This window comes from Sipha flava, unplaced genomic scaffold, assembly GCF_003268045.1.
Source record: "Sipha flava isolate LNK unplaced genomic scaffold, YSA_version1 49023_pilon_pilon, whole genome shotgun sequence".
Classification (NCBI taxonomy): Eukaryota; Metazoa; Arthropoda; class Insecta; order Hemiptera; family Aphididae; genus Sipha; species Sipha flava.
The window spans coordinates 1-54,173 of record NW_020273307.1 but is presented as its reverse complement, the minus strand read 5'-3'; the positions used below and the strand labels follow the sequence as shown (position 1 = coordinate 54,173).

Here is a 54,173-nt window from a genome sequence, read left to right as displayed (position 1 = left end):
TGGTTTAATATTGGTTTAACAATACTAGATATATATATATATATATATAGATCGTACGTTATATTATGTATTTATGTTGTACACAATTGAACACGCACTTTGTACGTGATAAACGTCAACCGCGGAGCGATTACGTCGGTACAGAAAAAAATATGTAACAACAACTACGAAAACTCGCACGATTTCGAATCGAAATCAACAAAATTACAATAATCTACACATAGAGTGATACCTAAGCAAATCGCAAATAATAATAATAAAAACAAACACACGTCGCAGCCGTCATTGAGATAACGGTGCAACAAAACCGATGAATAAATAAAACAGATTTTTATAGGACAACTTTTAGTATAATCATTAAATATGTCATTAAATGCAAGCAAATAAATCGTATTAGATTTTATACCATACGATCGCGAATTGCCGGTGGTGATGATATTGTAAAAGCGTGTAAATATTAGATTTTACTTGTAATATTTAAGAGGCACGCGCAGACATAAATGAGTACAATTGACCGATAAAAAACCGTTCCATCGATGTTAAGTAAAACAGTGCATTATGCACATCATTACGTACACAAAGAGTTAACGGTAAAGCTGCACTGCCAATTGAATTATTAGATTAAACAAATAATCGATTGAAAACCGTGGAAACATCAATCGCAGTTGATGTAAATTGGTGTTTAAATTTACGGCATTCGTCATCGAGAACGTACATAATTCTTTTATAGGTAATTTATTAGGTACACGTCGACCGCGTGTGTGATGAATTTGAGTTTTTTCAAATGCGCGCGTATATTACGTACGTATTAGACGTATTAGAATACCGGACGATGGACAGTCACGGACGAAGTCCCCCTTTTAAGATGACGAAGGATTAATAAACAGGCCTTCCTCGCGCGCGCGTAAAAGGTGTACCATAACTATGGACATGGGAGGCTCCGCCACCATGTTAGGTGGTGAAAACATCCAAGTGGATTACGCAACATCGAGCTAAAGCTATGATATACGTGCGCGGACGCGTGAGGACAAAGCTGTGGCGTGTTACAACACACCGTTTCTGGACAAAAGCGACTCAATCGACGCGTCTAAACGACACGCGCGAAAACCGTACGTTACACGTGCATGACTACTTGCGAATTATAATTATTTACGCGAGTATTCTCGCTGAGGAGTCGCACAACAACAACGAAAATAATAATATAAACGTGTGGTGACACGGAATAGGTCCCAGCCCAATTTGTTTACTACGCCCCCCCCCCTCACAATCTGTGATCCACGCAAGGAAGTTATTACGCACGGTGAAACGAACAACATACGAGGAGTATATATGTCTTCTACGCAAGGAACGACGACGGTGCTGCGCCAAAAACATGTGCACGAGCCGCAGGATTCGACGGAAATGTATGTCACCCAACGCGTTCGCACACGATCGTCGACGCGGTCGCAAACGCCGCTGCGGGTGCCGACACAGTTTCCGAGCCGATGCGTGGCGAGCCGCGGCGTCCTTGTCACATCAATGTCGAGCGTTTCGCACGAATCGCCCCCATATCGCGCGGCCGAGTGAAAGAGAGAGAGAGAGAGAAACAGGTAACGCGCCGTCCTTAACACTGTCCTGGTTACGAAACAACCGCGCGATAATGTTAAACGCGCTCGCGTCCGCAGCTGTACACGACCGGCGTGACGAGCGGTGGCGGCGTTCGACGCGCAGTTTCGTAGAAAGCTGCATTTTCACTTTTACTATTATCTAGGCCATGGTTGAGCAACTCTCTACGATATTATTATTATTATTATTATCATCATCATTATTATTGTTGTTGTACACGTTGGCACGGCGAGCGGAGCTGCTGCACAACCACCGCGCGCGATGGTGTTAAGTAACGGAGACGGAAAGAGCGGATTTGTGGTGCGACCATGCTCGAATCTGACGACGTCCCCGACCGAGCGCGATAACGCGTACACGAACAAAATTCCACGTTGATGTCTCCGGTGCACGGGGGGGTATGTTGACCGAAATATGTGTAACACCACCCCGAACCCGTTCGTATTTGTACACGCACATGTGAATACGATTACACGCTACAGGACGGTTTAATTGGACGCTAGTACAGTTATGTAGTACACGTGTACGTACAGTTTTCGCGTTCGACGTGTACGTTAACATGGTTTTTCTGCGCGTACACACCGGCCATAGCCGCGGTGCTGGTCAAATCGGAGGTCAACGAACGGCTGTCGACGCCACTGCCGGATAACGTAAATGTAGTGTTACGTATATTGCATCTATATACGCCACCGTGATTTAGTGTCAATGCACCGTGAAACAAAAAAATAAAAAATAAAACACGCACAAAACAACAACAGCGTCCCTGTTCGCGCTGTGGGCGGCTACACGAAACCACGTTGATTGCATGTTCTAGCTTCCTGTGCGTAGGTATATCATTTTGTGTGCGGTCCGTACTACCCTGTAACACCTGAAGCGCAGAGCAATTCACTCGCTGTGCGCACCGTGTAATAAGTCCGATTTTGCCAATATTATCTCCTCACGCAGCTGTCGTTGTTTAAATCATTTGATGAATATTCAGTTTTTATTGAATTTTTTTTTTTTTTTTGAACACGGCGATACGAAATATTGTGAAACCGTGGAGAAAGGACGTTGTGGAGCATGACTGAAAGTGAAATCCCGCGTAACAGCTTCCCCTCCACGTTTAATAAAAATATACACATTGCATTACACGAAGGTATGTATTCATTATAATACCTATATGTCCCCTACTCCTAAGTCACAAATGTACAAGTAGCATTTTATCACCGTACACAATCCGCCACTTTCCGACCCACTCTTGATCGAATTACTGTACAAACTCCGACCGTTTTACAGGAGATTTCCATTGGGGTTTCTCACGTTCGAGAATGCGCAAAATACAACACACGGATTCAAGTGAAAGTATCAACTAAAACGAAAACAATGGAAATTTTTTTTTTCTGTACTATTGCGAAAAACAACATAGGGCTTATACGCATACGCGACCGATGAAAAAAAAAAAAATTACACAAAATCTGAATACCAACCTTGTATAGATGGTGAGTGGGGACTGCATGACAAACTCATCAAAACCAAGGCCGCGGTGCATTCTGTCATTTCTTCCTCTTTTGGCTCATTATCGTCCTCTTCATCTTTCATTTCCTCTTCGCGGGATTCGTCCTGATCTTGGCTACTGCTAGGTCGACGTTTGCGTGATCTATGATGAACAAATCGTACTTCTTATTAATTCCGAATATCACAAATCTATTCTATGTGCTGTTCATTAATTATTATCATATAAAATAACAACACTATACCATAATATTATCAAAAAATCAACAAATCGTTTTCAATAAAAACAACATTTCTATTTTTTAAAACTTGGCCTCAGCCAAACTATCATGGAAGGTCAGGGTAAACAACTGGATTCACACCTGGTGAGAATTCTATATTTAAACATTCCAAGGATGACTAAACTATATAGGTATAAGCGAAATAAACAACGCGGTACTATTATAATATTACAAGTTTTTTTTAATTTAGAAACTATGCGTTATAAATATCCATGAATACTGATCATGGTTTTCTAGTTGATATCGTAATACCAATTATTCTTATAGATTTAAAGTATTATTACCGGATTATGTATGCAATTGACACGTTTAAATACCGATCAGAGACAGCAAATTCAAAGTCAAGTTATAACTTTCATCTTTATACGAAATAAAAGACATATAACCATCGATCAATAAGCACGACGCGTATGTAAATAATATGTGTACACAAATATCGTTTACGGTAGAGATTTATTAGTAAACCACCGTTATTGCATAACTTAACGTGATGGTCGAGTGATTTTATTTGCGCAATTACTGTTTGAAAAAGTAAATACAATTTTGGTGGTATACATATTATACGAAAACTAATTATACTCCTGCCGAATGTCGGTCCCTAAGTGTTCCGGAATATAAAGTTAAAAAAATAAAAAAAAAAATAGCAATAACAATACAACAATGTTCGGCGAAGACAATTTTCTCGGATACCACCACGCCCGACGTGGCTGAAAACGGCAATAAGTAGGCCAAAACTACAACAACAACCGTCGGCAGTTCGACTCTCATTCATGGTCGCCTCGTGTACCCACCGCACTGTATACACCTTATTTAAAAATCTTGTCATGTTCACACTTCATGCACTTGCGTGGCTAACGTTGCGAAATAATATTGAACTTGATTGTATTTGATTCGTATACGCGTAAGTATGTAGCGAACCAGATTTCATAACATTGGTCATATAAAGGCCACGACCTAGGGTACGTTTTATTTTTTTCACTCGCTATATGGCTGCCGAAAAAACGTCGGGTGAACAACACAGCACTAAATTTCTTTTCACATCACCATATATAATGTATGTAAAAAAAGTCTTTTACGTAATAAAATGTATAGAAAATATCGCCAAACTTAGTAGTAGCAGCAAAACACCAGGTCACAGTTGAACGGGTTTTCGGTAAATATCGATTAATATGCATAACATGAAATTCGTAATTTTTCTTTTTGTGAAATATTTTTTGATAAAAGAACATTTACAAATATTTTATTCGTACCGTGATGACCGATTGACTAGACTGTTATTAAAACAACTATAACAAGCCTACGCACGAGGCCACGTACCTTTTACGGTACAGCCAAACGTATGTGCGTGTGCATACACACACTCTCGACTCTACGAATACATATTTGGGACATAAGTACAGTGCACTGGTTTTAAAATGATTTACCGGCTATGTAACACATCGGCAACATAGCAAGGCCGTTCATATGTCAACCGACCTTGAATAAAAACCAGCTGATTCGAGGGCCGCTATTTCTTTTTCTTTTTTTTTCGTTACTATACCTCTCCGTCCCCGCCACAGAAATCCATGCATGTTTTAATAATCTAAAATACGGTTTTACGATGGAACAAGGTCTCCGGACATAATTCGCATCACGTGAAGAGGGGAACCACCATTATAGTAGTGTTACACTGCAATAACAATATATTACGTCGTACAAACATTTGGGCGTACGAATTCTGTTTTTGTACAACATGGAAATGTGTGCAACGTTATATAAGCCATATAGTTAAAGTTAAAATTAAAAATTTCACAAAGTCGCGGAACCGGAACTCTATCGATGCATTTTTCTTAAGGACGCCCGCTCAAAGTGAACGGCGTACGACTGCGCTGACTACACGAGCTACAACAGCTTGAGTACCTGTGCATCGTAAATGGAAAATCTATTCCGTATTCACCACCTAATTAGGGTTTGAAGACGTTAGGTTCGTTGTAATATATCTAGGCAACAACTCGAGATTAGAATCATACAACGAAAGAAATAAGAACGGACATACGATAAGAGAGAAAACACCGTGCCAAATACTGTAACCGTATACAGATCGTTTTTCTGTTGATGCCGTTGGCCTATTTGTATTAATATCCTTTTCTACTTATATTATTACTATGGTATCATAGTTATTTTAAAAAAAAACTATAGATCAAATTGTTGGTACAATTTGATGTATTACGATGTATACTTTTTACGACGAAGAACTTAATTATTTATGACATAACATTAATTAGGTTTTTTTTTTTTTTATTAATTAAAATAAAAATTTATTTAAGTTACACTAAAGCATAATAATATTATTGTATATTCGTAGTTATTACATCAATAGCATTCTATTATTAATGATAACTGATGCCCGATTAACAAATATGACACGGTGCCAAAATAGAAAATAGGTGTAAATTTCTCATGCTTCAAAAAGAGTGACAGGTTACTGAGACACCTCCTACAGATATGATAAACAGAACTCGGAAATTAAATATTATAATATTTGTTGTTTAAAAACATGGGCTATTCAACTATTGCATTGTCTCCATCAAGAAGTAAACATTTTATTTGAACGTTATCTACGAATTTATTATGTTGCTCTCGTTGTAATGCGCTATCAGACACATCGTAAGCGTAAAAAATTGTTTGCTCAAGTTATTATCCTTAGTCATACTATGAACAAGTCAAAGGTCAGTCAAAAAAAGAATAATAATTATTAAACAATAATGCCCACGTATACTGTAATAATGTTTAAGAATATAATTACGATTTCTATTATTTATGAAAACTTACCCGCTAATTTCAACAGCATTCTGAGAGGATGAACTACGTTTCCTATCAGACATGTCAGCCAACCTGGCAAAATCTGTAGTTTGATCCATAAGACGTGCCGATTTTCTGGACTCCAATACACGCACGTCGTCCAATTTCTTTATTACTTCAATGGAACACTGCAAAAGAAAATACCAGGGAATTAATAAGCTATCAATAAGTTCCATGCACGGTGGGTGGATATAATTTTAACTTCATAATTCACTGGTCACTGGCCGGTGATGATGAATCAACATTTAATAACCAACAAAATTTAAACGAATTGCTTTCACTCCGCCCGCAATAGACCGGTTCGTTTCCTCGTGAAATCGGTAAAATTCAAACATTCAAAGTTTACAATTTTCAATATATTTATTTATTTTTTTTAATTTAATGCGAGTAAAAATAAAAACGATTAGGAAGTAGAATGATCCAAGCGAAGAACTCAAGGTTTGAAAAATATTCTTATCTGCGACCAGTTCATTATGCATATCACAAGAGAACACATGAGATGGGCATTACAATAGATAGGTACACAAGTATTAGGCGAATTTCTATGGTCCGACTCGATGACCCGGATTTGGAAATCGAATCTACGATATCAGACGCGCACATTCCGGCAAAGTCAAGGTCGAGCATGCAATTTCATGTGCATAATTATTTTTTCAATAATAAAATTAATAACCATGCACGCGGAATTAATTGCTCGGGTTCCGATAACGAGTGCAATGTTTGAACTTTTCCCCTGCCCTGTACGTATGTGTGAACTGTTACGAGACTTTCCAGCCACCGAGTGGCACAGAAACCGTCGAGCGGGCGGTGGGGGGGGTACGCGTATTTGACGCAATTACAATGTCCTTTCGCCAAGTCGTTGCAGCGGAATGTCGCGTACGCACCGGGAGAAAGGTGCATTATATTGTAGATGTTATTATTGTTATACGCATACACCGAAGCGTCGGGTGATGTAAACTCAAATACGATAGAAAGTACGCGAGGAGACCCTACATGCATCCATTCCGAACTGGTTCCAACTGCGCAGTAAGCGAAACTCGTCGCGGTCGTCCCACAGACGCGTATGAGTATCCGTTCGGACGGTCTTCTGATTTCCGTAGGTAACGTTCTCAGCGATCGACGGTTTACTACCCACGTTAGGAAGATATCGTGTCTCACATAATAATGTTAGATAACCCTAACCGGCTGTTTGAAAGGCGATTTTTGTGCCGTCCTACTATTACCAAACCCCCCCCCCCCCTCCCCCGCATTAAAATCGTGTCCGGGAAAAGTCGAACAACCGTTTCAGTCCAAGTATTCATTTTTTTAATATACTTAGACAACAGGTTCGATTAGGGTCGAAAGGAGGAAATTTGGAATTCCGTAAAAGTCAACGTTCGTCTACGTCTGTAAACAGGGGATTACGACGTACTGGGCACAAACCCGCCGAACAGCTGTGACAGGACAATAGCCGACGGGAGGGGAAAAAAATATGAATAAATAAAATACAGATTATCTCTGTGTCTCGTCATTTGGTTTGGGAGATACGAAGCAGCGGGTGATTTCAGAAATAACACAGCGGGTACGTCAGTGGCGACACAGCAGCGGCCGTACCGGCCGGTTCGTTCCGTCACGTTGGCAGCCGTGTCGCCCGCGCATATTGTAACCGCCGACCCGGTAAAATTGGCGTGCCCACACGGAAAATTACGCCGGACAAGTCCAACATGTAATCATTGTATTTTAACAGGACGGCCCCGAGACACGAACGAAAAACAATATCAACGAATAGAGTAAAAGTTGATGGAATCGTCCGAAAATCATCGTTGACGGCCGCGAGTGCCGCGAGGCCGGCCGGCAACAAGTAGCGGGCGTAAACAGACGGAAAACGCTCAACGTTTTGGCGCCAAACTCGGCGGCGATATTTTTCAACCGCGACACGAACACCATTAGATTGATAATAAAATTACCATACTTATTACGGATTTTATAGCGGTAATTTTTTTTCCACGCTATCGTTGCGATTATTATTGTTATAACGACTATTATCGTTAATGTTGTTTTTTGTCCTTACTTCGTGTCCCGGTGGCGTGATGGAAACACGTACTTCCTCCGTGTCCGGTCTGTGGACGACCACGTCGCCGGATATCTCGCGACCGTTGAACGTGATATACACCCGTTGCCCGGCCATCAGCCGCAAATCGGACAGCGTCTGAAAACCCGGGCCGACCAGCTCGGTGGCCCGGTACTCGCGTCGGCACGCAGTCCCGTCGTCGAACCTGATCGAATAGCCGGTCTCGGAGCCGTCCGCGGCCGTCTTGACCGCGGCTATGATGCCGGCGCACAGCTTACCGTCATCGCCGGCCGGCGCGCAGACACGCGTGCCGATGATGGACCGCTTGGCCAACCGTTTACCGGCGCCGGCGGCCAGACCGTTCCGCTGCCGCATTCGGATCGCTAACGAGGTGTCCAGCTTGACGGTGTGAGACAGCGCGGTCGGGCAGTTAAGATTTTCACGCATACGAGCGAACGAAAAAAAAATAATAATAATAAATAATGACCGACGGAGTGATTAAATATTCCGATTTCACGCGGTCGATTAATATTTTTCAAGCGACACCCACGTCGGGGTTATCCGCCGACGAACCGATTCGCGAAATTTAAACACATTTCGTTCGAGCGTATACGAAAAGACGAGAGAAAAAACGAACAAAAATAAATCAAATGTACTTATCTCAGGGCGGTAGAGTTTCGTAAGAAAAACCGCACGAATTGTTTTTCCGCGAACGTACAATTATGAGAGTTCGATTTTACGTGGACCGCGTTAACACAAAAATTCAAACCGCTCTCGTGGGCCGCGAGACGGAACACTACCGGCACCGGCAAGACGTTAAACGTAACTATGGACGTGGTGTTTAGCACTAATGTTCGACGCCACAGCTGACAATGCCGGTTGCCGGTATCCGCGCAGTGATACCAATTTACCGTACTATATCGACCCGGTTTTGCGTTCTACTATTTTACAGTATTCCGACGCGCATCCTGAATCCGCTTTTCGTACACAAAGGAAATCCGCGATGAATTTTCGATCCCGGCGCTACCGATGCCGTTGTTTCGGTCGTTTTGCTCATCGCTTTCGCCAGTTCCTTCCTTCCCGGCGATTCTCAAAGGCCGTACACGTCGAAGGCGATCCCTCAAATTTAAAAACGCGTCCGTGATCATTTCACCGGTAGCTGTAATAATTTTATGACGTCATCGCTCTTAGAGAATGTTTTTTTTTTGTTCTTGTTGTCATCGGTATTTCCAACAATAATAGTTATCCCATTATTTTGTGCAATAGCGCTTACATGCGTGTGAAGTATACGATCGATTTCGTGTTACTAATAATTTCGGAATAAATTCATGAACCGAGACGATCTGACGTTGTGAAATAATAACGATTTCGTAGGATAATCGGTTTTACTAGGATGTTTTTTCTTCCGTTTGATTACACATAAAATTAATACAATTTAATTGAAACTTTTTATCGTGTAGAATAACGATTAAAGAAAAAAAAAATGTTGCATTTCGAACATTTTTCCTACGTATGCACTATCGACGAATATAATTATAATAAGTGGAGATATAATTTCTTTCTTTTGTGTGTACAATACAAATTTGATGATTATCAAAATATACAATTCAAATAATAAATAAAAAACACTAATTAGGATATTATCTTTTTGTACACATTTGGAAATTATAGATTACAATTTCAGTAACAGTCGGTATAGTAATAATGTATAAATATGTATGTACAGGTTTAAACTATTGTTTTAAAAAATGTATCAAATTACATTTTATATTTCAGTCTTTAAGAATTATTATTATTAGGTACCTATTTTACAAATAGTATATAACAAATTACTAAAATTATATTAGCCTATAATTTTATATTTTGCGTCAACACAGACCTAACAATGTAATCCAACTGCAGGACCACCTATGAGAAGTTATTGTATTAAACAAAACATATTTCAACAAGTTAATAAAAATGTTTACTACATTATAATTTATATTAATACGGTGTATCATTATTTAATTAAAATATATAATACTTTGTATGCATAAATTTACATTTACGTATAGGCATGTGAATAAAATAAAAATTAATTGAATGAAAATCTTATTAAAATTCAACCTGTAATGCATATATTTTATATAATATCCAATAATATTAAAAAATATCCATTTTCCAGATCTCCGTACATCAATATGATTATTATAATTAATCTTCGCAACTACTATAGAATAAGAAAAATTTAATATAGGCAGAAATAATAAATAGGTACAATGCTCTTTTTTTATCAGTGGTTGATAAAATGATGATTGATGATTTTAATGTTTCGGCTTTGCCATTTAAAATACAAATCATCCTTACTTATACTATAGAAAATATTAAATAAATCTTCATCGTACGTTTCACATCTTTCATAATAGGTACATTTAGCAAAAGAAAATGATAAATATCTTAAAACGGTTTATAATTTTTAATTTACTAATTCGTTTGGGAGTTCGGGTACACCTTGAAAACAAACAAAATACGCTTTAAGGTGTATTTATAATGTGTTTTTGAACTCAGAATATAAGGTGCAATTAAGTCCCCACCCAAAAGAAGGTGAAACCCAAATGCATAATGGGATTTTGAAATAATTTTGTTTTTTTTGTTATAATCTTAAAGCTTTCCACAAACACGCAAACGGAAAACCATATAAATCGTTACATTGTATGGACAATACTTATTGTTTATTTTTACCATTAGCAAAAGCACATATGGTGGTTCCATACATTAATACTGCACACGTAATACACTAACAAGTTCTAAGGTTATTATTATATTATACCCGGTTGCGTTTGATTTTTAGTAAATTCCGTTTTGGAATCTAGTTTACCCCGTGTTCAACAAAAACGGCGATGTATTTCTGTTATTAATAAAAAAGAACGTAAGCGTCTTATAACTGGTCCGCGCGATTCATTCATACGTCACAATAAAATAATGCAAGCTCACAAATCGTAATAATAATAGATATTAAAGAAATATATAATATCTATTTCGTTTTGCGTAACATAATAAAACTATAAAATAACTAATAGAATAACGAGACATTATTATTATTTACAATAATATAACCTCAGGTACGTGTCGGAACTGCTGTTCAAGCTGGCGCTATGCTACCGCGGTCGTCATTGTGACCAACACGTACGCGTTAGAATATTTGTACCGAAACATAATATCTGCACGAAATTCGTAATACGTTCTGCGCAGTATGATTATTATATTTCGGGCACGTCCTATTAATTGCTCGTGTCTGCTGTGCGTCGATCATCGATGTTTATGACAAATTGTGCCTGTCCATAACCTCATACACACAACAGTTAAACTGTGTTTTATGTAATAAATAACTTTCGGATGCGAAAAAAAAGTCCAATTGTTATAATCCAATGACGCCATGACATTAAAACCGCGTGCAATTCACCTCTATATGTGTATGTGTGTGTGTTGTAAACTATACATAATATCCATTAGCACTCCGTCGTCACACAACGTAACAGACGCAATACTCGACCACCGGAGTGACCTACTTTTCTCGGTCAAACGGAGAGCAAAATTTTAACGTGACCGGGTTCTATTTGTAAATGGGTCGCAAGACACACGATCGGCGTATAAAAAACAAAAGGAATGCTGTGCGTTCAGAATAATCGACTGACCAACAATCGTTTATATCGCGATGGATTTAAGTGGCGTGCGAAGTTCGTACAACTTCTGGCAACGTCCAGCCGTAATGTTTTCGATGTATTTTTATGACGCGCTAATCGTCATGGGTCCTGTAATCGAAACGGATCGTACGGACTTGTATATGCACTTTGTTTACAGCGAAAATGAAAATCATTCGGCACGGTTCTAGTAGAGAGCCCAATATGACCTCGGCGGGTGTCCCCCGGTCCGAAACTTTCCGTTAACCGCAAGACACCGAACGCGCAGTTGGCCACGCCACTGCGGGTACCGAGAGCGGCCGGAGTGCTGCACTGCAGGTACACCGGTACACCGTACGTGGCGCGGTACGGAGAAATCGACGTGAACATAACGATCATTTTTCGCGCACATTGGCAGGACGTGTACCTACATCGAACCGTAGCGGAGGAGGAGGGGGGACCGACAGGACAGCGGTTATAATGTTGTATCCGCGTAGCTCGACAGATCTGGTCGTCGGTACGGCGAAAAGATCGTGCGGCGAACGGGGCAACGACGACAAAATGTTTGTTGCGCGCCGACGGGACGTTGCGATGGCGCGCGGCGAGCTTCGCGCCGGCCGGCCGGCATTGTAGCGGCCGCGCTCAGCTGACACGGCGTAAACACAACTTTCGGGACGACGACGAAACAACAACCTGGCCGGGTGGGTGGGGTGGCGGTCGCCGGTGACCTCGGTGCCGTGTTTACATTGGTTGACCCACTTCGACATCGACTCGGCGCGCGCACACGGGAACGCTCGCGGCGCGCCGAACAACCGTGTACCGCCGGCATACACCCGTAGCGCGAACGTCGCCGCCGCCGCCGCCACCGCCGCCGCGCGCTCGGGGACCAGCCGAGTTAACCGAGTGCTGAGCCGGCGAGAGGGCTTCGCGCGGTATAAAAACATTGCCGGGCGCGTGCGCCGCGGTGTTCGGTTACCGGCGCGGGCACGATAATTACCGTACACGCCGACACGCTGCTCGGCTCTGCTGTTGCCGTGACGTAACGACGACTCGGCACGACGTTCGGCCCCGCGTACCGGCGAAAGTTTTCTCTCTCTCCCTCCCCCTCGCCCGCTCTCCGCCAACATCGTTTCGCTTACTGCGTAATATTTTTCGCGTCCCTACACCGCCGCCGCACCGCCCGGACCCTTTCGCCGCCGTGGCCGCCATCACGAAAACCGCCGCTTGCCACCGCCCGCCCGACCGACCGGCGGTTCGCGAGCGCTCAACGTTGCGCGTACGTATCGCCCGAATACGTATTTTTATTGCGCGTCGTTCCGTTGTTTTTGTTGTTATCGTAACCGGGTCGTGTTGCACTGTTGTTTACGGGAGGGCCGCTGCGTGTTTTATTCCGTTTGGCTCATCGCGTACAATACGGTACAATTATTATTGTTATTGTAACCGACGTGCGTATCGTCATTGCGCACATCGTATTATTTTGACCGCCCAACACAAAGGGACAATAAAATAACGCACACGTTCGTACGCACCGCGACGCTGTGATGTGTATGCGAATCTGTGAATACTTGTGGTCCGTCGCAGGCGCGTATCCGGCAACTTTTTATGGGGGTTCATTTAAACTTACTGTTTGTAAAAATATAACGCGTGTTGAAACGATGAAATTAATCGATTCATTGTGTTTAAACAAACGCAAAATATTAAACTTTATTTATTATATACTTAATATATTATATATTCGAATTTCCAGGGTTGAAACAGTTATCATCTGATTACAATACTATATCATTTCCCCCCCCCCTTTTTTTTTTTGACAATTCGTCCAACATTTCTTCTAGACTGATTTTTTAATTTTCCTGTGAATATTTAGCCGAGCCGATCCGTTTAAGCGATTGTCTGCCATGATATTTCTGAGATAAGATTTCAAACGTCGTAATGTCGAAAATGACCTTTCTGCAGTAGCTGTTGTAACGGTTAAAGTTGCCACGATTTTTAAAAATGTTGTTGATATTTGGATAGTAATTTTCATTACAATGGTTTAGCAATTCTGATAGATAAGATGGAATTTTAGATAAATTTTGTACAAAAGTCCACCATAATCTATATTCTGCAATAACTACTAAAAGAGAAAAAGATGGTAAGAATTATGAATATTTTTGTACTAAATCTATGTTGTTTTTTAAATTATCTGGAATATATTTTTCTTTAATCGCAAACGAGCAATTCAAATTCTTCAATAAAGATGTTTATTCATCACTTATTTATTCACGATCACTTATCATTTTTTAAAAAATTTTCTAAGTATGGAATAAATATTGTCACGCAATAATAATCCTCAAGCGTGGTTACAGGTATATTATCTCAATGTACTTGTTTACAAACACGATGAGGCAAAGACATATCCATGCTGTAATTCTTACAAAACATTTCCACCTTTTCAAATATTAATTTTAATTCTTTTTCAAAAATTGTTCTCATTTATTTTAAAACATTAATAGAATTATCAGCCATAATCATAATAAAGATAAAATTATCTTCAGATACCCAAGTCTCTGAAAATGTTTTACATGATGACTTTTTGTTGATAACCTCTCCGATATCGGTCGATCGACAAATTATTTCTTTTGGAATTATTTGTATTGATTTTGGTATTTGTAAGTCTAGTTGATATTAGTTTTTTTAACTGGGGTAAAAAAAAAATAATTAACTTTTCTAGTCTGCTTATTTGTCTGAGAATTTGGTTATAATAATAATAATAATAATAACTAAGAAAAATGTAGGAAATCAATAAAATAATATTATCTATCTTTTATAATTATAATATAATTATATTTTATATTGTTATGTAATCGAAATCATCTATACTATTTAGTATATGAACATTGGAATCGAAAGATGATAATCCAAAACTTGTTATTGTCAATAATTCGAAAACTGAGATAAACATCTACTAAAAATTAATTTTTCAATGATAGAATATTAAGACGTTTAGGTAAAGTCTTGACCATACGGTAAAAACTAAATTAATACACGACTGATCGAATCCTATTGTAAAAATGAAATCGTATAATGTTAAAAATATGCATTTTGTCACATACACGATAGGTACTTAAAATAATCAAGGAACTGGTACAGACAATGATATCGCCGTTTTCGGGACCAGACGACCGATTCAACGAACCTATTATTATAAGACCGTCGCGCGTCGTAAGGCTGTGAACGCGAACAAATACAAATTCGGTAAAGATTCGGTCCCCCCGTGAAGAATATTCGTTCGTGTTCGTTCCTCAGCATTCATCAGCATTCACTTGCCTTCGCTGAGAATCAGAGATTCAAAATACTGTTTAGTATGAATTCAACTGTTGTGTGAATAAGTATAGCACACATTGGTTTTGAATATTGTTTGTGTTTTATAATTATTTATAATAATGTCGTCAAGTGAAGACGATCTTCTAACGGCATGTGCTAGTTTCGTGGTCATGAAATCATTAGATAAAATTAAAGAAATCGTTTTTATCATTTAAGAATTGTATTTCTTTAAACGCAAACCATTTAGAACTATATATTTCATTAGCTCCAGCTACAGAATGACCACTAGTTCCCTCTCGTTGTCTCTCTTCGAAATGAAGCTAGTAAGCTTTCCTTTTTTTTTTTTCTTAATAGATTCACGTCTTTTCCTTTTTCGCTTGCTATTTCGAACCAAAAATCGATTTTGAGTTTTTTTTTTTATTTAGGATTTGATGGATCCCATATTAAGACGCGTTTTGTATAAATTAATTAGCGTACATACACTGATCGTCAGAGGAATCCATAGTTTATAAATTAATATTTAACTAACAATTCATTTACTAATAAATACTAAAAAAGCATTTTTAAAACCTCAAATTATTTGGAGATCGGAAGGTATTGCGAAAAATCTTTTCACTGGAAGACTAAGCGGTAAAAGACCTAGGGGTCGACCAAGACAAAAATGGGAGGACAGAGTGAAAACGGATCTCACGGAAATCTCAGAAGAATTAATAAGGATTGAAGATAGCGAAGACAGAGATAGGTGGAAATATGTGGTTGAGGCAGCGATGGTCCTAAATGGACTGTAAAAGCTTGAAGAAGAAGAAGAAGAAAACCTCAAATCCTGGTAAACACAAGCGAAACTGATGTGACGTTTACACTGAATGTTTTGATCTTACCGTTAACCGATCGAACCGCACCGAAGGCGAACGAATGGTATAAATGGCTGTTCGTTCGCGTTCATGGCCGTCATGTTAACGCACCTGTAGAAAACCCGAATACGTTCCCAAGCAAAAATTATCAAAGTAGTAGATATGATTATAATATTATAAGTTGTGACTTACATTATATTTGTATGCATGCATGTATGTAGCGTGTGTATAATACCATTGATAATAAAATATATAGTAATATTTATACTACTTTTTACTAGTATTTATAATCAACGATAATACGTGTATGCAAACTTTTAATATACTTTCCTAGTCTATAATATAAAAATGTTAAGAAAAAAACTGTATTTCATATTATTATTATTACTATTTATTAACACCCATTCGGGTAAAAAGTGTACACAAATGATACTATGTAAGTTAATTTAATATCTCAGGTTCACTGGGGAAGGGGGGGGGGGGGGTTCTGACAGTCTTACTCGTTTTACACAAAATTATTCCACTTCCATTTTATTTTTATACTTTGCTTCCGTACACCTCAGATGCGTTTCGAATCTCAAAGTCGTTAAAATCAATTTGGTTTGCATCTATTTTCCAATACACAGTACATATTATTTCATAACACTTGTAGTTGTGTCAATGTTTTTGGCGCATTGACAAACACTGAAAATACATATTGTAACACTTTTGTATTTTATATTTTTTTCAACTGTACTATAAACTAGTTATTTGAATTATTAATCTGGTATTTTTAAATGTTTTCAGTTAACGTTATAAGATATCTTATACGTTTGTGCATGATTGTATATTTATTAAAAATTGACGATGATGCATAATACATGTTTAAATACATAGCTCATATTGAATGAATAGTGTAATTTTTATACGTTTGCTGTTAAGTAATTCTACACAATTAAAAGCAATTTTAATGCAGAACCAATTATTATTACCTAGTGTTTACTTTTGATCACATAATTAATCTTTAGCACAGTTTTTTCTTATATTACGTCATTGTAATACTTGATAATTACTTTCAAAATAATTCTATCGACCCAAGATCGATCCCACTAGGGTTGTTGTTATTAGATATTGCCAGTATTGAGCATTGTTCTTTTAGCTGATTACACTGCAAATGCAAAAAACGATTTAATAATCGTTAGTTTACATTGTACATATACCGTACACCTATTACCGATAATATTTTCATATATAATCCAACTGCTCGTAAAAGTTACACTATATTCCTACATCTATGTTAATGAAATTTACCAACACATTATATAGTAGATACATATAATATATACATGTCGTTAAAAATAATTATTCGGTGGAAACTACGTTAAAATTTCATAAATTCTCCGTAATGCCATTATAATGTGATGTGTATTAACAAAACGATGAACTATAATAGGTGAAGCTTCTCGTAGACGCACAAGACTATTGCTCCCCTTGGGTAATTATGTAAAATGAACAATTAGCTAAATATATATATATATATATATATATATATATATATATAGTTACAGAACAAAAATATTTTATTTAGAATTGTGTTTAATTCTTACTTTTCAATAATATTTTTAACTGGGTAACCATAATGAATTGTTTAGAAATAATAATTAAAACGTAAGCACAACGAAATAGTTATAATACATTGTACTTATTTATTATTATAACGCCTTAGTGCATTAAATTATTACTAAAAGATTAAGGCTGTAGATTTGTTCCATTTTAACTTTTACATACTCGTATAGGTATATGGTTTATATATTGTAATTCTAAAAGAATTTATTCAAACAGATGAATAATGAATATTGAATAATAGTACTCATGGACTATAATGTCAAGATTTTTTAAATTGTCAAAATTATATTTTCTGTTATTTAAGGGAAAGGACAAAGTAAATTCTAAACGTTGTTAACCCATGTCCTATATATAATCACATGCATTATAAACAAGTACAAATTATTTTACCTGTATAAATATTTCCTTAAGGCAATATATGAGCATTAAAATACAATTAAATGCAATTGAAGGAAGGACAAATATTAATAAGTTAAAAAAAAATCCAATCGTATTTTCATAAAAACAAAAGCTCATAAATTTCTATAATTAAAGATATAATACTTATGTATATGTATATACATTTATAATTGTAATTCTTTAAAATAATTGATGATTGTATTACGGTCAAATTAGAATTAATCCAAATATCAACTAGCAGGTAAATCAATTATTAATATACCAATTTTAATATTTTAATTTATGTTATATTACTATCATTTAGTATGAAAAATAATAGTAATAGTAAAAATGGACGTTGAAGGGGAAAGACGAAGAGGAAGATCAAAAAAGAGATGGTTGGATACGATTGAGAATGATATGAGGGCTATTGGTACGTGCGTAAAGATGTAAAACTCGGGACAAGTGGTGGTTTAGGACAAGGGTGGCTAACCCCAAATAATTGGGAGAAAGGTGAAGGAGAAGAAAAAGAAGTATAAAAAATAATCTGTAGTACATTGTAGGTATATTATATAATCAGTATCAGAAAAAAAAGAATGCGTGCGTTGCCTTGCATTAATCGCAGTTGTGCTGCAGGGCCTCTTGCTTTTTGTGGCCCGACCCACGAAATGTAGTAACTATAATATAAGTACACTAACATTGTATTTACGACAAACAACATGTAACCATAGGACATAATGTACTTTCGTATATTAACACTATAATTTTCTCTTAATTGTTGATAAATCGAAATTTCTTTAACAGATAAAAATGATCGAAAAGTATGTTTAGTACCTACATTAATTTATATAAATAAAACGATTTTATTAAATGAATATCATTGATATTTTATACATGTCGTGATCTATATAATTTAAATGATTTATTGGAAATATAAATGAAGTTTTAATACCACTAACTTTTAATTTATGGATACTTTTCAACTGTGTTGGCATTACAATACAATATGTTTGTGAAAAATATTTTCATTCTCAATTAATATATTAAATCTATTAAAATAAAGTATTAGATGAAAACATGCCGTACCGGATCTACGAGGGGTGTGCCAGCGGGTATGCTTGCTCCAGGCACAATTGGTTTAAGGGCGTTCTTAAGTTTATGAAAAATAAAAAAAAGTCATGAACATAACCCCTTACTTTCATCTATGTAAGGGTACTGTATTTTTATTAAACTCTGGTGTCAAATTTCCTAGATCCGGTACTAAATACAAGTACCACGTTGAATTATTTCATCAGTTATCACAAATACACAACAACTTAACATGAAAAAATTCAATCATCATTTAATTCATCATTTTATCTTTATATATATATATATAGAATAGAATACACCAAATATTAAATGTATAATTATATTTTTTCAGTATTACGTTTTTCATATTTAATCGATATTAGACCATGGTACTATGGCTTATGTTTTGTGTTAATATATATTTTTGTTATAGATTTAATTTATAATGCTATATTCTCTACCTATGTAGCCATATTTTTTAGAAAATAATATTAAATACGATGGTGTTCAACTAACTTAATCAAGTCTCAGTGTTCTTTATTATTTTCTTTATGGCACAACGAAAATATTTAACTGTAAAACTGTTTAAAGTCTTAATTACATTTATATTTCTTTTGGTAGATAAACATATTACATAATGAACTATATGCTGAATTTTAAGTATTAATAATAATTAAAATCTAATAAATACAAAAACAAATTTAGTGGAAAAAAAATGTCATATTAAGCTAATAATTGAAAATTTAAAACTAATAGTCATTAGTTAATATAGCTCGTATAAAATTAAATTACTAAATAATCCGTCATAATTGAAACGAGACATAATGCTTTCATTATAACATTACATAGATACACGTATAACTTTTACTGCGATATTCTCTTATTAAAATAAATAGTTAATTATTATATTTAAAAAACTATTCTAATCTACAATATAACCCAACAACCGTAATTGTTAACTATAAAAGAGTAAATATATAGGACTTTTTGAGATCTGTATTCTTATAAATACTCCTACTATAGGTTAGGTTAAACTAACCTAACCTAACCTAAGCTATGATATAGATTAAACAACAATATTCGTTGACACAAAAATAAAAAGCGGATTATCCACTATACCAAATAAATCTGGTTATAAATAAGGCATAGACTGTAAATAGAAACATTAATTTTTTCATTTGAATATTTTTCAATCAACACCGTTCGTGATGTGCAATAAACAATGCATGTTTTGTGACGTTAAAAGTCAAATAACTGATTAGTGACTACATTTAATAGAAACATATATGAGTACTGTAATAAAAGCAATAAAATACGGACAGGAAACAAGAATAGTAATTGGGTACGCATCACTCACTTCGTCACAATTCATAATTTATTTTGAATTTAAAAGCAAAATTAAAACAAGTTTAGTTGTAACGTGGTAGGTTATTTAGTAGGTATCTACAGAAATTATTTAAACATAATCATTTCACAACAATCTTACAAGTTTATTATACTCATAATATCGATCTATTTAATAAGAATATCGTTTGATTTTGTTAATACTAAGAGTAATAGACATTCTCCATCCAAAATAAATTTCTTCAGTATTAAAACACAGTAATAATGGTAAGTATGTATTGTAAAATTTCATTTTTGAAAAATTATAACAATTATTTCTGAAGTACAAAAATTATGAATCAATGATAAGAAAATTACCATATTGTACGTACGATGTACGTACTAATATCACAGTATTTATAGCTTATGTAGAGAAATTCAAATATAGGTTAGGTACATAGTATTGGTTTTAGATTAGAATTTAGGTATTATAATATAACAAGGGCGCCCATATGGGAGGCAAGGGAGGGACATGTCCCCTCTGGAAAATTTCAAAAATCTTGGAAAATTATTTACTATGATCAGAAAATATTTATTTAAATAGAATTTAAAAATTTAATTTAATATATGAAAATCTATAATGCGAGAATCTCTATAGAATTCTATAGAATCTATAAATCTATAATATCTATAAAAAATCTATTTATTTAGTTTGGAAAATCAGGTTATCAGCTATAAATAATAATACGTTTTTTCGTTTTTATTCTTTGGATAATTATTAATTCTTAAAAAATTGTGTATTTCCAGAAATACGGTATGTATATGTGTGTGTGTACATAACCATAATATTTATATAATATCTGTAAATTAATATTGTAATAAGTATAACTAATTTTTTAAGTGTCCAATCTATATTATTAATTAAATAAAAATTTCAATAAAATACTTTCATGGTAAATTGGTTAAATAATTATTATTTTATAGTCTTCCAGTTTGATATATTTAATGTAATAGTATAATGTAAAATTGTAAACCCCTTCCTATATCGTAGGTCATTCCTATTTATGAATATATTGATAAATTAAAATGTTGTCCCCCTTTGAGAATTTTCCTATGGATACCCTTGTAATATAGTATACTATAGACTATTAGATACATAGAAACTGATACATAGTACAAATAAACAGTAAGTATATCTAGTATCACTGGTAACTGGTATATAATTCTAGATATAATCTAAAGACAAGTATGTTGAAATTCTCAAAACTGTATACTTAAAAAGAGATTGTATCTACAATTCACTTATGTAATAAATAAAAATTGAAGAACAATCTAAAACCTTTAAAACTTTAATCTTATTTTATAAACTATACAAATTACAAAATATATACATTTTTTATACTTGTATTTTATATTATTTGTGATATTCGAGAAATAAGATTTTTTTTACTTAGTTAGTCATAAGTTAAGCTATAGTTATAACTTAAAAATATAACTGTATAACTTATAGAATAAATAAAATGTCGCACTTGATAACATTTGAAACAGAAAAACATAAATAGCTACGATAAAATCAATTTTAATAAATTCAAGGATTTTTAAAATTACACTCCAATGCGAGTTGTGAATTACTCACTGACTAAATGCATTTTTGGTATCTATATATGACTTGGCCAAATAATTTTAAATAGGTCATTACCGCATTATCGGCTATGCTAAACTCACGCAGGTGCACGCGTAAGTTGACAGTGTAGGCCTTAACAATTCTTTATATAATAGTTTTATAGACTATACACAAGTGTTTTACATTACTACCCACAGTTCAAATAATAGTAAAAAATTACTATATTTGATGAACATAAGACTATTAATTATTTTGTTTATATTATAGGGATGACAAACTTTTTGAACACGAAAAGAATATTAAAAATATTATATTTTGTTATATTATAATTTGATTGTATAATTAATGTATTAGTATAAAAAGGTTAGTTAAGGTACATAATAATAATAATATATAATAAATAATAATAATAATTATAATAATATTACTTAGTTAATTATTTATATTATATTATATTATAGGTCCTATAATATTATATATTATATAATATATAATAGTAAAAATTTTGGCGTGCCCAAAAAAATCTTTTTGCGTGCCATCTTGGGCACGCATGCCATGGATTTGCCATCCCTACTATAGAGTAATATCAATGGAAGTAAATCTAACGTAAGTATAAATTATAATTTAAAACCGTGAATCGTAAATGAGAGCAAATTTAGTATATTATTATAGAAAAATTATAACCTACTAATAAGTGTTTATTATGAAAAGTAACACGTTGTAGTTTACTATATAAAAATATATTTTAATAATTAATTTATACCTATAATTACTAATATAAAGCATTCATGCGTATTTGATGTCTGTAATATTATTTCTTTAATATTTCTTTAATACAAAGCTCCAAATGAAACATTCAAATATCAATATAAAATACACTAATTTTAATCACAAACAATAGATACTTAAAACTTACCTATAGTATATTATTAATATTCAAAGGCGACTAAGGAAAGTTATGACTATAAATCAAAATAACGTATTTATTCGTTAATATGAATTTCTATTATATCTTATAAAATCGTACTTGGTAATTGTTAAAATATTTTTGGTCATTAAGAATAGGCACCTTTTAGTTTAAAACCCAATCATTTATAATTTAAATACTGTGACAGATGTATCTACATAGGTATAATTAACAATTGTTTATAGTGTTTTTTAATGTATGAAGAACTGAAAAAAATAACACGAACATTTTGTAATTTATGATTTATAAGTTTATGATTCAGCTATGATCCAATTATTATTCCGCCAATCTATATGCCGATAACAGTTTATTCACTAAAATTATATTTATACAACGGAATCCGTCATCTGAATATTTATTGTCTTTTTTTTTATTAACCTGTCACCTTTAAGGTCTATTAATTTAGCCAATATATAGATATTAGATAATAAGTTTTATTATATAAATAAAAAAAAGTTCTTTATCCTCTCTATAAAACAACATTTTATTTAAATTTTATCATATAGGTGCCATATAAAAAAATTTGAAAACATGTTAATATTGATTGGTGATAGACATGTAATTTATGGGTGATAGCAGGAACGATCTCCCTAAAATATCATAATTTAATAACCATGAATTAAGATATACGTTATACCACTTTATCATACATTATTTAAGCTCCAATCATTTCAAAGAAGGTTAATCCCCAAAAAAAAAAAAAAAAAAATTAGCATTTACATGATGACAAACAATGAATAAATAAATACACTGTACTGAAATAACAGTATTATTCATTTACAAAACAAATTTAAGGAAATAATTTCATATTTATTTTTAACAAATGCCCTACATAATTAATTGGTGTTTTTAATTCGTAATTATACTCCATTATTACTGCAATGACATAGATATATCCGAACTATAATAATTACCTTCATAATTTGACTAAAAATTATGAATTTGTTCAAAAATTTAAATAAATTATTGTGAGCTGTAAATGTATTAATATTTTACAAGCAAAAGTAACACGATTTCATAAATATCGTTTCAAAATAATAATCTATTGATTTCAGTTACTTATCAATTCTTGCATAAATACGCGATGCATATTTTATAGTTTAGAAATTGAAGCACATCAGCAATAATAAATTGAAAATGTTTCATAAAAAAATTTAAAAAAATAGGTCAATGTCTGATCGTATTTCATTTTTACGGTCAAATACGTTTCATGCCTACACACTGTATGTGTCTGTGTATCCATTATAATGTGGTATGTTATCATTTCGTCCGTAGGCGTGAACGCGCCCAGTGCTAATTGTTTTTTTTGTCTTCACCGTCGTCTTTGGAATTTTGCCTGGAATTGTATTTGATTGAATAGGCTTATTAATGTTCGTGTGTAACGCAACATTAGGTCATATCGCCCAAGTAAATGTAGATGCCATCTACAGAAAGTTTCTTAGAATAAGTTTGTAAGTACTTTTAAACACATGTGAAAACAACAACGTTTCTAAAGTATATAATATAATCTGTGACGTAATAGACGTAATATACATGTAAATGTAATGGTTTCCAAACTTCTGGACTGCTGCAGTACACAACAGTGCTAATAAGTAAAGGAGACAATTGTGATATAATTTAATTGTATATCAACCTTATTCACCGACCACCGCCCTAAAAATTAAAATAAAGCGTAAACCATACGTCGCAATCGTTAAAACCAGTACTGGTGTGCATATCATTCGTACCCATATAGCAAAATATAATTATAATTATATATGAATTAACTACATTTTTCACTGTCTCATTTTTTAATTTGCCATCCGCCCGCAGGTTCCTTTTTAATATCCTTGAAAATAACGTGACAACGAGTTTTCAAATATACAATACAATATACAATATACAATATTCAAATATCAATACGCATGCACTGCGTGAAGCCCAACGAAAAACTTATATCCGTAAAAATGTAAAATAGTCCGGTATATTATATTATAGTTCTTGACATTGTCACGATCCTGGTGATGCACTTGCGATTACGTATGGAAAATTGCATGGTGCATCTCCCCTCGAAAAATCCGTATCATTTCATGTGTACAACAACTGCGTAGCTTATCGATTTTTAAAAATTATAAAACAAAACACACAACGAGATAAGTATATTTTCTAATACAACTGCAATTGTTTACGCGATTAAAATGTATAAAGCGTTACGATATGAACATTATTTAACGAATAATTTACCGAAAATTTAAAGTTATAAAAAAATGCACCGACTGTAAATAATTATTGTCCAATATTTGTAAACATACGCGTGTCTAGGAATTTTTTCGTGGGGAAGGTTGAATATTTTTGCTACCACGTATTTAAAATGTATTTATTTAACAAGGTAATGATTTTGATAATAATTAATTGTATATTACTGGATATATCAGCAATGGATTATATAAATAGCCCTGATAAATTATATTAAACATAAATTGTACAAAAATATTTAACAGTATTTTTTTTCTAAATTTGTTAAAATTTTAGGGGGGTAAACAACCAAACCCCCCTGGGCATCCTCTGTAGTATGTAGATATTATATGACTTCACTATAAAATTATGATTCTATATACAGTTATATTCGATCGTTTGTAAATAAGCTTTTATTATTTTTTTAAATAAAGTTTTTTCGGTTCTATAAATGTATCAACAGTGGATATCGCGTTAATTTTTCGACCTTCGTGTACGACTCGAGACATTCGTATTAATCGTAATTTTGTATATTAACATTTATTTCTCTCTCTCGGAACGCACTCGTAGCGCGCATGCACTATATATGAGGCGTATAGAACCATATCGGCCCAATATAACTTTATAAATTTTATAATATAATACTCAAAAGTGAAATTTTACAACACGGACAATCTATGTAAATTTTTTTTTTATTTTTTTTTTTTCAACGGTCAACTCAACTGAAACCAAAATAGTCATGTAAATATAAATTAATTAATGCCTTTTCAGCCATGTATAGAACCATCATAATCTTTAATTTGTTTATGTTGTAATGTGGGTTGGGCCATTTTTTTTATTTTATAAAATATTGAGTAAATTATATATTTTGTAGATTGGTCCATCTCATAGAACATATTATTTTATGATTTTCTAAAAGCTAAATTATGTAGAAAAATATAAACTTAATTACACTGTTTACACAAAAAAAAAATGTTTTATTCAATGGATACTTGTTTAGATAATCTAACAAATATAACACATAACAAATAATCAACCTTGTTTTAACTGTGTTAAAATAAAAATAAAATAGATACGATTTTTATTTGAAAAGGAGTTACGTTAAGTATCAATTGGTTACTTACTGATAATTTAATAAAACATTAATAATCAAACATAAGATGTACGTGTAGATATTATCTACGACCTACTCTTCTTTACCGCAATATTAATACTGTGAGTCGACGAAATGCAGACGATATTAATTTAAATAATTTGTACGAGAAACGTACTCCAAACAACAATACATGCAACAACAGTAGACCAGCGGATACATAATCATAGATAGGGTTAGAATGTGTTTGAAATGGATAAACACGCACGCGCACGTTGTAATGTACGTTGAAATGTACCGAAAAATAAGCCAAACACGGCCCGTGTAATGTATGCACATGGGTTACGCGAACCGCGACGGATCCGCGGAAACCTTCCGCAGCAGCTGCTACCGTTCGTGTCATATTGAATATCAAAATACCTGCACGCGCGTTAACTACAAGGAACCGAAACGTCGATGGCGTACACCCGTGTGCATTAGAGCCCAATCGCCCGAATCTGTGATTCTGTCGCGTGTAAGCCATTGTCGATATAATTTAAATGAGCGTATTCAGACGATACGATACTGTAAAATTACCGATCAGGTCGATTTTGTTATTAGGTTTTGTTACCGTCGTAATCGTTTTCGGTCGTACGGCAGTGGTAACTAACCGATTAGGTTTATCGCAGCAATGTATTGCTTATAGTACATACCGTATTCAGACAATTCGGTATTTTGACCGATGGCTCGTCATTTGTCGACGTTCCTTTATTTTAAATATTTTAATTACTATTTAAAAATGCGCGATGGACGACCAACACTGAAATTCTTACATCATTGGTCGAAACAAGACCTATGTTGTGGCATGATAAATCATTGGATGTATACGAGGATAAAACATTAAAAGAATCAGCATGGAGGGGCGGAGGGAATATATAGTGTTTTAAATGAAGATTTCCCAGTACGTTACTGATAAATGTATTCAAGTCCGTCTTACTGATGCGCAACGCGATACGAATGAAACTGAAAATCAAATGTTATAATAATCGTACCGGAGTCCAACCGAAAGTCACCGGAATCGAGAATATATCCGATACGGTTAAGAATACCGAATAGTGTGAACGTGCTCTTACGGCAACACGAGCGGGGAAATTTCGTTTGCACGAGCTTTCGTTCGAGTTCAAACCGGTCCGGTCTCCAAATAGGTCATTCTCGCACGGTCGTTGGTTTTTTTTTATTCTTTCTTTTACGCTCAAAAATTCGTATTGATTAATAATACCGTCCGACGATTTGTACACACCTATTTTTTTTTCATTCTCCGTACTGCATTCGCGCATACCGTTATCACACATCGTACGTATGCGAGCATGAATTGTTTTATTATTTTTTTTTTTTTCAGTTCGATTACAATAATACACGATCGACCGGAAAAGTTTTGCGCGTATATATCTTCTACAGCAGCAGCCGCGGGTAGTGGGTGTAAGTACGCGCGCGAAAACGAGAGGCCCCTCAGAGCTTTTCGCTAAACCCCTCCCCGTAGGACGGCCGCGTCTGTCGAGTAATTTATTGACACGTTTCGTTTATAAATCGTTAACGATGGGGAAAAACGGAAAATTAAAAATCACACAACTGCTCGGTTCATGGAGCCCCTCCGATCTCGTTTTGGAAATCCCCGTTACGGCGCAATATGTATTGGCCACTTTGGGCCTTACAGTTATGACATTAGACACGAGAACGGACAACAAAAATAATAATAATAAACGTACCTGACGACGTGTTCGTCAACAGTTCAACTACTCGTCAAGCCTTGCGCGATACATGGATTTTTCTTTCCTCGATCATCCTAGTGGTTAGAAAATATTATGATCGTTTTTTTATGCAGTCATTATAACCGAAACGCGCGATTAAAAATGTTCACGAAATATTTTCATAATGTGATATCTGAGATTTAGAAACTGTGTACGCCATCTGGTAGTCGAACCTGCGGGAAAAATCATTATCTTGTACGTGCAATTTGGTGAACGAAATTATTCAAAATCAGAAAGTTAGAACGATATTGCTACGGTTATAGACATGTACAACCATAACCGAGGTATTTATCAGATAATATAAAGTAATTTAAAGTAACATTTTTTTTACCACATATTTTATTGGTCATTTTTTGGTGCATTTATACATATTGTATATTTTTGTATTTATTAGAGCTATATAAGTCCCTAATAATTTTACTCGTCTATTTTTTTTTTTGCGATATAATATCTGATAATTTTTGCTGTGCATAGGTATTTAGTCATTTTTTTGTGCACAAATACATGCATATTTGTGTATTTTATAGAGCTAGAAGCCCCTACCCTAACCCAAATAATAATCATTATAACCGACAATATTTGTTTCCATATTCTTTAACTTGCTAATATTGGCCAAAAATATATTTTTGTAAATTGAAAACATGGTTAAGATCAAGAATAGGCCAGCATAGACTAACAGATTTAACTTTGCTGCATATGCATAAGAATATTATTGTATCCATTAATGAAACAATCAACAAATTTGCCAAAATGAAAAAAAGGAAATTTGGAATTTGTTATTTGACTAATTACCAACCTTATGTTTTCTAATTAGATTTTTGTTAAATTAAGTTACCTATCTAAATTGCTTTTTAAAGTTTTTAAAAATTAATTAATAGGTTCAATTACTACTATGATTATTTGTTATTTTTTTTTATACAAGATTCAAACTGAAGGTACAATTTTAATATAGATAAAAACTATTTGTATTGTTATTATTAATATTTATTTTATATACAGAAGGTTTTAAATATATTTATTAAATAAATATTTTATTCACTTTGGTACTTGTATTTTTATTTATTCACTCGAATGAACAACAGGAATATGAGCTGTAGGTTATGAACCCAGGAATTTTTTAGAGGTGTCTAAAATTTGTATTTTATCTGTTCTCTAATTATAATTATAGTTTAATTCAACACCAACAAATTACTGTTAATAACTATAGTAATAGTCACAATAGTTATACACATATTCTTCACAAAGGTTTACTATAAATAGGTAGGTATTATAATTTGAAATCAATTTTTATTTGGTAGTAAAATATTATAAAAAATTCATTATTAAATTAACAATAATAAATAATATTAAAAAATCAATTCTTTTTACTATGGGTTGACCTAATAATGTCTAATATTATTGATCTTACATTCTTAACCGGCAGTTATATATTTAACAATTATGTAAGCACCAAAATATTTTTGTAAAATATTGTATTATACACGTATTATACAATTAAAAAATAAAATACGGTATTTTTACATCACTGACTATTTACTATTAAACCATTGAGTGTATAGAAATTTCATTGGGGGGGTCCGGACCCGAACACCCCTTGGGTACGCCCCTGTAATGAACTATAAATTATTTTTAAGTTTATATTGAAGAAAAATTAGTTTCGCCCCCCCCCCCCTAGTCACAACTCAATACACTCTTGCAGTAGCGTTACCTTTTTCGAGGCCCTGGGCAAAACTTATTTTACCCACAACAATAGTCACCTATGGGTTGTAGGTCGCAATTAAATGGCGATATGCGATATGCGATATCGGGTAATAACTGATTAAATTTAAGAAATGCAATAAAATACATTTCTTATGTATCCCAGTTTACATACTGTGCGGCGTACCGTACGAGTCGTCATTGGTGCATACATAACATATAAAATATAATATTGTTGTTTTGTTAGTTGGTTTTTATTACACGCCAACGAATTTCTCTATAAATCGCATTTGCCTTGCGTTCTGCGCATTTCACGTTATATTTTATGAGATTTCCGTACAAAATATTTTTCTATGAAACTTTTAAACGCAAGGCCCAGGACAAATGCTCGTTTTGCCTCCCCCTAACTTCAGCCCTGTCTCTCAGCAACAGAAAAAACGACGAAAAAAGCGGTAATACGGTCAAATGCGTATTTAAAAATTTTTCATGGGGGAGGGTCTAGCTAATTTTCCAAACACATTAAAGCGGGGGTTCCGCCCTCTCACTCCTTAGCATAATACTTAAAAATAAATTAAATTTATTACTTAACATTAACAAAAATCATTTTAATATTTATACTTATTTATTTTTAAGCATAAAACCAATTTTAAAACCAAAATCCAATTTTCTAATTATTTAAACTAGTAAAGTACAATATATATAATTATTGATATTTCGTTAATTTAAACTATGCTAATTTTATTCCTCAGATATAAGTGGTAGGTATATTGATATAATAATACTTTAGAAGTACAAATTAGCATAATAATTAAATACTTTTATAATATATACCAGTGATGGGAATTATTCGACCATTCGAATATCAGTATTCAATGCTACAATACAATACGTTATGAAAATTATTCGTTTAAGTTTTCGCGCAACACAAAACGTTTAATAATAATATTATATGGCTTATGGTTCTTAAAGTCCTGCGAGAAGTATATTCGAAGCCAGCGATATTTACCATTTTACATGGCAATTAAAATACAAAAATAAAAATTGTGCAAAATACTCGAATATCATAATTAAATTATTATTAAATACAGTACAAACTATAAATCACTATAGCGAGCATCGCTTAGAACGAGATACTGCTTACAACAAGCAAAACGTTAGGTCCCGGCACGGCACATATGATTGTATGTTAATATATACGTCTACAACGAGTAAAATAAAGCTAACTACGAACAGGTACCTGCAAGATAAGAACTATTTTCGTATTATTTAGGTCGATTAATCATAGACATACATTATCTTTAGTGTATAGATATGGATTACTTATTAATAATAAATAGTATAAAAAGCTTGTCATGGAAAAACGGATAAAACAAATAAGGTATTGTAGCATCGAATACGAATCACTAAATACAAGAAGGGCACATGTCCATAATTTTCATAAAATTATATTTTTACAGATTTTTTTTAGATTCAACAATTACACTGTTCTGTGCAAACGGGACACATGACCAGTTTACTGGTATATTATAAAATGATCATAATATTTTGTGTTAAATGCAATAACGGCTATGTCCTAGACATGTGACCTTTTTTTGTCACTTCTGAAAAATTTTAAAATGTGGACATGTGCCCTTCTTGCATTTAGTGATTCATATACATTACATCTCTATTAGGTACCTACTAAAAGTAGTTACTTAATTATAAATAAAATAAAAAAAAAATGTATTTCTATTACAATCAGTTATTATTAAAAACGTTTGTGTATTTTATTTTATTTTTTATATTTTAGTGTATTTAAGTAATTTCTGGAAATCAAAATACAAATTTAATTTGAGTGTAGCAAGAACAATTTTTTTTGGTGATTTAATTGGTAAAATGTGGGTGGGTAGCTTGGATAAATTTCAATTTCCCAGCCTGAATTTGGTTCCCACTCCACCCCATGCTATACATAGATGCTGGACAATTTGATACTTCTTTGAGCACGGCACTTTTTTTCTCACATATCTGGCAGTATACAACTATTCCGTCAGTAGTAAACGTGCCTGGATATTTATACGTTTTGGTGGATCACATTAATTTTTACAGTGAACAGAAAAAGAAATACGAATTAATTTTATTCAAGGATGGCACACGCAAACCATTAAACGATGTCGTATCAAAAACTCGATAAGATATATAAATAATGACGGCTGTAAAAACTCGTTCAGTCAATGTCCCATGGCGTAAGACATCCTAAAACGATTAGTAAATTCAGTTACACGTTCACTGCAAGTTCACTTAAAAGTAAGTTACTAACACCATGTGTATTTCTTATCCAAATTATTTTCTCCCATTCTAATCTTCACTAATTATTGTTGTGCAGCATTTTGATATCAATTTTACTGTTATTGCTCTATCCATTTACTTATAATTAAAAATACGATTTTTTTTCTAATAATACTATAAGAATACTACCTTATCATAGGTTAAGACTAAAAACTTATTAAAAAAAACTTTGAAAATAAATGTATTAAAAATCAAAAAAATAATTTAATAATGATAATATTACATTAACTTTGGTGCTATATTCCTACAAAGCTCATTACTATAATGAACAATAATTAATTTTACTATATTATATTTAGACATAAACTACACGCAATTTAGTATTCGATTTAGGAACTTGCTTTAGTGATTCGACCAAATACTAACCCATGTGAACCATGTAATTACTACACACACATATGTATGTAAGGCTTGCACTTAAGCACTATTATTATTGCTTTTACTGAACTCTATAAACCAGTCAGTACTTTTCCATTAATATTTTAGTTGAATACCTTCAAACAATTGAATGTAAAACCCATAATATAATTATTCCATGTGCTTACATTATCACAATTTTGGCCTCATACAGTTAAGAATTATTTTCATCATGAACAAATAATTATAAATCTGATTTCAATAAGACTATCATTCAAATTGTAGACTAATAAATATTTTAATAATTATTAACTATGCTTTATTTTACAAAAATCGAATAAATATAATTAACATCAACACATTTAACTAAATCTAATTATTTCAGTTTCCAGCTTAATGTTGATTCACAATGCAGTAAGAATTTGAATACTTCATAACTATAAGCAATTATTTTTTGTTTACATTAGATTCAACTAACTTTGAAACAAAAGTTTTCAGTTTATCTTCATCTTGTAGACCAATCATTTTTCCCTGAACTTGGCCATCTTTTATGGCAATTAATTCTGGCACTACAGAAACCTAAGACATTTTAAGAAAGAATAAATATAAATAAGCAATTTATTCATTTTAACTATCTTACAATATTTATTATTAATACAATTTTATTAACAGCTAACATATATAATTAATATCATACAAAATTAGTGTTTCTCAACTGGTGTTCTGTGAAACCCAAAGGTTCCATAAACCAGCTACAAGGATTATATGGGGAATTCAGAAAAAAATAAATAACATTTTTGATTAGAACAAGGATTCAAATTAAGAACAAGAACTTATCTTCTTTTTTTTGGGATGTTACTGAGTCTTATTATATCTTTTTTTTGTTATATAATATTATAATAATTGATAATACTTGTTATAGCTGTTGTCCGAGATATTTAATATCTGGTATTCATTGATCATATTAAAAGAAAGGGAAATTATGCAAAAATATTCAAGTTCCTGCGAAGATTCCATGGGTAAAAGAAGTTGGGAAACACTGTATTAAATCATGTCGGTAGCTATTTTCTTCTTAAGCAAGAGAAAGTATGCAAAAAATATTAGCCTAATAATTTTTTAAGTATGTACTCTGGTTATAAATGATTAACAATCCTTTTTTTTTTTAATTTTGAATACAATCAATATAATAGATTAAACAATAAGAAGAAATTTAATGCATCTTAATTTTAATTTTAAACAAAACTCCTATAATATCATAAATACTGCTAACATTATGTTATACATATTAAAGTATTTCATTACTACATTATGTTGTGTTCAATAAAATTTTCTATATTCAACTAAAAGGTAACGATAAATTATTTCTTATATATTCTATATGCATAACGTAAAACAATTTGAATTACAGTAATGCAATGATTTAACAATCATCATAGTAATTCTTTACTTACACCATAATCCATAGCAATTTCAGCATTATCATCAATATCTACTTTAACAAGATTAACTGTATCATTATACTCTTCTATAACTTTTTCAATTCGTGGTAGTAACATTTTACAAGGTCCACACCAGCTGAAATAATGAAAAATAATTATAATTTTTTATTAATAATCATTTAGTTTTCAACAGTTTAATTTTTTTTTTTTAATGCTTTTATTTTTTGGAACAAACTTATTCACTTAATAAACATATATAAAACTCTTGCTATACACACATAGTAGTTATCAAGATTGACTGAAATATCAAATTTTGAATTTTATAAAAAAAGAAACAATTTTTTTGGTCATTTTCTTGATATTTTTAAAAAAAAAATTTTAAAGTTTACACTAAATACAGATTGCATTAAAATAATTTAATGCTGAATTTAATATATCTATGATTACATGTTAATTGATATACATTCTAATATTTAAAATCAATACTAGGTTTACTTACGTTGCAAAAAAATCAATGACCACAGGCTCTTTGCTTTGAATCACATATTTATCAAAGTCTTCTTTATCTTGGATTTTAATGATTCTACGTCTAACTAAAATATCAACAATTACATAAGAGTAAAGAAAAATATTTTTTACTTGAACAATTTAATTTACTTGTGCTTGTATTAAATTTCCTTGTGAATATTTTTGTCGTAGACATGGTTTTGGCAATATTTGAAATCATTGTTAGAAACAAATTAAAATAATGGAAATATAAAAAATAAATTCAATGTATAGCATACAGAGGATCGAAAATTGAAAACTATGGTTGAATGTTGATCATTTGAACTATTTCGTGATGCAATATTGCATTAAATAATACTCCATAAGCACAGCCAACTTAATATCCATATTGTGATAGTAAGTTGTGTAAGTATTTTTTATCACTCTCTTTATGTGATAACTTGTTGGACACGTGAGATGTGATACCGTATTCATACCGCGCCGGTTTTAAAATACCTCCGCAGGGTTTTATGTTTCAGTTACGATATTTTAATAACTTAATCCTATAATATGTACAGTATACTATATACAATCCATGTTATGTAATATTCTGTACAGAATATTACATAATATGATTGTATCAAATGAAACTAGAGCGAATTAAAATTATCAATTGATTTTGTTTTGGGATTGGCCACATAAGCGCAAATTGGGAATTTCAATTGGAGGAGAGAGGCTTCAAGCCTACCATTTTTACCAAAAATTATTTGTTGAGGCATTGTCTCCATATCTTTAAATAGTTTTAAATAATTATTAAATTATTATTATTAGTTGTAATCACTAAGAGCAGTAATGTTGCCAGATTAAAGCTTTACTATATAAAAAAAGATCACTTTAATTTAAAGATATGAATTTATATGATATAAAATGATAATAAATCCAGGTGGCTGAATTCCCATTAGGGGGACTTAGCCTCCCCCTATTTGTGCCTACGATGGGCCAGTTAGGCCTGAGGCTAATTTAAGCTAACCTGAGACTATTATATTATGCATAAAGAAACATTTTGCGATTTCTATTTCTGATTATTTCGTAATCAGAGAAGTATACTATAGGAATACAAGGATTAATGATATTTATATCATATGCGAGTATAGTACAACAAAATATACTAATCAATAATTATAAATTTCAACAAATAATCTACACAGAATTTTCAGATTTATGTACAGTAAAACTTATATTAAGTTATAATAAGTTATATATTATATTATATTAATAATTATAGGCCCAATACTTATCTTTCAATTCATACTTAAAACAAAACATATAATATTTTATACTGTTTACATACTAGTACATAGAAAACTAAAAAAAAATATGAAAAACAAATATATTTTACGAAAGGTTTATATATAATTAAATATTAAGCTAGATATTTATAAACATAGATGATACCTTACATAGATTTATAATATTGGTATGTCTTTTAGATGGATATCAAGAAAAATTGCGAGAACAGAAAATTACCCTTCTTTAATTACATTGGTTACTAAAATAATACAAGTCAAAGTTGTAACCCAAAAACATATTCAAGATTTAATTTTATACATAAATATATGTTGTTTAAAATTTGGTCCATTTTGTTAAAAATATACAAACAAATAATGTAAAAGAATTAAAATTCTTGTTGAAAACAGTATAACCTATATTAGTATTTTTCCCGCTTTGAAAATCGGGGTATTTTGTATAACTTTTATCAATATAAATTATAAAATTGGATTTGGTAATTTTCAATTTAATCAGTTGGTACTACTTTTTAAATTTCGGACCTTATAATGTCTTAGGTCCTTATCATTTTTGGGACAAATGTTAATTGCTCAACCTTTCCATGAAAACCAATGATAGTGATTTACCGATAGCGTTGTGTTAGTATGGTGATAAGACGATTGGGTGTTCAATATTGATAATGAAATAATAATGTTAAAAATAAGGGCGAAATCAAATCATTAGAAACACTTGTAGAGCCATTGGGATTTCGAACAAATATATATCAGAACAAAACTATTAACGTTACCTGCCTATATGAATGATTTCAATAGCTTTGTGTGATAATTACAACGAGAATTTTTCATAGATAACATTACGGAACGCAGGTAAAAATAATTGAAAGAATAATACTCTTATTTCAGTTTATAATTTTACCAATATCCATCATAATTTTTAAATGAATGTTATCAGGAAATGATCTTGCAATGGAGTTTGCTGACAAAATTAGAATACCGAAGTTGAATGGAGTTACAATGAGGGGACCACATATATCCAATACGAGTACTGGAACACTAGTCATTACTGGACATCATTTAATTTTTTCATCAATATCTGAAGATGTTGAACTATGGGTAAATAATGACAATTTATTATGTTTGTTGTTGGAGAGTAATGTATATAGTAGACTTTTTTGTTTTTATAATATTTATAAACATATGTATTTTTAATTTAAAGGACATAATAAAATTTGACCAACAAAAATTAGTTATAAATGTTATAGTTAGGTATAGTTATAGTTTAAATAAATATAATTATGGTTTTGAATCCTTTTTTCAGGTTGTCCTTTTGCATACATTCCTAGATAGAAATCAATTTCATGATGTCTATATTTAAAATATCAAATTTTATTTGGCGAATACTTTGATATTTTTTAAATTCAATTTATAAATGCTTATTTTATTTTTGATATTTTAATTGTGATTTGACAGATTTTAACAATAAAAAACTAAAAACAAGAAACAATAATTTTAAATTTTATTAAAGGAATTTGATTATCTATACTATATAAAAAATATATGCATAATGTATACAGATTATTGCTTATTTATTGTTGGATATTTTTATTTTTGTATACACTTTTTTTAAGTAATTTTATTTCTAATGGATTCAAAAATTTACTAGTACCATAATATATGAAACTGTTGAAAATTGTTGACAAAAACCATTGTTGTTTGATCCAATTTTCCTAATTAAAACTTTTTTTATTACTTTTAAATAGTTTTGTTCTATTTTTATTGCATATAGTTTGAGATTATTTCTTTATTTTTAATATATAAACATCTCAACCCTTGTTATAGTTATGTTTATCAATTCACTTTTACATATTATAGTACTATTCAATATGATTAATCTAATGAAAAAATGAATAATTAAATTGTTTTTATATAGAAATAAATATATAAACAAATGCTTAGCCTGAATTATTTTTATATTTGTAAAGTACGACTAATTTTGAATTAAAAATTCATTATCAGGTATATATATAGTCATTAATTAATTTATTTCTATGTATAAACTATTTGTTAATTTATTAACCAACAAGTATTAATTTACTAACTTTTAATTTTAATTTAATTTTTTATTATTTTATTAATTAATTTAAGTTAATACATTTAGATTTTAAATCATAATATTGATATTGTGGAAAGGAAATTAAACACAATTACTTTAAAATGTAAGGACTTTAGAATTATTGTTTTCGATATGCCATATATTGAGCAAGCTGCCTCAGTTGCTGCTTCCATTGAATCGCTCATAATGACAGGTTAATAAATATAAATTGATTCATTTTTAAAATTGTTTATTTTTAATCTAATTATATAATTGTTTTAAGATGAAGCAGATTATTTGCACCATGTGTTTTCAAATAAAACTAATGAACATCGTTCTTTATTTGATGTACAATCTCAGTGTGAGAATCTTGTTGCTGGTGATTCAATGTGGAGAATATCTCATGTCAATAAATCTTACAGGGTATATTTTAAGATTAATTTTATTAAATCAAAAATTATGTTAAAATATAAAAAAAAAATTTAAAGGTGTGTAGTTCTTACCCTGAATTAACTGTAGTTCCTTCTAATGTTGATGATAACATGTTAATTGCTTCTGCCAAGTTTCGGCAAAATGGTAGATTTCCAGTGTTAAGTTATCGTCATGAAAAAGGGGTAAGTTCCTTATAAAAATGTTTTGAAATATTGTTATTAACTGCTTTGAAAAATTTACTAACATTAAATTAACTACTGTTTAGAGTGTGCTGATGAGGAGCAGTCAACCATTAGTTGGATCTAGTTCAAAACGTTGCAAACAAGATGAACGTGTTATAAATTCTGTTCTTGGGCCTGGAAAAAGAGGATATATAATTGATACTCGTAGTGTTGCTAATGCAACAAATGCCAAAGCTCGTGGAGGTGGATTTGAAATGGAAGCTCATTATCCTCAATGGCGACGAGTTAATTCAGCTCTTGAACGGCACAATGTTCTATTAGATAGCTTATCAAAAATGATTGAAGCTTGTAATGATATAACATGTACTATTGATCGATGGCTAAATAAATTAAATGGGAGTGAATGGCTATCTCATGTCAAAGATACATTAAATGCAGCATGTTTAGTAGCACAATGCTTAAATCAAGAGAGAGCATCGGTATTGGTACATGGATCAGAGAGTACAGATGCTACATTAGTATTAATATCTTTAACACAGCTGATATTAAATCCAGAATGTCGTACAATTGTGGGGTACATATCTTTTATTATTTTAATAAAATTAATATTTGTTATGATAAGTAATGTTTAAAACAACTTTTTGAGTATTTAGAGTTTAATGATTAATATATCGTTGTCCGTGGGAATAAATCTCCTATATGAAAAAACACAATTTTTTAGTAGAGACAAAACAGTTATTTATTTATCTATCCCTTCATAGCACTAATCTATACACAAACGACAATACCTTCAATGTGATTGCCTATCATATTTTTATTCACATAGGAGGTATTCCAGAAACATTTATGATTACCCCTACACAAAAGAGATTATTTAATTTAATTATTTAATTAAACATAGAAAAAAAAATAGCACATAAGAGTTTTATTTGTAATTTTTCACATAGGAGATTTATTCCCGTGGGCAATGATATGCCCTTAGGTAGCTTAGTGAAAGAGCACTCGCTTGAAAAGCTAGGGGTATAAAATTCCCACTCTAGATTTTCATTTTCATTATTTCTAAAATATCTTTACAAATGAGAAATGTAATAGAGTATGTTTATTTTTATAGTTTTGAATCACTAATTGAGAGAGAATGGCTTCAAGCCGGACATCCATTTGAAACACGCCATAAAAGTGGTTGTTACAATGCAGCTCGTTCAAAAGTATCATCATCATCATCATCATCTAAAATTTTTCATCATGGATCGGGTGCAACTTTTTTATTATTTTTAGATTGTACATGGCAAATACACAATCAATTTCCATGTTGTTTTCAATTTTCAACAAATTTTTTGTCATCACTTGTTGATCATTCATATTGTTCAGATTTTAGTACATTTTATGGTAATTGTGAGGCTGATCGGAAAAAAAATCGTTACGGAAGACCGAATTTATGGTCTCATTTTGATAAAAAAATCAATGAGATTACTAATCCTCTTTATTTGCCTACAAATAATGTGATTTGGCCTTCTGTCGCTCCATTCAGTATAGTAAGTATTATGTTAATATTCATAATTATTTTGTATTAAGATTCAAAATTTTACCTATAATCATTCGTCATCAATAATTAAAATGTAATATAACTATTATTTTACCTATGTCATATAACTTAGAATAGTTAAAATAAAAACATAATATTTTAGTTGAGTAATTAAATTAAAACTTTAGGAATTATGGCGTGATATGTACCTGAGATGGTCTATTGATCAAACACATCAAAAGAAGTATAAAAAATCAATTGATGATTTAGTTAAACGAAACAAGGAATTAAAAATGTTGGCCACAAAATTACGGAATGAGACTTTCGAGTCTGATAACAAATCTACATAGTTAATTAATTGTATGTTCTATATTCAATACAGGTACCAAAACAATTATTTTATGTTTTATAATTTTTTTTTTATACCAATTATTTTTAAATTAATTTAGATATTAAGTATGTAGTATGTAATATTATTTATTGTTTGCCATTGAAATTATATATATATTAATGTACATGAAAATAAATTACATCATATCTACTAATAGTGTTAAAGGTTATAATAGTTATTTTGATCTTTGGGTAATGGATTGCTATATGTTGAAAATTTTTTAAATATTTATAGAGAAACTAAATAATGTAAATATTTAAAAACAAGTTGGGTTACTTATATATTTTATATAGTACTTACTGACCCGACAAACGTAATTTAACGAAATTTAAGTCGTGGTGCGGGGCGCGCGCATAAAGATACGGTTTCCTATATGCGACTGGTCGCAACGATTAAACGCTACGTACCGACTGGTTTCCTTAATGCGATTACACTTTGCGACTAGTGGAATAGTAATCTATTTTATCCTATGATTTTGTAGTGTACAGACGTATTTATTTAATATTAACTTATTATTTTTATTTTAATAATTTCTGTTATACTTTACGAACTGCAATGGAGAAAATTATTATTAATAATAATAATATAATTAGTATTCTTCTAGAGGAAGATGAAAATCCATTAGTAATTATTAAAAGAAATTCAATAGACAAGTTTTTTACAACTCGAGTAGATGAAGGCTTTTTTAAAATTCTGATAAATGTACATTTAAATAATAGTAAACCGAAATTCCGAGAATTTTATATAGCTTATATATATACATAGTATATATTTTTCGACATGATTATGATTATATATTCGTCGTATATTATAAAAAGGAAAGAAAATTATTATGAAGGAAAATAAAACACGCATGCGACTCATAAACGACACTGCTATCGGATCACTACAGTCGCAAGCCGCAACGACTGTTAAGGTGTGATTCCTATGGACGCGTTTGCAGACGCGCCGCGATTCAAGTCCCAGTCTCGCGGTCAATTTTTTGGCCGCGCGGCTTGGGTACGGATTCCTATAACCGCGCGACTGCTGCCGCGCCGCGCCGGGCTCGACGGACCATTTGCTGTAATTCTCCGTTAGCAACAAGACGTATTTTACAATAGTTCATTTTACAATATCTTTTTCTTTTTCAAAATGTCTTTAAATAAAAAACAAAAGTTAATTTTAAATTTACTTCTTTTACAAGAAGTAGATGAAGAACAAACAATTGTTAATAAAGTAATGTTTAACAATTCTAACAAGGCACATGAGATGTTTTTAACTAGGAAAACAGAAGGTGTCTTCAGTATACTCATCGAAAAAACATTTGTGGAGAGAAGGATGTCCACTTACTAGTTCTGCTAATTTTACGTCTTCTTCTGGAGAAAACGTAACTTGTGTTGACCGTGACATTTTTAAAAAACTATGAAAGTGTATAATAATATGTACTAAACAATATGTATAATATAATATACGTGAACACACAACCGCGCGCGTCCGCGATTTGACTCCCTTCAGAACAGTCGCTAGATCGCGGTCGCGGCCGCTCGCGATAGTCGCGCGCCGCAGCGATTGTCATAAGAATCGGTTCCATCTATCGACAAGTAAACTAGTGCAACGCGGCTGAGATTTGAATCGCGCCGCGTCCATAGGAATCACACCTTTATCGACACGCACGTGTTAAACCCATTGAACTATATGATATCTGGAACGCTCACTAGACAGTGTTGCCCGAGCGATCGTGTTAAAAAAAGATAGCATATCAATTAGGTGTTTCCTTCTTTGTTTAACATGTACTGCTATATAGGAAAATATATTTAAAAATCGTTTTGCTTTCAATTAAAAATGATTTAACAAAATTTTTTAGGTATTTAAAACCGTGAATCTGTTGCAATATGTGTTTGAAAACAAAACTGGTTATCAAATAATTATTTTTAAGCTTGAAGGCTTAAACTACCACGTATCAAGTACTAATGAATGTATGTAGTGTCAGTGATAGAAAAAATTTCTGAACCAAAAAACTAAAAATTATTAATAATTACAGACGTTCGTTAGTGGCATTTATATTGGAGAGAATAGATGTTTCCCTCATATTAAATATATTAAACATCACTATAAATATATATTTTTTATAAAGGTTTTTAGATTTAACTGGATAAAATTATGTTTGCTGTTGGTAGATATTGGATTATTATTCAATATAAAAGCAGTCTGCATAGGTGCTCACGTACATTTATTTTAATATTTAAATTAATACAAAATGATAATTTTAAAATAATTTACTTTGTATAATATATAATAATGTATTAATATTAATATATAATTAGGTATTTTAATTAAAAAAACTAAGAATTGAAGTTTTAAGTAAAATCTATGAAAAAACTTAATAGCAAATAATAATATTAAAAATAATAATAATAAATAATAAATTAATCCTTTATTAATATCGCTTGAATTTGTGCAATTATAGGCACTACAATAGTTAACCATTTTATTATATGAAACCTAAGGTACGTAAATATAAATTGATTAGGTATTAAACAAATTATAAAATACAATATTAAATTAAAACCAAATAAGATTATTGATTTACATTCAATTGTTGAATAGAATAATATACAAAGAGAGAGAAAACATTACCTAATATATTTGTTATCTTTGTTTATCACGGTCGCTCAGTTTTATTTACATTGTTCATATGGCTAGTAAGCATTCCAGTTATCATATAGTTCAATGGTTAAACCACTTTCATTGATTAAATATAGATCAGTCTTGGCGACCAGTCATTATTATCAATTACATTTATCATATCAAGTCATCATAATATCTAACCTGAAAATAAAGTTCTCACTTTTGCGGTACGTCCCGCGACGCACCAATTTTTTAGATTTTTTATGGAACTATCATGATTAGAGCCAGGAATTGTATGCATTTGCATATTTTTATATATTAAATTAAAAAGTAGCTAGGTAAGACAGAAATTTGAATCACAATCTGATGTGTTGGTGTACGAAATTAAATTTGGCATATTTCAATTATGCATATTTTAGCATTTTTCTGAAATATGCATATATAGAAAAAAAAATATTACGAAGTTATTAATATTATTATTTATACTACTTAGCGAATGTCCATCGTAAATTCCGTGAATCGTACAGTTACATTACTTGATTTTTGTGTTATAATAAGATAAGATAGTACCAATATGATAGTAACTCTTCTGGTAACTTTAAAAATATTATAAAAATCCACTTGATTTGTTTGATTTTCATTTGTGACTTTTTGTTTAGATGAGAGTGTTCAAAAATAATTTAATTTCAATACAACTTACAGTTCCATACAATTCAATAAAATATATAAGAGAGAGTTGATACATTTTAAAGTATATTTTTTGTTGATTATTAATTATTTAATGAATTGTATACATTTTAAAATTAAATAAATAATAAACATGCATTTTTGTTTGCATATTTTCGCATATTTTCAGTGCATATTTGAATGATAACCATCGTATTAATGCATGCATATTTCGTACATTTTTAGTGCATATAATTCTGGGCCTTAATGATGATGATGGATATTGATCAATTGAACTGGACTCATCTATAGTTTAATAAAAATAAACTGCAATGAAAAAAAGTTTCATTCATAATAAATAAAATTCGAAATTAAAGAAATTAAAAAGGATTTATGAAACAAAAAATGTATGATAATATTATTTATGAACTAAGTTAGTCTGAAAATCAAAGAAAAAAAGGAATACAATAAATAAATTCATTTTTTCAAACAATAAACAATGGTTAAGTTTTATATATTATTTTATTTTTATAAAACAGTCTATAAAGATTGTTGGCAAAGATTCGGCAGAAATGTTCAAAATTTAATGTATACCCAAGACCTAGCTATATACAATACAAATTAATCATTGTACTTTTTTTTGTACTTTTTTGGATTCTGAACTTCCAAGAGTTTTCTTCCTTTGGTATACCATGTGCATATACATCTGAGGGAATACTAGAAAAAAAAAATCATATCAAAATATTATAATATTTTACTTCACAAATTACCTAATATTAACTTTAATTGAACCACAATATTAAGAATACAAATAATGATAAATAAAAAAATTAACCTCTTTAACTTGTAAAATATAACAAAATTTAATCATATTCTTAAAATTTTATTTTTAATGTTGAGTAAACTTACGTGGTATATAAGACAACATGATTAAAGTAATTGCTGTCCACAGACTAAACGCAAAATTGAATCGATTAGGCAGTTCTATACTCCACATTTTTGATCTTCCAATATATCCTAATGATGTCCAGTATACTAATAATTCTCCAGTTACACCAAGTGGATACAGAATATAGAAGAAAGTATACCTATAAATATCAAATTAATATAAATTAAAAGTCCCACCCACACAATTGTTAATTACTTTAAATTATTCATTACCTGGCCCAAATAATTAAATAAGGGACGAAACCAAGAATACTGAACCCATAATATGAGTATCTGGTAATTTCTGCAAAACACCAAGCAGTTAGGGCCAATGGCAGCCCTGGTGAATTAGATGTTTCTGGTACAAATGCTATACAAGCAACAAGTGCTACCCGAGACAATACTTGTAAAGTAGTAACTACTAAATTTGATTTCACCAAACCTGTGGCCACATTGAAAATCTAAATATTGATAATGGTATAAAAATAAATATACTGCAGTTGACATAAATTATTATTTATCATTATTAAAAATTTAATTTTGACTTATATAGAATATTAAAATATTGTACGTAATTAAAATTGTGAATACAAATATTTTGTAGGCCATGTTTAGTGCATACGAGAGAATCACGAGCTATTTTTCGGAACTGGTTATCACGGTTTTCTTATCATCTTGAGTTTGTTATCACTAAAAATAATATTAATTATTTTAAATTGTAGGTAATACTGTACTTAATTTTCATTTTGTGATGTTTCTTTTCTATATTCTAAATAAACTTATTATAGGCATTATGTAGTTAACAGTTGTTATAATTATTGGTTTTCGATTTTAATATATTAAGTATTTCTAAAAATATTACGTAAAATTCTAGACTATTTAACAAAAAACTCTAGCTAAAGTAACTTGTTGCGTATCAAGTTGTTATATTCAACTCAACAGTATTGATGTTGGATATAGCATAGAATTATAACTTTTATTTACTATAAACCAATACTTTTAATAATTCAATAATTCACAATATAATATTCAATAATTTATCTTTAATAATACAAATAATAAAATTACATCAAGGAGGTATCTTTAATGCATAGCTGGATCTTCTCTGGATATTGACTGTCCCAGACTCCTTTATATACTAATTACCAGGGCTAGGATTTGTATGCAATAAAAAATTGTAAGATATGCATTTTATTTACCAAAATATGCAAAAATATGCATTTAAACTTTTATAAGATAAAAACAAAAATATGATTACAAAAAAAAAATATTGATTAATTGAAATACATCAGCGGTTAGCTGTTTGTCTTAATATATATAATTGAGAAATAAAATAAAATTTATATTTTACAAAAAATTCAATGTTTATACTTTAATCAATAGGCCAAGAATTAAATATGAAATATTAATATTAAATTATAAATATTAATTACGAAATATACTATAAAACATTCATTTTTTGCATTCTTATAATTAAAATAAATAATAATATTAATTTTATTCAATATATGGAATAATACGCAATGTGTTCAAAATATGCAAAATAAAAACACCACCATTTATCTCATCATGAGGTGGTTCGTGGACATTACTGACAAAATCAATAATCAGAAGTTGCAAAAAAAACATTCTGTTACATACAAATTCTAGCCTTGGTAATTTCTGTACACGGTATCCATATTCCTATTATTCTACAATATATTCATATGTCCTAATGCTGAGGTTCACAACAAGCTCTATGAGAAAAAACCTACAGTGTATTGGTACGTTTAGAGAACATATCAGTAGGAAGAACCATATATTTTACTTTTTATTTTTTGTTAAATTTACATTGAGGAATATCCAATTTTCTTTCTTGCATCTTAGATAAGTTATTTGTAGGTACATAATATTATTAATATACTTCAATCAAATCAAACATACTATATGTCCTAACCAACAATCATTGTCCATCATAACAATAATTAATATTAATAAATTATTTTAGAAGTTCCATTTGCCCAAAAAAATTTTAGCTTTTAAAACTATTGGAATTATTTATTTGACTTTTACACATATCAATGATCTATCTACAGCTGTTGATTTATTTTGAGTTTAAGATTCATACTTTTATTCAAAATTATGAATAAGTTTTATTATGTATGTATAAAGTTAATAGTTAGTAAATTTCAGCCAACACATTGTATTAATACAAACATTACAAATAATTGAAGTTTAATTTTATAATTTCATCACTCTATATTTAGGGCGTATATTCCAATAATAAAAGGAATTTCTTTACTTCGTAAATATGTAATTAGAGTTACAATCTATACTCTTTTAAGCTCATAAAAATGTTATATTCTCACTTTTTTTTGTTAAGGATATAATATATTTACTATTTTACAAATTATTATATCAACATTTTTGATTTTAAGTCCTAAGGATAAAAATATAATAGAATCATAACATAACATTAAATAAAAAAATTAATTATTCTTAAATTATGTATTTATATTCTAATAATTAAAATAATATAAAAATCTGGTATTTTTATCTTTTTTTATAATTTACTAAAAACAAATATATATTATGACAATAGTTTTATTGCATATTCTTTATTTTTTAATAAATTAGTGTTATAAAAGGTTGCATTTTTTTAATTTTAAGCCTTCATTTTTTTTTTTTAAATGCCCCCAATTTTGAATAACAAGAATCTGGTGTACAAATGTACATGGTAGCACATATTACTTAAATAGAACACAAAAGAGTGGAACTTTTTTTTGTATTCATACTTCAAACAAATTCAATGGTTGTTTTATATATTCAATATGTATAAGTACAATATGTAATTTTACTATAACAGGAAAAATATAACTTTGATGATAAGAAAACCATAAAAACCAGCTCTGAAAAGTAGCTCGTTATCCTCTCGTTTATGTATGAACTTATCAATAGTTGGTTATAACAGTGATTATCATAGAACTACTCAGCGCATATACAAAGGGGGTTTTAGGGGGGTTAATACCCCTCTAAAAATTTAGGAAAATTATTAAATATATTTATATATAGTAAAAGTGGTATACAGATTATATTAATACGAAAATGTACAACTTCAAATTCCTAGCAAAATATTTTTTAGTGTACGCGTCAGGTACCATTATAGGTTAAGTATATTTTAGCCTGGAGTAGGTCAAACAAGAGCAAGATATTATAGAATCAACAACATAAAAACAGTTATGTGGTTGTTACAAAATCATTATGGTATAAATTAAATACAAGAATTAAAACTTGTTCTACACAAACCAAAAAAAACTGAATCTTGTTAACCTTACTTATGACCTAGTAAATTGAATATGATGAATAATAAATAACTTCATACAATAATATATGTATCTACACTTTTTGGTACAATATTATCATTCATTAGGAAAACTAGATTAATTACACTAAACAAAGTGAAAATAATTAAACATTATATAGATCAAATATAAATATGTATTAATTCACATCACTTTGGAAAATATTAATGTAAATTTTTCTAATTGCAATAATATATATCAAATTAAAATTAAATAATATTTAATATTTATATTAATATTATAATAATTTAAATTAATATATTATTTAATATTTTATATTATAATAAATGTGATTGAAATAAGGTCTCATTAAAATGTAAATTTTAAACTTTTAGGAAATATTTATTTACAAGTTCTATTCCTTTATTTTTTAGGTGAATTAATAAAAATAATATTGCTATAATTTTATTGTGTAATAGATATTTCTCAGTAGTAATCAGAAGGATAATTTATATCATTACTTGTGCAATCATAAGTTCTTGGTAAGTGGTATGCACATATAGGCCATAAGGTTTAAATAATTAATTTAATTATATATTCATTTTTAGTAAAAAATATTTAAAATTAATATTTTTATTATGGCATATCATTAAACATAATACTCGTTGGAAAACATAATTACAAACTAAATACTAACCTCAAAAACTGCGGCATTTTGGAAAATTCCAACAGTATACTTCACAACGTTCCACAATGATTGATCTTTAGGAGGGTTAACATAAAAGTTAACAATTTGAAATAACAAATAACTCCATCTGAAGTTAAGATAAAAAATGAGAAAAATATTCAAAATTATAACATACATTAATCTAGTGATTAATTATAATAGTATACTGTACCCTAAAACTTGAATAAAATTGTACGCCAATAGATAAGTGTTTACTACTATGCTAGGTTTCTTTTTTGGTTTTTCATTAACGACTGACATATTAACAGCAAAATAAAACAAATGACAACAAAATCATTAATATTTAAATCTAAATATGTTTATAATAGATAGGTCAGGTAACTTAAAAACACAAGGTTTATAGATTATAATCCATAAATATATCTCTTTTATAAGGTTTATAGATTATAAAACTTGTTTTAAACACACAGTCAATTTATAAACTTTTCTGTGCGATAAATATTCCACTTACGGGGATAGGTCGCAGGACGAGAGAGGTTACTGCTGCTAGTTTCACGCTCTGCACGCGCATGCGCGTAGCAAATAATTACTATCAACATATCTTATCAATTATTAATAAGAGTGATAAACAATTGTTCAAAAACATATATTTAATATATTTATTGATTATTAGGGATGGGATTCCAACTCATTCTGCTGAACTGAATCTTTCAACTCTTTTCAGTGTAATGAGTTTAATCAAAAAGTTGATTCCCAACTCTTCAATTGTGTGTTTGAATCAGATTACCACTACTCTAATCAACTCTTCAAGTCTCGAGTCTTGATTTGAATGGCTTATCGCATATGAAACTAATTATGATTATAAGTAGGCTTAGGGACTTCTAGCATTTGCATACTTTTTTTAATTATTGCTAAATATAGCAGAGTACGAAATAAATTCGTTTCTCGGTGTCATGATATCAGATCTAAAATTTGAATGTGCATATTTTTGCATATTTGATAGATTTTGCAAGAGAGTGCTTATTTTAACATAATTATGCTTATTTTGCATATTTTGACAAATTTCTCAAATGTTATTATTTAAAATTAAAAACTATAGATACATATAACTATATATATATATATATATATATTTCAATCGATCGAAAAAAAAATGTACCAAGAGGACATTTAGTAATATGCTATCTACGAACTACCTCTCATATCTCGTTTTAATTTTTGTGTAAGTATAAAGGTATGCGTCCATAAGTACGTATTGGACGAATCGTATGAAACGGATCAATTTGTGGTAGTGCGTACACTGTATCCGTAGCAATCGGATTGCCGATGCGATGCACAGTGGGGCAATTGACACCGAAAGCTGGCAAAAATAGCATTTATCAAATTTTACTTATCTTATCGAATTATTATATCTATCAATAAAAGAGTTCATACTGCATTGTTTACTGGTTTTGTGCACGTGTTGTGGCTTAAATTGATTTAGTTACAGCAGTCGTAGTATAACGGTACGTCCTAGGTGAACGCGATTTTGCGAGCGGACGGGCGACGCGATATTCAACGTGCGCGAGCGAGTGTTCTGGTCGCGGGCGGACGATTTGTAGTTTTATCAATTAAAATACACAAATAACCGAATTGAAGTATTCGAAAATAGTACTAGTCGCCCGCGTCAGAAACAAAAATATTTGTTTTGACGCGAGCGATAATATTTTAATCGCCCGCCCACCCGCTTGTTTAACTTCTAGATAGGACATTCCATAAATTAAATCTATTTTGAATTTTATCGCGTCGCCCGCCCGCTCGGCCGCTCGCAAAATCGCGTTCACCTCGGACGCACCGTAAGTCCACCGTGTGTTACAGTATAAAATCTAACAGAATAATATTATTTTAGTTTTTAATTTTTTTCAATAACTAATATTATTTATTTATTGAATTCAATTTATTATGGAACCACTAGCTACAGGTTAGTTACGTAACGTTTAATACATACGTTTTACCGAATTTACATATAAATTTACATAAATAATTATAATAATAATAATATATTTGTATCACAAAAATGATATATAGTTTAAGTTCACTTCCAAGGATTTCCAAGCTTTAAAAATTACAAAATATAATACTTAATAGAGTATTATATCATCTTGTTAAAAAAAATATTGCCCATATTTGCCCCATTTCGTGTAAATAGATTCTGACTGTGACGACCTGTACAAATTTCACTTGAAAAAGATTTCTCTATTTATTTTATTTTTTTTTTTTTTGGAGGGAGGGTGGGTCTAGTGTAACTAATTATTTAAAGGGTCTTTAAGAAATTTACTGTATTCCCATAAAAGAGGAATATATAAAGTGCTTAAAAAGTTTGATAACAGTTATTAGATTTGATGGGACTGATATCTAACGTTTATTGCTCTATTTTTTTCAATTGAAATTGGTATAGGTCGTCAGAGTCAGATTCTATTTACACGAAATGGAACAAATGTGGGCAACATTTTTTTTAACAAGATGATATAATACTCTATTAAGTATTATATTTTGTAATTTTTAAAGCGTACGGAATCCAATTATGGGGCTCCGCAAAACCTACAAATGTCAACCGTATCCAGCGTTTCCAGTCCAAAGTACTCCGCGCTATAACCAAAGCACCCTTCTACGTATCAAATCATACATTACATAACGACCTAACCATCTCTCTTGTCAACGATGTAGCTAATACTTACAGACGTTTTAATTTCAACATACAAAACCACAAAAATCCTTTAATCAAAGAACTTGCGTCTATAAATATACCCGGCAACCCACAAAAAAGGTTGAAAAGGCGGTGGTGTAGGGACCTATTAGCCTAGACCAATCTAACTCCTTTTGTTCTTCTTTCTATATCTACCTTTGCTATTTCCACTTATCCTTCCTTATGATATTTTCTAACATTGTTTAACACTTTTTTTTTTTCTCATCTTTAACTGTAAAAGTGCCTTCACTGGAAGGTATCTTTAATCCGTCCTTCATGCCATAGTTATCTATTTCATCAATTTCACTTATTGTTCAAACTATGTAACAGATTGTGGAAATATAAATAAAGTAATAAAAAAAATCTTTTGTTCTTGTTATTTGCAGTTAGCTATTCATAGCTGACATTTTTATTATAATTTAATATTTAATAAATAGAAATCTGTTCATTCTGAAAAAATCATCTTTACTGTGTTTTTTTTTTTTTTTTTTTTGTATGTTATAAAAATATATTATGCTGGATTATTTTGTGACTTTCACGTTATTATATTATAATATTAATAATCAATATATATATATATATATATATATATGTAATTAATATGACAACAATAACATATCTTGTACCTATTCTAATAAACAATAATAATTATTATTTCAAATGGAACAACAGGTATCGAAGATCAATTTTATGTTAAGATGATTTATCTGAGATGGATCTCAGCAGCATAGTTTGTTTTCGCCAGCCCAGCTTATACCTACATGTTTACATTCTCTAACGCAGCGGTCGCCAACCGGTGATCCGTGAGAAAATTTTGAACTTTAGGTACTTACAGAATCTTTTTGTCATTATTTCCCAAAAAAAATAAGACCCTAGACATGGTATTATGTGGATAATAGATCTATTGCAGCAAACAATGAAAATAATAAGTTAAATATGACTGAAAAAAAATACCTCATTAATTTATTTAACGGTATTTATGTAAAAAGCTATTTTAAGCTAAAAGTGATCCGTGAGGTCCAAAGATTGATTCTAACGTACTTACGTTACTCGTGTGATTGCTCCCATAACTGATACTATGCACATTGCACGCTCGTGTGGCGCCAACCTGATAGCGCTACCATTGCATATAAACACTATTATTAGTGTTTAATTCGATTAAATAAAATGTAATAAATTAGCATGATGCAATGGGACCTTTAATAAATATATACGTAGTATTTAAACTATAAGTATATTTTATTAATAGCTATAAAACTATTCTTATTCTAACAACAAACATTATTATTGCTATACATATAATATGTCTACACCCTATACTTAATAGTAAATATATCTTATACTTGACTACATATGTATTAGCATTGATTATAAATAGTATAGATAGCTCACTGCAATACAAAATATGCTGCGTAAGAAACTTTTGCCGATAGAGGGCGATAAGGAATTTTGTCAATTATAATGGAATAAAATAATATTATTTTTAATCGTTGCTAATGGTTGTTTACATTGGGCGAATTTACTCGCTTCTTACCAGCGAACAAAGTCGCACGCGACTTAGCGTGTAGTGACCTATCCGATTACACTACACCTAGTATAGTCGCGTAATCGCACGTATTTGCGCGTGTCACAAGTTGTATACATACGATTTTAACAGATATATTAATATTAATTAGTTTAATAATTTGGTTATAAGTTATCTGTGGTTAATATTTAAAGTTTGAGTTTTGTAAGTATGAAGTGAAACAGTAATAAAATAATTGATTTTTTAAAAATGTATGAAAATAACATATATATAACATAGATATAACAACAACACCTGCGCGAACCGAACTACAGCATCTGACATCTTGAAAGTTGCAACCACTACTAGTTACTACTTACTAGTCGCGAGTACATTAGCGATTTTGCTAGCCATGTCGATTACACAAAGCGATTTCACTCGTCAGAGATTAAAATAGCCAGCGAGTAGTGAAAAAAGTAGCCCGGCCGTCAACTTTAATCGCGGGCGAGCAGCGAGTATTCAACACGCGGCGAGTAAGCGACCAGAGCGATTACATTGAGCGACTTTGGTCGCAGCGAGTTAATTATTTGCCGGCGACTAGCGTGTACAATCGCTCAGTGTAATCGAGGCTTAAGCTAGCCATACACGTTCCGGTTTGCCGGAGAGGTCGGACTGTGCAGGCGGACTGCACAGTTATTCCGGAACGTGTGTGTGACAAGTTCGCGCAGTTTTCGGGGACTGCACAGGCGGCCGGAAAACAATTGAAAAACGATTCTTTTGGCCTGTACAGTCATGACTGTACAGGCATACCGGATCGTGTGTGCCCGTGTGTTGATATAACCGTCGTTCGACCGGCTGGTTCACTTTTGCGGCATAGTACTTTTGCTGTTTATTTAAGGTTTAGGTTTGTTTTTTTTTGTTTGTTGTCAATGTAACTTATTTTACAATTTATTACAAGTTATTTTACTATATTATATTATACATATTTTATTAAATTATATTATATAATATAATAATGAACCGTAGGAATTTGGAAGAATTTATAGATTTATATAAATCATATCCATGTCTGTGGCAAATAAAATCAAAGCTCTACCATGACCGCCCACTAAGGGAAGCGGCTTACAAAGCATTAATCGAAAAATTAAAAGAATTTGAACCAGATGCTAACAAAGATTTAGTTGTGAAGAAAATTAACAATTTAAGAAGCAGTGCCCGAAAAGAAAAAAAAAAATATGAAGCTTCTCTCAAGTCAGGAGCTTCTTCTGACGATGTTTATCGGCCTAAATTGTGGTATTATGATATGATGAGCTTTTTAAACGACCAAGATACGCCTCGAGGATCAACATCAAATTTGGACATACAAGATGAAAGCAACTGTGCAGTCCGACCTCTCCGGCAAACCGGAACGTGTATGGCTAG

The 54,173-nt window shown here is 31.1% G+C and overlaps 5 protein-coding genes across 8 annotated transcripts; 2 read left to right on the top strand and 3 right to left on the bottom strand.

Annotated features, from left to right (window-relative positions):
* Positions 1-3,014: 3,014 nt before the first annotated feature.
* On the bottom strand, positions 3,015-9,115 carry LOC112690141 (zinc finger protein 395-like). The gene is made up of 3 exons (XM_025564078.1): positions 8,266-9,115; positions 6,186-6,343; positions 3,015-3,238 (listed from the first exon to the last, which is right to left on the bottom strand). The coding sequence occupies exons 1-3, from the start codon at positions 8,710-8,712 to the stop codon at positions 3,046-3,048; spliced, it is 798 nt and encodes a 265-aa protein (XP_025419863.1). The 5' UTR covers positions 8,713-9,115; the 3' UTR covers positions 3,015-3,045.
* A 23,722-nt stretch (positions 9,116-32,837) lies between these two features.
* LOC112690139 (thioredoxin C-1-like) lies at positions 32,838-34,857 on the bottom strand. The gene is made up of 4 exons (XM_025564074.1): positions 34,620-34,857; positions 34,462-34,555; positions 33,975-34,098; positions 32,838-33,102 (listed from the first exon to the last, which is right to left on the bottom strand). Exons 1-4 carry the CDS (start codon positions 34,687-34,689, stop codon positions 32,971-32,973), a joined length of 420 nt encoding a protein of 139 aa, XP_025419859.1. The 5' UTR covers positions 34,690-34,857; the 3' UTR covers positions 32,838-32,970.
* Positions 34,858-36,392: 1,535 nt separating this feature from the next.
* Positions 36,393-40,412, top strand: LOC112690137 (myotubularin-related protein 9). 3 transcript variants are annotated; one of them, XM_025564073.1, is made up of 9 exons: positions 36,393-36,601; positions 36,687-36,847; positions 37,893-38,040; positions 38,110-38,249; positions 38,315-38,440; positions 38,524-39,014; positions 39,552-39,645; positions 39,716-39,972; positions 40,151-40,243. In XM_025564073.1, the coding sequence occupies exons 2-8, from the start codon at positions 36,701-36,703 to the stop codon at positions 39,941-39,943; spliced, it is 1,374 nt and encodes a 457-aa protein (XP_025419858.1). In that variant the 5' UTR covers positions 36,393-36,601; positions 36,687-36,700; the 3' UTR covers positions 39,944-39,972; positions 40,151-40,243. The 3 variants fall into 3 exon arrangements, with proteins under 3 accessions (XP_025419858.1, XP_025419857.1, XP_025419856.1); XM_025564072.1 differs by having other exon boundaries at positions 38,119-38,249; positions 39,552-39,972; positions 40,151-40,412; XM_025564071.1 differs by having other exon boundaries at positions 39,552-39,972; positions 40,151-40,411.
* Positions 40,413-43,806: 3,394 nt separating this feature from the next.
* On the bottom strand, positions 43,807-49,041 carry LOC112690140 (very-long-chain (3R)-3-hydroxyacyl-CoA dehydratase hpo-8-like). Of its 2 annotated transcripts, none has more exons than XM_025564076.1 (6): positions 48,734-49,041; positions 48,532-48,649; positions 44,788-45,014; positions 44,536-44,714; positions 44,261-44,343; positions 43,807-43,932 (listed from the first exon to the last, which is right to left on the bottom strand). In XM_025564076.1, exons 1-6 carry the CDS (start codon positions 48,820-48,822, stop codon positions 43,891-43,893), a joined length of 738 nt encoding a protein of 245 aa, XP_025419861.1. In that variant the 5' UTR covers positions 48,823-49,041; the 3' UTR covers positions 43,807-43,890. The 2 variants fall into 2 exon arrangements, with proteins under 2 accessions (XP_025419861.1, XP_025419862.1); XM_025564077.1 differs by having other exon boundaries at positions 44,273-44,343.
* Positions 49,042-53,766: 4,725 nt separating this feature from the next.
* On the top strand, positions 53,767-54,163 carry LOC112690142 (the record flags this gene model as incomplete). Its single annotated transcript, XM_025564079.1, has 1 exon — positions 53,767-54,163. A coding segment is annotated over exon 1 (397 nt), but the record flags the coding sequence as incomplete, so codon positions are not given.
* Positions 54,164-54,173: the final 10 nt, after the last annotated feature.

Coding starts and splice junctions, on each gene's coding strand:
- LOC112690141 (XM_025564078.1), bottom strand. CDS start 8,712: ATGCGTGAAAATCTTAACTGCCCGACCGCGCTGTCTCACACCGTCAAG. Junction 6,344..8,265: donor TCACGCCACCGGGACACGAA/GTAAGGACAAAA, acceptor TTTCTTTTGCAG/TGTTCCATTGAAGTAATAAA. Junction 3,239..6,185: donor AATGCTGTTGAAATTAGCGG/GTAAGTTTTCAT, acceptor TGTTCATCATAG/ATCACGCAAACGTCGACCTA.
- LOC112690139 (XM_025564074.1), bottom strand. CDS start 34,689: ATGATTTCAAATATTGCCAAAACCATGTCTACGACAAAAATATTCACA. Junction 34,556..34,619: donor GAAATTTAATACAAGCACAA/GTAAATTAAATT, acceptor TTGATATTTTAG/TTAGACGTAGAATCATTAAA. Junction 34,099..34,461: donor GTCATTGATTTTTTTGCAAC/GTAAGTAAACCT, acceptor TCATTATTTCAG/CTGGTGTGGACCTTGTAAAA.
- LOC112690137 (XM_025564071.1), top strand. CDS start 36,701: ATGGAGTTTGCTGACAAAATTAGAATACCGAAGTTGAATGGAGTTACA. Junction 38,250..38,314: donor ATGTCAATAAATCTTACAGG/GTATATTTTAAG, acceptor AAAAATTTAAAG/GTGTGTAGTTCTTACCCTGA. Junction 39,973..40,150: donor CTGTCGCTCCATTCAGTATA/GTAAGTATTATG, acceptor TTAAAACTTTAG/GAATTATGGCGTGATATGTA.
- LOC112690140 (XM_025564076.1), bottom strand. CDS start 48,822: ATGTCAGTCGTTAATGAAAAACCAAAAAAGAAACCTAGCATAGTAGTA. Junction 45,015..48,531: donor AAAATGCCGCAGTTTTTGAG/GTTAGTATTTAG, acceptor ATCAATATTTAG/ATTTTCAATGTGGCCACAGG. Junction 44,344..44,535: donor CATGTTGTCTTATATACCAC/GTAAGTTTACTC, acceptor TTTTTTTTCTAG/TATTCCCTCAGATGTATATG.